Below are 60960 nucleotides of genomic sequence, written 5' to 3'. Positions count from 1 at the left end.
TTTAGTATATAAAGGAATATGCACTGATTTTTCACTGTAAAGCGGGGAAGGGCTGTTTTAACAATAGCATGAGCATCAGCCTGAAGCGCTGCCTTGTTACCACAGCAGAAGCATTTTAGGCTCCTTGGATGTCTTCCACAGTAATGTTTTCCTTAGCGAAAACTAATACTGTTAAATATTTCTTTGCTATAATTTCATGATGAATTATTTTGGTATGTCTATTTGTTGGGTTTTTTTTAATATGGAGATTTTATTGCACTCAGAGTACATTTTTTATAAAGATTTTTGCAATAGAAGAGAAGCAGAATTTGGGGGAAGGGTATGGATTTTACTAATAGTTACTTTATAGTAAATAAGTTTTAAAGTATCAATTTACAGTCTTTATCAACTTATTAAGGGAAACATTTTTCCCTATTTAAAACATGATTTTTGTCAACAGGTTTATTTATAATTATCAGCTGGGAAAACTACACTTAGTACAAAATACTTAGATGGAAAAATCAGTAGGTTTATATCTTTATAAACCCAGTGAAGTAAGCCAGGGATTCAAGAAAAAATTCTTTTAAATAATGTACTAATGGTTAATTAAGATACATGTTTCAGGTATTTTTCCTGATTATAGTTATATTTGGAAGTGTTTTTTAAAACTATATTAAAATGTGACCTGCATTACAAATTTCTGTTTTCTGCCAGTATATTTGATTTCAGAGTCCTGTTTCTTCAGTGTTTGGTCATCCTTTTGTTTGTTTGTTCCATTGTTAAGAAATCTCTGGTAAGATTTATTACAGTACTTTCAGGAAGGGAGGAGTACGGAAAACATTTTTCATATCCCAGTATTTTAGGATGATTTACAATTCAGTTTGAAGACTTGCAAATATTGCAGTTTGACGATTCCTTAAAAATCTTTCTCTCCTGAAATCTCAGTAAAGTGTAACCACACAATGACAAATGAAACAGGAGAGAAGAAATCAAAGGATAAGAGAGTTGAATAAATTTTTGGAAAACAAAATGCAGGTAAAGAAAGACTGACTTAACAGAGCCAGAACCAAGGAAACTGAATGCCTGAAAAAGGTGATACATTGAGAAGAAGCCAGTATACCGATGTCCAGAAACAACGTTCAGTACCCGGAGGATCCAAGTGCTCATTTTCAGAGATGGTGCTTGGGGCATAAAAGAAGGATTGGTTGCAAATCTGTTGACAGAATCATTAAACTATCTTTCTCTATGCTTACTTAAGTCAGGTGACCAGTTTCTTTCTTTTTTTTTTTTTTTTTCTTTTTCTTTTTTTGGCTGCGGCATGCGGGGTCTTAGTTCTCCCTACCAGGGATCACGTCCATGTCCCCTACAGTGGAAACGTGGAATCTTAACCACTGGACTGCCAGAGAAGTCCCCAGGTGACCACTTTCAATCCTTCAACCTTTTCAAGCAGGAGGCCAGAGGTTAATAACCTTGAGAAACTAAACCAGAAGATCATAGGATTTATAGGATACCAGGGATAACAGAAGGCTTGGATTAGATAGTGTTGAAAATACGGATTAAGTGAAAGTCTGCATTGAATATGGGTGCCCTAAGCATGTTCCCAGAACGCTGGCCACTGCGTATAGGCTTCTCTGCCAGGATTCTTCTCTTTGGAGAAACTAATCGATCCCAGAGAAAAGATCTCCAGACACTCGCTTTTGGTTGTGCCTTGATAAAAAGACTACTTGCCATTTTATCACTCTTCAGTGAATCCCAGTATTTCCAAGTCATATATGTCATGAGGTTTCCATTCAGCTTTCTAGTGCCTACAATTAAATATGAACATAGAACCAGGATCATCATATATTTGAGAAAAATTTCTAATACATAAGAGATCAGATATAATCTGATGGGTGGGGGCAGATACAATGCAGTGATCAGAAAAGTACCCCCAAATATAATTAGTATTTTGAAACAAAGTAGATGTATTCATTAAATGAAAACAGAAAGCTTTGAAAAGGAAAAGGAAAATTTGGAGCAAATTTTCTGGAAATTTAAAATGATAGCCAAAGCAGTTCATTAGAAGGGTTGGAAGATAAAATTGTTGAGGAACACACCCTGAAAGTACAGTTGACCTTTGAACAACAGAGGTGTTAGGCATACAACCAACTGCAAATCCTGTAGTACTATAGTATGTATTTATTGAAAAAAATCTGCATGTAAGTGGACCCACACAGTTCAAACCCATGTTGTTCAAGGGTCGACTGTATAACCAAAAGACAAAGAAATAGAAAATGAGAAAAGACAAAATTAGAGAATCAGAGCAGGATGGCTAACATTTTAATAGTAAGAATCTAAGAGAAAACAAAAGACTTGAAGTAAGGAAATTAGTAAATAATACAAGAAAATTTCCACAAAAGGACTTGTGCCTCTTAGGTTGAAAGATTGACCCATTAAATGAAAGAAGATCCATACCATTCTTGAAATCAGAACAGTATAATCAAAGAAGATAATGTATTGCTGCTTCTAGCAGTATTGTGGAATAGATACTCTGAAGGCCTTTGATCTATTGCTGGGCTCACAAGAAGTGGCATGAGTTCTCAAAGAAGCTAAGGTTGTCGCAGGTCATGAACACTCCCGGTCCTGGCAGAAGCAAATAAAAATCTCTGGAGAAAACATTCATAATTTAGATCAGAGTTTTGCACACTTTTCTGTAAAGGGCCAGAATGTCATTATTTTGACTTTGAGGACCTTACCATGTCTGAAGCAACTTCTCTGCTGTTGTGCAAAAGCAGCTATATAGACTATACATAAATGAGTGAGCATGGCAGTGGTCCAATAAAACATTTACAAAATCAGGTAGTGAACTGGACTTAGGATGTATCTAGGCAGCCTCACTAGAAGCCCAGTATAGACAAAGGCTTATCTTGACAAGATTTGCTGGTTTGTATGCCTTTTGTCTAATGGGGTTGCTTTATAAATTGATATGTAAGAAACTGCAAGAAGTGAAAACCATTGTGTCATCTTGGGCTAAAAGATACAGAACAGTGCAAAGTATAAAGGCTTTTGGACCTTAAATCTTCTATGGGCAGGAAGAAAGCTGAAAAAACTACTCAGCTACAGACATGGGCTCCATTTTGTGAGAAATGAAGGGTAATTTCCACGTGGCTTTTGGGGCAAGTGTTGCTACAGAGAGCCAGTGGAAGCCAGAGAGCCAGAGCTGTGTCATTTTGTAGCCATATGATTTCGTCATATTCGTAATAAAATACCATAAACTGGGTGGCTCATAAACAACAGACATTTGTTTCCCCACAGCTCTGGAGGCTGGAAGTTCAAGATCAGGGAGCCAACATGGTCAGTGAGGTTCTTGTAAAGGCCAGCTTGCATGTTGCAGACTGCTGACTTCCTGCAGTGTCCTCCCGTGGTGGAAAGGGCTAAGGACCTCTCTGGAGCCTCTTTTAAAAGGCACTACTACCATTCATGAGGGTCCGCCCTTATGACTTAAGTGTCTCTCAAAGGCCCCACCTACTAATACTATCACCTTTGGGGGTTAGGATTTCAGCATGAACTTTGGGGAGACACATCCAGACCACAGCACTCAGAAACCAAGCAGCATTGCTTCCATATAATTTTATTCATTGAGGCAGACACAAAGGCCTCCCAAATTCAGGGGGAAATAAACTATTCCTCTTGATGGGGAATGGCAAAATTCTGGAAGAGTATAGGGAACCAGAATTTTTTTGCAGCCATTTTTTAGGAAAATCTGTTACAGATAGTATTATATTTCTTAAGCTTGGTTGTACATTCTTAAGACTAAATAGACTTAGACTTTTTTTTTTAATAAATGTATTTATTTATTTTTGGCTGTGTTGGGTCTTCATTGCTGTGCGTGGGCTTTCTCTCGTTGTGGTGAGCAGGGGCTACTCCTCATTGCAGTGTGCTGGCTTCTCATTGTGGTGGCTTCTCTTGTTGCGGAGCATGAGCTCTTGGCATGTGGGCTTCAGTAGTTGTGGCTCGCAGGCTCCTTAGTTATGGCTCACGGGATCTAGAGCGCAGGCCCAGTAGTTGTGGCACACGGGCTTAGTTGCTCCATGGCATGTGGGATTTTCCTGGACCAGGGCTCGAACCTGTGTCCACTGCATTGGCAGGCAGATTCTTAACCACTGCGCCACCAGGGAAGCCCTAGACTTAGACTTTAGTATGTATTATTCACAATATTTGATAAAAAATAAATAAGCCTTGTTTAAAAAAATTAGGTAATTTTAGACCCTCAGATCTCCAAAATTCCCTGTATCCAGGGGAGAGAAGTAAGTTCTTGAGAAGTTGTAAGCATAAACTGGCCCTTACATGGATACATACCAAAAAATTCAGTAAACTATATTGGAGAATGGGACAGAGTGTGTGTGTGTGTGTGTGTGTTGCAAAAAAGCTAAATCATTGTCTTCTATGTTGGGAAGTCAGATAATGCCTAAAATCAGAAAAATCTAGAAATAATATAAGCATGTAATTTTTAGATATGGTAGTGAATATAAGATAAGCAAAAAAAAAAAAGCTGCTAAAGAGTTGAAACAATTCCCAACTGTTTTAGGGAGTTGGAAATTGGGTCCAGAGGCAGACCTTTATGATTCTTTCAACCAAGTACATGTGTTCAATGGACTAAATTTAAAAGAAGAAGAATAAATGGATGAGCTAAACAGCAGATTAGATTGCGGAAGATAGAATAAAGATTTCTGGCAATATTTTTCTTCACATGAGCAAGGCAATATTATCTGAATGGATTCTGCATATCTCTTTGGCTTTTTTTTTTTTTGGCTTTGTAATAATATTAAGTTAATGACAAAAATCAGAACAGGGGGGCTTCCCTGGTGGCGCAGTGGTTGAGAGTCCGCCTGCCGATGCAGGGGACGCGGGTTCGTGCCCCGGTCCGGGAAGATCCCACATGCCGTGGAGCGGCTGGGCCCGTGAGCCATGGCCGCTGGGCCTGCGCGTCCGGAGCCTGTGCTCTGCAATGGGAGAGTAAATAAATAAAATAATATCAGAACAGGATGTTATGAAAAAGCAATCAGAAATCAAGAAAGAGTCCTTGAAATCAAAACTATCAGCATTGAACTGGGGAAAAAAGTCTGTATCAAGACTGAATATACTGTACCTAAATAAGAAACAAATTAGTGAACTGGTACATAAAGGTGAAAAAGTGGCTCAGAATGTAAACCACAAAGGTGGAAATGGAAAATATGCAAGTAAAGTTAAGAGATACGACAGATCAATCCAGAAGGGCCAGTGTTTACCTTATATCCAGGTTCTGAAAAGAAGAAACAGAAAATGGAGTGGGAAAATTATTGAAAGAACAATGTCTATAACTAAGAATAACCCATCTCCATAAAGACAGTGTTGAATTCCAACAAAGATCAACCAAAAAAAGCCCAAGATAAATCCTCATGAAATTTCAGAACTTTAAAGAGAAAGAAATATCTGAAAAACACATTTCTTGCAAAGGAATAAGTATCAGATTGGCAGCAAGATTCTTAACAACTATATTAGATATTAGAGGTCAATGTACCAGTGCTTCCTAAGTTATATGGAAAAATCATTTTGAACTTAGAACTCTATGTCTACGTAATCAAGAGGGAAATTTTATTTCCAAAATGCATTTTTGTGAAAAAGAATGCCTCAATAATGTACTCCACCAAAACAAATACAAACAAAACAAAAACAAGCAAGCAAACAAATGACGGCATTCCAAGAAAGAAAAGTATATAGGATCAAAGATGTAGTAAGATTCATTCACCTAGAAGCACAGGATAGGAAATCAAAATAATCTGTGAAAACTTTATTCAAGAAGGCATATGCCTCTTCTGTTATTAAGAAGTAATTTATCAAACATTTATTGAGAACTTATGATATACTAGCACTGGGTTAAGTATTTTTTGTGCCTTCTCTTTTTTAATCCTCACAAAGTCCCTTGAGGTAGGTAATATTATTAGCCCTGTGTTACAAATGAGTAAACTGAGGTTTATAGATGCTAAGCAACTTGCCCAATATAGCTAGCTAGGAAGTGATAGAGCTGAGGTTTGAACAAGTAAAAAACCCTAGGGAAGGTCTCCCTAGAGAAATGGCTGATTGTAGGTCTAGGGCAGGAAACATACTTTCAAGGTAAGTATAGAGACATCTTCTCACACTAGAAGGAAGAAAGCTAACAAAAATCACTGGGTTGTGTCTCAAGGACTCAAGCATCAATCTGAAGAGGTTTCTACTTGCCAGAGATAAGATAACTTGGTAATTAATTAGAACTAATTAATTAATTAATTAGAATAGTAGCTGTAATAGATTAAATCCATGAGTTCATAATGATACTTTTAAAGTGCTAAGGACATGGTAAACACAAAGAAAATACCTATAGAAGATACACAAAAAAAATGAGAAAGTAATCAAAGTAAGTCACTACAAAAAATAAACACAAAGTAAGGCAGCAAGAGAGAAAAAAGGAACAAAATAATGACACGCAGAAAACAATTAACAAAATGGCAATAGTAAGTCCTTCCCTATCAGTATTTACACCTCAAGAAAATAGAAAAAGAAGAACAAACCAAACCCAAAGTTAGCAGAAGGAAGTAGTAGATTAGAGCAGAAATAAATGAAATAAAGAATAGAAAAAAAAATCAGTGAAACTAAGAGTTTTTTTTTTAACATTTTAAAAATATTTATTTATTTATTTTGGCTGCACAGGATCTTAGTTGCAGCGCATGGGATCTTCGTTGTGGCATGTGGTCTTCTTAGTTGTGGCATGTGGACTCTTAGTTGTGGCATGTGGACTTCTTAATTGCAGCATGCACATAGGATCTAGTTCCCTGACCAGGGCCCCTGCATTGGGAGCGTGGAGTCTTACCCACTGGACCACCAGGGAAGTCCCAAGAGTTGTTTTTTTTAAAAGATCAACAAGATTAGCAAACCCTTAGCTAGACTAAGAAAAAAATAAAAGACAACAAAAATCAGCAATGAAAGGGAGACATTACAACTGATGCCACAGAAATACAAAGGATTTTAAGAGTCATTATAATGCCAACAATTACATGCCAACAAACTAGATGGATAAATTCCTAGAAACACAACCTACCAAAACTGAATCTTGAAGAAATAAAAAATATGAATGGACCTGTAACTATCAAGGACATTTGATAAGTAATAAAAATCTCCCAATAAAGAAAAGCCCAGATGGCTTCAAACAAAGCTAGAGGCCTCACATTTCCTGATTTCAAATTTTATTACAGGGCTACAGTAATCAAAACAGTATGGTGATCAATGCAACAGAATAGAGAACTCCAAAATAAACTCTCAAGTATATGGTCAAACGATCTTAAACAAGGATGCCAAGGATACCCTATGGGTAAAGGATAGTTCTTCAGCAAATGGTGTTGGGAAACTTGGATATCCACAAGCAAAGGAATGAAGTTGAACCCTTACCTTACACCAAATATAAAAATCAATTAAAGACCTATACATAAGATGGAAAACTATAAAACTCCTAGAAGAAAACTTATGGGAAAAGCTTCATGACATTGGATTTGGCAATAATTTCATGGGTATGACACCAAAAGCAGAGGCAACAAAAGCAAAAATAGACAAATATGGGACTATATCAAACTTAGAAACTTCTGCACAGCAAAGTACAACAGTGAGAAGGCAACCTACAGAATGGGAGAAAATATTTGCAAACCATGTATCTGATAAGGGGTTAATATCCACAATATATAAGAAATCCTACAAGTCACCACCACCACCAAGAACAACAAGAAAAAAATTTTTAAGGAGCAAAGGATTTGAATAAACATTGCTCCAAAGAAGAAATACAAATGGCCTCAAGCATATAACAAGATACTCAACATCATTCATCATCAGGGAAATGCAAATCAAAGCCACAGTAAGATATCACCTTATACCCATTAGGATGGCCACTATCAATAAAAAAACAGAAAATAACAAGTGTTGGTGACGACGTGGAAAAATTGGAACTCTTCTGCATTGTTGATAGAAATGTAACATGGTGCAGCCATTATGGAAAACTGTGGAGCTTCTTCTTCAAAAAAAAAATTACTACATAATCATATGTGATATGTGTGTATATATGTGTACACATACACGCACACACAATTCTGGGTATATATCCCAGGGAATTGAAAACAGGATCTAGAAGAGATATTTGCACTCCCATGTTCATTGCAGCATTATTTGCAATAGCCAAGAGGTAGAAGCAACCAAAAACACCCATCAAAAGATGAATGGATAAAGAAAATGTGATATGTACACACAGTGGAATATTATTCAGCCTTAAAAAAGGAAATCCTGTCACATGATACAACGTGGATGAAACTTAAGCCAGTTGCAAAAAGACAAGTCCTACATGATTCCATTTATAGCAGGTATCAAACACTTAGAAAGTAGAATGGTGGTTGCAGGGGGTTGGGGGTAGAGGGGAAGGGGAGTATTGCTCTGTGGGCACAGAAGTTCAGTTTTGCAAGACAAAAAACAAAGATCTGTTGCACAACAATGCGTACATAGTTAACACTACTGTATTGTGTACTTACAATCAAGGTGGTAAATTTTATGTTCTGTGTTTTTTGCCACACACACACACACACACACACACACACACCCCTCAAAGATGCTAGGAAACCAAATTGTAATTTTGAAAACTGTTAAATAAGGGAGAGAATCATGCATCTTTCCTGCCTTTCCTGTATGAACTGTATTTCAGGAACCAAACAGTTGAGGGGTTTTCTCTTTATAGATTTGTGGCTAATAAATAAAGAAGGAATGAAATTATTTAGGCAATGCTCAGCAGTGGCTGCTACAATCACAGAAAATGAAACAAGCAGACACCCTGTGTACTCCTTAATAGAAGGATATCATCACCTGTGAAAATGTACTTAACAACTAAAAAAAGAACCCAGGGCTTCCCTGGTGGTACAATGGTTAAGAATCCACCTGCCAATGCAGGGCACACGGGTTCGAGCCCTGGTCCGGGAAGATCCCACATGCCACAGAGCAACTAAGCCCATGCACCACAACTACGGAGCCTGCGCTCTACAGCCCGCGAGCCACAAGTACTGAAGCCCGTGAGCCACAACTACTGAAGCCTGTGAGCCACAACTACTGAAGCCCGCGTGCCTAGAGCCTGTGTTCCGCAACAAGAGAAGCCACTGCAATGAAAAGCCCACGCACTGCAAAGAAGAGTAGCCCCTGCTTGCCGCAACTAGAGAAAGCCCACACGCAGCAACGAAGACCCAACGCAGCCAAAAAAATAAATAAATGTATATATATAAAAAAAGAACCCAAAGTTTGTCAAGCACCTAGGTTTAATTACTAACATATGGAAATACAGGGGATAGAGGAACACAGGGACACAATCAACAAAATCCAGACAGTGGAAACTCTACAGAAGAAATTACCAGTTTCTTTGTCAAATAAATTGGAAGGACAAAAAAAGGGGGTGGAAAATAAGGGAATCCTATAGATTAAGAGACATTTAAAAGAAAATCAACATACAGACCTTACTTGGACAAACTAAAAAAATTATGAAACGATTGGGGAAATTTGAACCCTCCTCAGAGGATATTTTATATTAAGCAATTATTAACTTTTTGAGGTGAGATAATGGTAATATGGTTATGTTTTTAAAACAGTTCTTATATATTGGAATAATTCAGATAGAGTTTTTTTTAAACAGGAAAACAAAAAAGCCACAGTTCAACATAAATTCCAATGTGACATTGGATTTTGAGCAACTGATAGAATCTAAGAAAAGAAAATTTGATCCTAATATTTGGAGGTTTCTCTTTTGGGGTTGAAGATTTAGTAGCATAAAATTACATCTCTTCTCTGGGTCCAGTCTTATTTCTTGGTCCTCTCAAGAAATAATGTGTTTCAATTTATAAAACTCTAGACAATTATGAAAACTTTCAGTTATGGATTAGAATATAAATCTTATAAATCTTGACCTTTTTAAAGAAACGATATGGTAGACTAGAGTCTGGAAGAGCAAAGGATGGGATGAGGTGAAGGAAGTGACCATGTGCTAAGTTTCTCATCTCAAATAGTTGGGAATCAGAGACTTCCAAACTGACCAAACTGATGGATCAAGAAATACAGGTTTTAAAGCATATTTAAAGACGTAAAGTTAGCTGCTAGAAAATTAGAAATAATAGCGTTCATTTCATTCCCTTTATAAAAATTTAAATATCATGCATGGATTATTTTTCGAATACACTTTAAATATCTAAATTTTTAATTGTAAACTTGCAACTAAATCATTGGGAGTAGATACTTAATCTCGTACTTTTCTATTCCTCCTCCTCCTCAGTCGCCTACCACAACGCTGCTGTCGAATGTGCTTACTTCCGAATGTGCAGTATCATTTCGTGCTTAATATTGAATTCCTTAATGGTATCTTGTTTCTAAAGAATCTTGGCTCTAGAAAGGATTTTTGGAGTAGTCAGGCAATCACTTTAGATAAGGAAACTGAGGTCCGCAAAGGAGGAACCTTCACCTGGGAAAGCCTAGTTTAGGTGTGAGCTTTCCACTGTATGTCCTGCCTTCTAAATGCAATCTCTGAAAACTTTGCTTCGGAGGGAAATCAACCAACCGCACCTTTTCTGGAAAGCGGGAAGAGGCCTGACGGGGGAGCTCCAGACCCGCGCGCTCCAGACCCGCGCGCTCCAGACCCGCGCATGCGCAAACCACCTCCGCGTGCCGCGCGTGCGTGGGAACCTTCTGCGGTCGGCTCCCTGCCGCTGAGTGGCTGCTTCCCCCCGGTGGGTTTTCCGCAGCGCGCCGGAGAGGCGGGGCCTGCGGGACGAAATGGAGTTGCTGCAGGTCCTGAAGCGCGGGCTGCAGCAGGTCAGCGGACACGGAGGCCTCCGCGGCTATCTACGGGTTTTCTTCAGGTAAGCGGCCAGAGCCATGCTTTTGGCCTCTGGGGCTGGACTTGCGCTGGCTGGTTTCTTGGAAAGTGCCCTGGGCTTGGAGAATCCGCAGCTTTTCTCAAGGACAGCCTTTGCCCGCTTCCCCTGGGCCAAAGTCTGTCTAGGGGTCTCCCGGAGACAGGACCAAAGCCGGCTCTAGAGACAGAGCCATGACGTGGAGGCGAGAGCATATGGGCTGCACCCCTGCTCTGCTTACTGGAGAGCAGTGAGCATTGCCAAACACTCACTGCGTGACCTTGGGAAAGTTTTTTTTTTTCCCTCCTTCGCTGGCCTTCACTTGCCTTCCCTGTACTGTAAGGAGTTGAGTGAAGTGATCACAGTGAAATACTTGAGCTTCCAGATTTCCTGAAGTTTTTTGCTAACTCCATTGCCTCATGGCCTAGGGATAGTAGATAAAAGTAGTCTTGTAATTTGGCGATATTGCATCTATCTATTTAGTGTACTTCAGGCACATCAGTTAGGTCAGTTTCTCTTTTCTTGTGCTGTAATGGTACTAGGACAACAAGAGCAGGGATTCTGGAGCTCTTACCTGAAAGCTGATTCTCTGACAATGAGTGGCCGTGAATCTGGGGATGAACGCTAGAAGTATACAACCAGTGACCATACCCAGCACCTCCTCATTTTTCTAGCTGGCACAGCTGTCTATGTTTGTGAAAGTTGGTATTCTCACTTTATGTGTGTGTTATAAATAAAGAATCTTCCTAAAATGTCTGTTTTCTTTTGGACATTCCCAGGGCAAATGATGTGAGGGTTGGCACATTAGTGGGGGAAGACAAATATGGAAACAAATACTACGAAGACAACAAGCAGTTTTTTGGTGAGTTCAGTATTTTTTGGTATAAATAATGGGAGTGAGATTGGGATTTGATTTGACTTTGTTTTCTTTAATGTACAAGGAACTTTTACAAAGTACTTGTAAAAGGATGAAGAACTCAATAGAAAAAAGAAAAAGATAATTCACAGGAAAAGAAAACTAAATGACCAACAAAGGCATGAAAACGTGCTCATCTTCACTTTTTTTAAAAAAAGAATACATTATTTAAAAAAATTTTTTATTTTTATTGAAATATAGTTGATTTACAATGTTGTGTTAGTTTCAGGTGTACAGCAAAGTGATTCACTTTTTTAATTCCTTTTTTAAATATTCTCTTCCATTATAGGTTATTACAACATATTGAGTATAGTTATCTATGCTATACAGTAGGTCCTTTTTGGTTATCTATCTTATATATAGTAGTGTGTATATTGTAATTACAGACTCCTGATTTATCCCTCTCATACTCACTTGTAATTACAGAAATGCAGCTCAAAAAACAGTGTTATCTTTTTTCACCTATCAAATTTTGAACTATTTGCCAATCTGATAAATTCCAGCTGGGGAAATGCCATAAGAATATATGGATTAATGCAGTCTTTTTGGAGGACAGTTGGTAAATTTTGTTAAAGTTTACATTGCACATATCTTTTGTCCCAACACTTCTAGGAATTCACCTCAAATATTCTTGCAAGACAAAGACATCCATTGCAGCATTGTTTTATTAGTAAATTCTGAAAGCCACATTAGTTGTGCATCAATTGGATAGTGATGAATTACACATTTTTTAGAATACTTTGTTGTATAGAAATATATCAAAGATATGTGTAACATGAAAACCTCTAGTTGCAGAACAATGTTTGATATCCTCACAGGGAGAAAATATATGCTTTTTAAAAAAATAAATTTATTTATTTTTGGCTGCTTTGGGTCTTCGTTGCTGCACTCGGGCTCTCTCTAGTTGTGGCGAGTGGGGGTTACTTTTCATTGCGGTGCACGGGCTTCTCATTGTGGTGGCTTCTCTTGTTGTGGAGCATGGACTCTAGGCATGTGGGCTTCAGTAGTTGTGGCACGTGGACTAAGTAGTTGTGACTCGCGGGCTCTAGAGCGCAGGCTCAGTAGTTGTGGTGCACGGGCTTAGTGGCTCTGCGGCATGTGGGATCTTCCCGGACCAGGGCTGGAAGCCGTGTCCCCTGCATTGGCAGGTGGATTCTTAACCTCTGTGCCACCAGGGAAGTCCCCCACACCATTCTTTTTAATAGCAACACTGTATTCCACTGTATGGAAGGACCATTATTTTATCAAAGTTTACTATTGGTAGACATTTACATTGCCTTCAAGTTTTTACTATTAGAGACAGTGCTGCAGTGAACTTGCTTGTAACTATGTCCACATTCACTTGTTTAAATATCCTAAAAATAAATTCCTATAAGTGGTATTGCTGAGTCTGAGTATGCACATTTAAAATTTATATATATATATATATATATATATATATATATATATATATATATATAAAATGAGATTGTTGAAGCCCAGGTCTGTCATTATGGCCTAACTCTATGAAACCTTTCCCAAGGTTTCCTCCATCTGCCTTCATATTCCCCTGCCTCATAAGATTATAGTTTACTTTTAGTTTCTTATTCTCAAGATTGGTTTCTCTAATAAAAGAAACAAATCCTGGCTGAAATCTTTTCAGTCTCTTTTATAGATAAGTTCATGTTTAAATAGTGTTAGTTGATATTTTTTTATTATATGTTTACCTAGGAAAACTCTGTAAATGCAGATTACATTTTGCTTATTGGCTTAAAATTCATTACAGGGATGAATTCCGTATTCCCTCTGTGGGGGTGAAGGCAATGAGGAAGAGATGGAAGGAATTAATGTGTATTATGTACTTACGTGCCCAATACTGAACTAGGTGTGTGTGTGTGATATTTAATTTTCATAGCAGCCTTAAGATGTAGGTATAATCATCCACTTTTTAAAAAAACTTTATTTATTTTATTTATTTATTTTTGGCTGCATTGGGTCTTCGTTGCTGTGTACAGGCTTTCTCTAGTTGTGGCGAATGAGGGCTACTCTTCGTTGCAGTGCGCAGGCTTCTCACTGCAGTGGCTTCTTTTTTTGCGGAGCACAGACTCTAGGTGCGTGGGCTTCAGTAGTTGTAGCACGTGGGCTCAGTAGTGGCATGCAGGCTTTAGAGCGCAGGCTCAGTAGTTGTGGCGCACGAGCTTAGGTGCTCCGCAACATGTGGGATCTTCCCTGACCAGGGCTTGAACCCATGTCCCATGCATTGGCAGGCGGATTCTCAACCACTGCGCCACCAGGGAAGCCCTAATCATCCATTTTTAATAGGTAAAGAGACTGAGTCTCATAAAACTTGCCTAATATACACTGATAATAAGTGACAGTCTTGTATAGTGCAGGGAACTCTACTCAGTACTCTGTAATGGCTTATATGGGAAAAGAACATAAAAAAGAGTGGATATATGTATAAGTGATTCACTTTGTTGTACACCTGAAACTAACACAACATTAAATCAACTATACCACAATAAAAATTAAAAAAAAAGTGACAGTCTTCATTAAAATCCAGGTCTTTGCCTAACAGTTTTGTAAATTGTGGTTATGCTCTCAACTATTTCACAGAAATTTTTTAAAGAATACAGCATACTGTTTTGATAACATGAGTTGTTCTACTTATCTAACCATCATATATAGTGTTTGCTTATTATGTAATAATCACTAATTTCCGAAAGGATCTCGTGGTTTGTTTAAAAATATTTATATGGAAACACATAATTCAAGTGTGATTGCTGTGAATACATTTCTCCTGCCCCAGTCTTAGGAGGAGCACTTTTTCTCCTGAATACCCAGAACAGCTGGAAACATAATCCCTCCCCTTCCCTCTCCGATACCCCCTTGTAGGGGGAGCTGGGGGAGAAGTAAGGGTTCTCCACTGTGAAAGGGCTGAGCCCTACCCACAGAGTGAGTCTCAGTCCCCATGCAGGGATTTTGCTGAGGCGGCCACTAGGTTGTTGATAAAAGCTTGCCATACACTTCCTGGAGTTTCCCTTCAGTAATACACCCAGGGCTCTAGTTCTCTAACATTTCTCTTATGTAAGAGCATATAAAAGTTTTTTCTTAACAAAAAAGGTTGTCTTCTTTGATGTTATGCAATTATAATTTTTTTAAAAGGTTGTTTTTATTTCCTCACATCTCTCTAAACTACATTTTGATCTTTCCATCCAGGCCGTCACCGCTGGGTTATATATACTACTGAAATGAACGGCAAAAACACATTCTGGGATGTGGATGGAAGCATGGTGCCCCCTGAATGGTGAGCTACGTCAACATTTTATTTTATTTCACTTGGCAATATTTGTTTCATTACACAAATATTTGTTGTATATCTATTCTTAAGTTATTCTTCAGTTAATTCTTAAGTTAACTTATTCTTAAGTTGATGTTGTTCTGAAAGCATCTGTCCCAATTGCGATGGCTGCATGACGAGTTACCCTAAAACTTAGTACCTTAAAACAACAATAAGTATTTATTTCATAGTTTTTGTGGGTCAGGAATTCAGACAAGCCACATCAGGGATGGCTTATCTCTGCTCCAGGATGTCTGAGGCTTCAAGTGGAAGACTCAAAGGCTGGATAGTAGAATCATCTTGTTACTGAATTACGTCCTATGGACCCTGATTTAGATGGACACAGCACAAGCTTTACTCAGTGGCCTAAGAATGGAGAAGTGGGAACTATGTTCACAGATCAACTTCTCGCCCAGGTGGCAAGAGGGATTTAATTTTATTGAGTAAAGACAAAAGGAGGAGGAGTGAGGCTAGTGATAGGGGGGCATATGCATTAGTCTACCGGGAAGGGCAGGGCTCCCCGCACCCTCAGGGTGTGGGGTGCCACTCCCTTTTGATCCTTTTTTGGTCTTTAATGTCTGGTCATGGCTGCCAGTAGGTGTGTCATATAATATGCTAATGTAGAAAAAATCAATGTATAATCAGACTCTGGGTCTGTCGGAGGTCAGATTCATTGGCTGGTCCCATCTGGTTCCATCTGGGTTATTGTTTGTAGCTTCCTTTCTTATCTCTGGACCCTTTAACTGAAGGATTTATATTCACTCCTGCTAGAGGCAGGGGTGAGGTGGAAGGGGGGTGGCAGGTTTTGAGCAAGGACACTTCTGCCAGAGGCGGGGGTTGGAGGGTTTGCGTAAAGACCTGGAGCAGCTCTGGCAGCAGTCTGAAGGTGTGTTCACTCAGTGTCTGGCAGTTGATGCTGGCTGTTTAGCTGGGGGCGTGGCTGGGGTGTTGGATTGGAACACCCTCCGGTAGCCTGAGCCTGCTCAGGCAAATGCTCTGAGACCAGGCAGAAGCCATGTGGCCTTATCTGACTTAGTCTTGGAAATCATCCAGTATTGAGTCTGCATTCCCTTGGTCAAGGCAATTAGAAAACTCTGCCCATGTTCAGCCAGAGAGGTTAAGACTATCTCTTGATGGAGAGGTGTCACCAATCATATTCTATGTTGGGATATATAATAGTGTGTCTGTCTTTGAGGGAAAACAGTGTGCTGTAGTCTCACCTGGCCATAGTGAAGAGAAAGGCTAAAAGAACTCTGGCTCTGATCTTATTTGGCAGTTTGACTTAAAGCATTAATTCCTTAACCTCTCTGGAGCTTGGATTTCTCATCTGTAAATTGAGAGCCCCCAAATTCCTTAGGTCTGTAAAAACTGTGATTTTTAATATGCCTATTCTGAAATGAAATTTTAAATGCTCTTACTTGAGTTACCAAATTTTTAATAAACTATTTCAAAGCAAGTATTTATATCTATTTCACAGGTTGTTGGTTGATACACATTTAAACTGTAGAGAGCCTTTCTAGTTGGTCTAGAAAATCTCACACAAAAAACTAAAAATAAGTATCAGGTTAGCTGTGATATTTTATTTTAGTTGAACTTGATCATCAGAAATAGTTTTGTGTTCTATTGAGTAGAAACTAGGATAATCTCAGAGTATTCACTTTCGTTCTGAAGGCTCAGGTAGAAACCCAGGCATGTGACCTAAGTGAGGGAAGTACAGGTGTGAGACAGCTGGGGGTATTGGGGACTGTACTGAACTGAAAAGCACGTACTCCATCAAAGGGGGCGGCAGCCTTGTTCACTCTCTCCAGTTCCATCAGGTAGGAATTCAGCCAAGGGTTCCTAGATATGATTTTTCAAGAGAAAGTGGAAATCTGTATTTCTTTGTGAGACTTCTTGTTTTTAAATGTTTATTTTAAAGATATTTGTCAGTTTAAATATAGCACTGTCCAATAGCACTTTCCGTGATGATGGAAATGTTCTATATCTGTGCTGTCCAATAGGGTAGCCACCAGCCCCACGTGGCCCAGAGCACTTTGAAATGTGGGTAATACAACTAAGGAAGTGAATTTATTTTATTTAAATTGAATAGGCTGGGCTTCCCTGGTGGCGCAGTGGTTAAGAATTCACCTGCCAATGCAGGGGACATGGGTTCAAGCCCTGGTCCGGGCAGATACCACGTACTGCAGAGCAGCTAAGCCCGTACACCACAGCTACTGAGCCTGCGATCTAGAGCCCCCGAGCCACAACTACTTAGCCCGCGTGCCACAACTACTGAAGCCCGCGTGCCTAGAGCCTGTGCTCTGCAGTAAGAGAAGCCACCGCAATGAGAAGCACGCGCACCGCAACGAAGAGTAGCCCCTGCTCGCTGCAACTAGAGAAAGCCCACGCACAGCAACGAAGACCCAACACAGCCAAAAATAAATAAAGTAATTAATTAATTAATTAATTAAATCTATAAAAAATTAAATTAAAAGGATAAATTGAATAGGCTACTTGATTGGACAGAATAATTTTTTAAAATAGTATGTGAGCTAAGCAAAATATGTTTGTAAGATTTTGCCTACCTCTGGTCCACTACTTGGACTAATTAGAAGCATTTACTCATGTCGGTGATGTAGTTTGAAGACCACAATATTGGATTCTGTCTTTAATAAAACTCATTGGCTCTTAACATGAGAAAGCGGCACTGATGTTACATTTGAGGCTGGATTTTTGTGCTCTTTTTAATGGGAAATAATAACCTATGGTCTGTTAAAATCTGAGGAGCTGTGATTTTAGGTTTGGAGCTGTCTGCCTTCTCGAAGGGGCATTCTGTATATACGTTGGCACTGTTTGAGACCAAGATCTCAAAGTGGAGTGTTGGCTTTAGGAGGCGAGGTATCCTGCTAGTTTTCATTTGTTTGGTTGTTTTGGGGGAGGGGTTGGTCCTAAGAGTGTGTGGAAGGCCTGTGGGCTGTCATGTTCAGATTGATGGCCGTCTCCTTCAAAGCACCTATCTAGATTGGGGGCTGGGGGAGGGAAAATTATGCGGGCTGAAACACATTTTAAATTATTAAATAGTTAAAAATCTGAAATGATAAAAATACTATGCAGCCAAGCAAGTCCTTTTATATATAAGATCTGAGATCACATAAAAAAAGAAGCTGAAAGCTGTAGAAGATAACATCACCTGCTGGGGTGATGCCTGAGGGCAGCTGAGGATACAAAGCTGAGTTTCTTTGTGGAGTGGAGCCTCCTAAGGTCTGAGTACTTTGATGACCCTTGCTTGTAAGGGAAGCTTAAAGGCTTGTGATGAGTCTTTGTAGGGAGAAGTGGTTCGGATAAGCTCAACTGTTTGTTTCTCAGAACCCCCTTTGCTGAGTGAGTGCAATACATTGTAGAATTCTAACCTTACCTTTGATTTGATCCATGAATACATCTGAAGTTGGGTTGATTTATCTTTTATTAGAGAGCCAGGTATTATCTTACATATAGAGTAATGAATTACAAATACAATTTGTCATCTTTATTCATTTACATAATTATTGTGTACCTACCAGGTGCCAAGAACTATTTTGGGCACTGGGGATACAACAGTGAGTAAAACAAAGTCCTTGCTCTCATGAAGGGAAGCAGAAAAACAAATGTGTTATATATTTTAGGCAACAGCAAATGCAAGGAATTCATAAAGGGATAAAGAGCAGTGGCCCTCTCTTGTAGGGGAGGTGGCTGTTTTATACAGGCGTTAGGGAAGGCTTCTTTGAGGGCGTGACATTTGAAGAGGGGAGGAGTGGGGGGTGGGGGATGAAGAGCTCCAGGCAGCAGAAACCACTGGTGCAAAAGTCCTGTGTGTTTGAGATGTATTGCTTGTATTCATAGGACAGCAATATGGCCAGTTTGGCTGGAATGGAATGAGTGAGGGGAAGATGTCAGGAAATGAGGTGGGAGAAATAGCTAGGGCTTTCAAGAGCTACATCTACATGTAGAGCTTGTAAACCATGGGTAGATCCCTTGGCTTTTTTTCTAAAGTTCTCTGGAAGTCATTGGAAGGTTAGGTAGGATGTGATCTGTTTTACAATTTTTTAAAAATTGGGGAAAATCCCAAACTTTTTGAAAAGTTACAAGTATTTGAATCATTTCAGAGCTGTGAAAATGATGTCATATCATGGCTGAATACTATAGAGTGTAATTCCTACAGCCAAGGACATTCTTCTACATAACCACAGTATAACCATCGAAGTTAGGAAATGAACAGTGATACACCACTGCTGTCTAATCGTCAGACCCTCTTCAAGTTTCATCAGTTGTCCCAGCAGTGTCTTTATAGCAAGGGAATCTGGTCATGCATTTTATGTGGACCTCATTTCTCTCTAGCTTCTTTCACCCTGGTTTGGTTCCTCAGCTTTTCCTTGATTTGTATGATCTTAACACTTTGGAAAATTACAGGCCAGTTGTGTTGTAGAATGTCCCTCGGTATAGATTTGCAGTGTTTCCTCATGACTAGATGGAGGCTATGCATCTTTGGCAGGAATGTCACAGAAGCAGTGTCAGATTCTTCTTGCTGCATTCTATTAAATGGCATCTAGTTTTGATTTGTCTCATTACTGAAAATTTCTATCACTTGATTAGGGTGTGTGTGCCAGATTTCTCCATTCTAAAGTTACTCATTTTCCCTTTACAATTAATTGGCATTTTGTGGGGAGATACTTTGAGGTTATGCAACTACCCAGTTACTCGTCAAACTTTATTTATATCAATATGAACTGTCATTTTAATCAATGTGTTGTAATCCATTACTATAATTCGTTATTTTATTGCTCAAATTGAACTCAGTTTGACCAGTGGGAACCTGTTCAGTCTGCATTTGGGGTCCTTTTGAAATATCCCCCTCATTCTTGGAGCACTTTCTTGCTTTCTGACAAAAGGTGTTCCAGGTTCATCTTATATTTTCCCTGCCCCACCCATGAAAACAGCCATTTCTCTGAGGAGCCCTGTGTTTGTTTTATTTTCTGACTTGCTATTTTTCAGTAGAGAATAGTATTTAGAAACTAATATCTGAGTACAAGGTACGCTCATTGCTGTTGGGGCATCTCAGTGGACAAGCTCAGATGGCTGTAATGATTGTGTGTGTGTGTGTACATTTCGATTTCTATATCTCTCTTTTTCACATTATATATTGAAAACCATACGTTGACAGCAATGCCACTGAATCCAGTCCAACACTGCAGGTTATGTTCTAGTTTCCTCCCTTTCTGTATATGTATCTGTTTCTCTTTTATTTAACAGAGTTACTTATTTGATGAATTCCACTGTAGGTAACCAAGTTCCCATTGCTGCCTTCCCACCTCCCCACCACTGGCCTCCCTTCTTAGCTCACTTTGCCTCCAGCACCCCACATCACCTTGCCACACCCCTCCCCCCATGTGGCTGCCCTCCTCTCCCCATTCAGGCTCTGTCACCTTACTGGGCTGGTGCCACACACCTCATCTCTGCCCCCCATGCCAAGCAAAGACAGATGCCTACCTTGATTGGCCCCACCTAATGGCTCTTGGACTCTGATTTAAATGTTTAAAGCATCTCTGTGATTGCTGTGAATAGAGGAAGGGAGCCTTGTGGAAGTAGGCTGATTACTTAGGGAACTATTTATGTAGTTGTCTGGGCCAGCTCCATCCAGAGATGATGGAAGTTGGATAAGGTGTCAGTAATGTAGGTTGTGAGATTTGGAATTGTTTCAGTTGTCTACTACTGTGTAACAGATTTTTAAATTTTAGTTTAAAACAATAAACATTATCTCACCATTTCTGTGGGTAAGGAATTTGAGTATAGCTTAGCTGGATGCCTCTGGCTTAGAATCTCACAAGGCTACAAAGATATCATCTGGGGCTGCAGTCATCTCGAGGTTTGAATTTGGAAGGATCCACTGCCAAACTCATTCACATGTCTGCAGACAGACCTCAGAAAACTTGCTTCCGAGAACACTCATGTGGGCCTCTCCACAAGGCCACCTCATGACATGACAGCTGGCTTTCCCAGAGTTACAATCTGAGTGAATGACAGAGAGCACCCCAGATGGAAGCCACAGTCTTTTTTTTTTTTTTTTTATGCGGTACGCGGGCCTCTCACTGCTGCGGCCTCTCCCGCCGCGGAGCACAGGCTCTGGATGCGCAGGCCCAGCGGCCATGGCTCACGGGCCCAGCCGCTCCGCGGCATGTGGGATCCTCCCGGACCGGGGCACGAACCCGCATCCCCTGCATTGGCAGGCGGACTCTCAACCACTGCGCCACCAGGGAAGCCCACCACAGTCTTTTTAAACCTAATCTCAGAAGCGACATCCCACGCTGCTGCTGTATTCTGTTTGTTAGAAGTGAGTCAGTAAGTCTAGCCCATACTCGAGAGGGGATTACACAAGGGTGTGAACACCAGGAGGATGTGGTCATTGGAGGCCATCTTAGAGGCTGCCTACCACAGAGACATATTTTGAAGTAAGATGGACTCAATAGGATTTGCTGACGGTTTGGATTTTGAGAGAAGAGCGTAACTTCAGTGTTTTTGGCCTGAACTATTTGTGGCACATTTACTGAGAAGAGGAAGAGCAGGCAGGATGGGGGAAGCAGAATGGAAGGGGTAATCAAGAGTTCTCTCCGAGACGCCTGTTAGACAACCAAGTGAACATGGTGCGTAGACAGTTGAAAACACTAGTCCAGGGGTCAGAATAGAGGTTGGTGTTAGAGATAGGCCTTGAAATGAGATTTCACCTAGTGTAGTATGCAGTTTTCGTAAATCATTGGTAAAAGGTTTGAGAGAATCTGATCTTCAGTTAAATGTTACCCTGGAAACCAGATGAGATTGTATCAATCATATTGCTGGATAAAACTGATTCCTGACTGGTAAACTGCATCTAGATTGAGAGGCTTTATAAATGCCTGATGCGTTAGCTATGTTTGGGCTTCCCTGTCTTGCTGCTCTTAGAACTAGCTTGTCCCTTGTGGCAATGGCAGTCCTGAAGCCATGCCCATGGAGTTGTTGTTAGTAGAGATGTCAGCTTTTGTGGACATGAAGCTTTTAAGTCAGGGCAGCTCCTGCACCTGCCTGATGTGGCTCTCATCTCCCTTGAGCCTGTGCTGTGTCATCTAGGGAGTCAAAGAAAATAGCTCCTGGATGGCTAGGTGGGCTGTCACCTGCATGAACTACTGCAAAGTCTCCCAGTGAGAGGAACACCTGATGCTTCCCAGCTGGCAAGCTGTGGTTCCTGTCCTCTGTCCTTCTGAGTTTTCTGGTGCCCAGTGTGGCCTATGATGGTCTTTGAGTCTGTTCAGTAGCTAGCTACATAGTCTCACCTGGGGAAGGCTTTCTCTTCAGAGCCATCAGTGTTTTTGGTAGAACCAGGGACTATCTTTAATGAACTTCTGTGGCTCACGTAACGTTCCCTGATCTTGTGGGAACATTAGAAATCTTGTGGGTTTGTCTGTTTTGTCTCAAGGCTTTCATTTTCTTTGAATGTGTCAGCAGTCGGTAAGGCTGTTAGGTCTACCAATAGATAAACAAAAAGTATTCATGGTGGTGCAAGTGTCTGGGATGGGCAGGGGAGCTACACAAACCTTGAAAATTAAAAATTAAAAAAAATTATTGCCTAGAACCTAGCACAGCACCCAGCTTACATATAGTTCATTCCATTAAATGAATATTTATTGAGCACCCCACTATGTGTCAGGCATTCATGCGTTTACATATTCATAGTAGTGAACAAAATATATGATCCTCTCTTGGAGTTTATAGTCACTTTAATGAATACTAGCTGGTAGACTAATACTATACTATAACTTAGTGTCTGTTATTTTTCTTTGTTACAGTCCCTTCCTTCATTTATGGGGTCAGCAATGAGATTTTAATTTCTTCTTATTTAACTTGATTGAATAGAATACTCAAAGTATTTCAGTAGATACAAGTACTGTTTTATACCACTTTTGATTGCCCTTAATTTTACCTTTAAGTTAGCTAATTGCTACCATCTATACAGTAATGCTCAATAATCTTTATTTTCATTTTTATGGTAGTAAACCAAGTAAGTAATCAGTATCTACATGAAATTTGACAAGATAAAATGTTGTTGAATACCGGTAGAAAGGTAGAAGGTTTGGGCTATTTTTTTTTATTTTTATTTTTATTTTTATTTTTTTATTTTTTTTTTAATTTTTTTTTTTTGCGTTACGTGGGCCTCTCACTGCTGTGGCCTCTCCCCTTGCGGAGCGCAGGCTCCGGACGCGCAGGCTCAGCGGCCATGGCTCACGGGCCCAGCCGCTCCGCGGCATGTGGGATCCTCCCGGACCGGGGCACAAACCCGTGTCCCCTGCATCGGCAGGCGGACTCTCAACCACTGCGCCACCAGGGAAGCCCTGGGCTATTTTTTGCATAATAGTATAAAATTACTGTTTTCACCTACATCAGGAGAAACAAAGTTTTGGGTGTTTGTTTGTTTGTTTGTTTGTTTGTTTTTTTGCGGTGCGCGGGCCTCTCACTGCGTGGCCTCTGTTGCGGAGCACAGGCTCCGGACGCGCAGGCTCAGCGGCCATGGCTCATGGGACCAGCCGCTCCGCGGCATGTGGGATCTTCCCGGACCGGGGCACGAACCCGTGTCCCCTGCATCGGCAGACGGACTCTCAACCACTGCACCACCAGGGAAGCCCGAAACAAAGTTTTTTGTGTGTGTGGTTTGAAGTATTGGAACTCTGAAATCCTTTGAACAAAGTTAAAAAAGAAAAAACCATGGCTTGCCTGGATTTTTCTTTACTGTGTATGTACTTTTTTCCCACTTGGTGGCACCTTCTGTTCATTTTAAGTAATATGTCTTTCCTTCCTCCATGTAGTGCACTAGTCTCTCCTCATATATTAATTTTTCTTATTAAAATTAATGTTTAAATCACTCAAGTAATACATAAGTACTTTTTAAAAAAAATTACAGCATATGTTAAAAAGTTTTTGCTTTTTTTTTAACAGAACTTAATTTTGCCCTTGAAGATTTTTCCAGTGCCATGGTGACATTGATAACGGTTTTTCTCTTGTAGGGTTAATTTATCTAGGATACTTAACATCATTGTGGTCAGCTTTTTTTCAGTTGACAATATGTTCTAGAAGCCTTGTAGAGGAGTAAGGTGGCAGATGAGGAGGATTACTTGGAGGTGACAGAGAAGAATCAAAGATGGTTCTTAGGTTTGGGGCTTGAGAGGTTGGGTAGATGGTGGTACCATTCATTCAGATGGGAAGACTGGGAGAAGGGTAGGTTGTGAGGGTGGAGGGTAGGAATCAGAAGCTTCTTTTTTGGATGTACTAAGTTTGAGATACCTGTCGGAAATCCAAATGAACGGTTGTGTTAAGTAAACAGCAGGATAGATAAATCTGGAGCTTAGGACAGAGGTCAAGCCAGCAAAGAAGAATAGTAGCTATTAGCAAAGTAAGAAGGAAGGCAAGAGAGGTTAGCATTTCAATAAACATGGGAAGTCTAACTGTATTGATGTTTGCTGAGAGGTTAAGTAAGATAAGGACAGAGAAGTGTCCACATGGGTTTGGCAATATGAACTTCATCGAATCTAAATGGAATCTGTTCTTGAAAAAAATGTGGAGAGATCAGAAAAGCTTAAAAGAATCTGTCAGGGGGCAGGGATAATCCATATACACCCCTAAGAGGCAACCACTGTCAACATTCGGCATATTGCCTTTAGTCCTTTTAAATAAATTTTTGTGTAGCTGTTGTGTTCATAATCAGTCACTTTTATTTTCTGTTTCTTCTGTAGATAATATAAGCAATCTTCCATGCTATTAAAACAGTCCTTATAATCATCATTAAAATATTTTTTCTGATTATAAAAATGTACAATTGTTACAGAAAACTTGGAAAATCCAGAGAAATACAAGGTACAAACAAAAATAAACTCTAATTCCTTGGCCAAGAAATAAGCACTGTTAACATTTTGTTCACCGATTCAACAAATACCTGAGTGTCTGCTTTTGAGTAGAGAAGGAATGTTTTTAAAGGTTCACAGTGTGGAAAACAGGTTGTAGTTTATTGGTCACACCTTCTTTAGAAGACGGTTTGTGATTAGCAATAACTATATGTAGATATATGTGTGTATACATACATATTTCTTTATTATACACAATAGTTTGTTTCTCTTCCCCCTCCCCTCACGTAATATATCACAGATGTTTTCCCCATTTCACTTAATATTCTACTTGTCAGTTTGAGTGTTTTACTATCTTAGGGGCTTTGTATATAGACAGGATTAATGGCAGTTTGGGTTTAAAATGAATATTTACTATAGCTGCCAATTTTAAAACATAGTTGCTCTTAAGCTTTGAGGTTCTATTTATAAATAGGATAACAAGATTAGTAAATTGAATATTTTTGCAGAAAGATAAAGAACAGTCATATTCTCTTGTTCTTTGGTGAATGTTTGATAAACTTTAATGGAAAGGATTAAATTCTCCTAAAGAGTTATCTCCATTTGCAAGTTTAGTTAATTACATCCCTGTAAGCATTTTAGGGCACATCTATAAATGTAATATATTTGATTTTTTAAATATCTTCAAATGCCCAGTGTAGGTAAATTAATGAGCCTATCAAGCAAAATGTCCCTAAGCCCTTAAATGACTCTTGTTTATGCAAGCCAAAAATTTAAGGGTCCTCCTCAACTCTTTCTCTAGTAACCAGCCTATCAGCATGTTCTTTCTGCTTTACTTTCTGAATATATCCCATGCCTGATATACCTATGGCTGTTACCCCAGGCCAAACCACAGTAATCTCTTGCCTGGACTTCTACAACTGCCCAACTGGTTTGCTTACATTCTTACAATACACCAGTATTCCCAACATACTAAGTGATTAGGGTGATTATTTTAAAATGTAACTCGGATCACATCAGACCTCTGCTCAGAACTCTCCACTGGCTTTCCATCCTGGTGAGAGTTAAAATTCCAACTCCTTACATGGTCTGCAAGGAATTGGAATATGATCCTGGCCCTTCCAGGTCTGCGTATACTGCCCTGTTCACTGCCCTGCTAACTTTCGACTTACTAGCCACATTGGTCTGCTGGCTTTTCCTCGAGCGGTGAGCACACTCCCACCTCAGTCACTTTGCACTAGCTATTTCCCCAGGTGTGGCATGGCTCATGCTCCTCAGACTGCCTAGCTAAAAGAGCCCTGTCCTTCTCTCACACTGTGTCCCCTTCCCCTGCTCTCGTTTTTTCCTTGGTAGCACTTATCTCTGCCTGGCATTTTATTGCATAGTATTTAATTTATTGTTTCTCCAACTACCATACTTCTTGATGGTAAGAACTTTGTTCACTGTTGTGTTGCTAATGCCTAAACCAGTGTCTAGCACATGGTAGTTGCTCAGTAAATATTTGTTGAATAAAAGGAGACATACTGTTTTACTTGAAACAACTGTTATTTTGCTTTTGGGATACAGTAATTTTATTTGCTTCTGGTAGCTGATCCAAAAATGGTATGTCTTATCACTTCTTTTATAGCTTTTGTATGAATTTGAAGCTCATATTTACCTCTAAATTCCTCTCTAACTTCAACCTGTCCTTTTTAGTACCTTGTCCCACTGAATTGTATCTTATAGTCTTTTAAAATATTATTTTCCTAAATAAATGGCCATCTCTCAATGCCAGAGAATATTGTCTTTTTCCTCTTGATGTATCTGCTTAATCTATCCTTTTTCAGGTAGTAGGTGTTGTGTAAAATACTCTGAACTGAATTAAAATGAGTGTTATTCAGTACAATGTGTTGCAAGCTTCTTTTCAAAATAGATCCTTCCTAATGTTTAGTTTCTGCTCCGGAAAATCAGAATATAAGAGGCTATGTTCTAAGAAACTATAAACTGCATGTTTAAGTAGATATTCCTGTGTTACAGAATGTTACTTTATAACCTTTCTCTGTTAAAATGTGCTAATTATAAGCAGAAGACAAGATTGTTTTGATTTTTAAAATTCAGCCTTTGTTTAACACATTTCATTTACTATTCAGTGCTTCTGGTTCTAACATTTTACAAAGATGAGTTGTTGGAAAATTTTATACCTGGAGTGTGGAAATAAACTATGTATTACTTTTGGTGAACAAGGCACTACTCTTGATTCCAATTTCCAGAATAAATCTGTATTGTGTTCACAGGTTAGCAATGTATTGGGTTGGCCAAAAAGTTCGTTTGGGTTTTTCCATAAGATGTTATATATATAATATATGCTAGAGATAGTCATGTAGAAAATTTTGAGGTTTCTGGATTTAAAAAAAAACAGTTTGAACCTTTTCTATGTAACTGTAGTGAATGACGTTCGTGCGGTAGAATTGACGTAGGAAAAATTTCCATTAAGGTAGACTGAGAGAAGCAGTCTATCTGCTACTAAAACCTTTAGTACTTTAAAGAGAGTGATTTTTTTTTTTAAGTGATGGCTTAAAGTGGGATGAAATGAGGTTAGAAGTAGAAGAACCTACTTACAGTTTCAAATAAATGACAGATGAATTGAGCAGGATTTTAAAACCATCTCTAGTTGTTTTGAATTAGAAGGACTTTTCTTTCTAATAGCTTTGTTTTATCTTACAAAGTAGTACATGTTTATTACAGAAAATTCAGAAAATAACAAAACAAATAAAAGTAACCTATTATCCTACCACACCAAGATAAACTACTGTTAATATTTTGATATATATTCTTTCCATCTCCTCTTTTCCTATGCATATGTATCCCTTGTTTTTGTTTTTAATGTAAGTGGGTTACTTTTTGAAGAAGTATCCCAGTTTTGAATCCTAGCATCACTATCATGGGCAAGTTATTTAGACTCTCGGTGTTCTAGTTTCCTCATTTATTAAATTGAGATAATAACATCTGTCTCATAGAGTTAAGAATTCAATGAGTTAGTATTTGTAAAGTGTTTAGAACAGTGCCCATGACTTATAAATGCTATTTAGTATCATTAAGTAAATTAAGTAAATAACCTGCTTTTTAAGCTTAACGTATGGTGAGCATTTTCTCAAGTCATAAAATATTCTCTGTAACATAATATTTAATGAGGCTTTAATGTTCTGTCATGTGGATGTGCCCTGAGTTATTTAAGTATTCCCTATATTATTCTTGGTTTTGTTCTCTCCATGTTTTCACTGTTATATATAAAACTTAGGTCAGCATCCTTGTCTGTAAGCATGTTCCCACACATTCTTATTTCCTTATGGCAGATTCCTACAAGTAAAATTACTGCATCCAGAAGTGTACATGTTTTATAAGTGTTTGGTATGTACTGCCAAATTGCCTTCAATTTATATTCTCAGGGTAAATACATTCAGCTGTATATGAGTTTGATTTCTCTGTAACTTCACAAATACTGGGTATTATTATTATTTGTTAAAATCTTTGCCAGTTTAGCAAGTAAAAAGTTATATCTTGTTTTCATTTATATTTCCTTGATTAAACTTCTTTTTTGTTGTTTGCCATTTTTACTTTTTCTTTTTATGACTTATCTTTTAACATCTTTTATCTATTTTTCTATTGGATGTTTGACTTTTTCTTTCTGATTTGTAATGATAGATGAACTACTTTTCTGTATGTTACAAATATTTCCCCGTTTCTTTTATTTTTTAATCTTGTTTTCAGAGTTTTAGTACATAAACACTTCAATTTTTATGTAGTAAAATTACCATTTTCTTATTTATGGCTTTGGCCTTTGATATTAAGCTTAGAAATGGTCCTTCATATTCTATAAATATCAATATATCTTATGAATATAAATATTCACACATTTGTATCAGTGCACTATTAATCTATCTGCAATCTATCCTGATATATGGCTGGGGAAACCTAATAATTTTTTTCAACAAAATTAATTATCCTAGAATAATTTGTTGAGAAATGTTTACTTTCCCCAATGATTTGAAATGCCAAACTTACCTTATATATCCTTTAGTCTGGGGGACTTTTTTCTGTTTTATTATTGTACTTTTGTACCAAAATCTTGGTACAAAATTTTTGTGCCAATTTTTATACCATTCTAATGTTTGTGACTTTAATGTCTGGTAATACTGGCCTTCCTGATTGTTGTGAGTTTTCAGAATGTTCTTAAGATAGACTTGCAGCTGATCCTTAGAATTATAATTGTCAAACCCTATTGAGATTTTGATTCAGATTGCATTTAATTAAAAAGAATAATTACTGAGCTAACAAAGTTTGAGTTGGCTATCTTGTAGTGGACTGTCTTTGGTTTTTATTGCATTAAGTGTATCAGTCTTATCCTGTGGTTAGATGGATCTCAAGATTTTGACAGATACTTAAGTGCTATTGTAATCCCAACCAGTTTTCATCTATTAATTGTAATTAAGACCCTGATCAAAATGTTCTCTTCAGCCATTGGGAAACTGTGTTCAAGCCTCAGTGTGTAACATACATGCTGTGGGACCTTGGGAAAGTCATTTCAATTCTGTTTCCACAATTTTAAAATATGAAATACTTAGTATTAAATAAGTGACTCAGTGATATGCATGAGAATGTTTCGTAAACTAAAGTGGGATGGAGTAATAATAGTTTTAGTATAATGAATATTTTTACCTCAAAAAACAATCTGGAGCGGGTTTTTTTTTTAGTCTATTTTTTGAAAAATTGAAAAATCTTTAGTATTTCTTGGCTCAGTAATGTTAAGTGAAAACATCTGAAACATGAACATAGGAGCCAGCCTTGATTCCCAAAATTAATAATGTGTATTATCCAAGGAAAAGATTCAAAACTGCCTATATTTTTGTTGTTGTTGGTTGTTATTTGTTAATATTTTATTTCTGGAAATTTTCTGAAAGGGAAAATTAAACTTTTATCTTTGTTATTAATATCCATCTTAAAGACTGTTTTCATTTGCAGTGATTTTTTATTCTTAACATTTTTATTTATTTATTTATTTATTTATTTTTGGCTGTGTTAGGTCTTCATTGCTGCGCGCGGGCTTTCTCTAGTTGTGGTGAGCGGGGGGGCTGCTCTTCATCGTAGTGCGTGGGCTTCTCATTGTCGTGGCTTCTCTTGTTGCAGAGCACGGGCTCTAGGTGCACGGGCTTCAGTAGTTGTGGCATGCAGGCTCAGTAGTTGTGGCTCGTGGGCTCTAGAGCGCAGGCTCAGTAGTTGTGGCGTATGGGCTTAGTGGCTCCGCGGCATGTGGGATCTTCCTGAACCAGGGATCCTACCCATGTCCCCTGCATTGGCAGGCGGATTCTTAACCACTGCACCACCAGGGAAGTCCCTACAGTGATTTTTTTAAATCTATTTTATATGGTATATATTTTTATTTCTTAAATTTCCTATTAGGCTGTTTAATTCTTTCTTCACAAATAAATCCCTCCATTTTGTACTTTGAATGGCTAACAACCTCAAACTTAAGTGAAGTAGTATATTTTCAAAGAAGGGGAAAGTGTTCTTTTCCTCTTCCTTTCCACACTTTTTCCTCATACACAACTGAGGATTGGATCAGCCACTTATGGGATTTATTTCCATTTGAGTTGTGTTGTATTTGTGATTTAATATTTTTGTTATTAAAGATATTTTGAGGGCTTCCCTGGTGGCGCAGTGGTTGAGAATCTGCCTGCTGATTCAGGGGACACGGGTTCGAGCCCTGGTCTGGGAGGATCCCACATGCCGTGGAGCAACTAGGCCCGTGAGCCACAACTACTGAGCCTGCGCATCTGGAGCTTGTGCTCCGCAACAAGAGAGGCCGCGACAGTGAGAGGCCTGCGCACTGCGATGAAGAGTGGCCCCCGCTTGCCACAACTAGAGAAAGCCCTCGCACAGAAACAAAGACCCAACACAGCAAAAATAAATAAATTAATTAATAAACTCCTACCCCCAACATCTTCTTTAAAAAAAAAAAAAAAAAATTCAAGCCTTCTCTCTTAAAAAAAAAAAAAAAAAAAAAAGATATTTTGAGGACTTCCCTGGTGGTGCAGTGGTTAAGAATCTGCCTGCCAATGCAGGGCACACGGGTTCGAGCCCTGGTCCGGGAAGATCCCACATGCCGCAGAACAAGTAGGCCCATGTGCCACAACTACTGAGCCTGCACTCTAGAGCCCGTGAGCCACAACTACTGAAGCCTGCATGCCACAGCTACTGAAGCCCACGTGCCTAGAGCCCGTGCTCCTCAACAAGAGAAGCCACTGCAATGAGAAGCCCTCATACTGCAACAAATACCCAACGCAGCCAAAAATAAATAAATTAAGTTTAAAAAAAAGGATATTTTGACACACTTGAATATATTTGAGTACTGAGTTTTTTCCAAAGTGTAATCTATTTTCATTATATTTATCTCTTTTGTATTTATAACTTTTTGCCTTTCCGCCAGTCTCCTTATTTGTAGTCTCGCTGACTTTATCATCAAGTTTAAGTAATTTTATATTTTGTCCTGTAAGATAATAACAGTGATATAAAATTGAAGTGGGTCTGATGCCAGCTCAACACAGTTTTCTAGACAATACTCTCAGTCCGTTAGCATCTTTAATTAATTGGAAGAAAAATTACCCAGATGAAAACCTGTTTTGCAAAAACTCTAGTGTGGAAATCTAAAAGGTATTATTTCTTTAGGCTTTATTTAATAATATAACAGAAGGGTTATATTAGCCTAGCATACTATAAACATTTTCTTATTTTATAGTTTCTTATTCTAACATAATGAGAATAAATAGCTGTTTAGTCATTCCCTGACTCCAGCCAGTAGCCTTACTGGATGACTATTTTCAGATTTTATGTGTTGGTGGTAAAAAATTTCTTTTAGTTTTCTTTCTTTCTTTCTTTCTTTCTTTCTTTTTTTTTTTTTGGTCATGCTATGCAGCTTGCAGGATCTTAGTTCCCCAACCAGGTATTGAACCCAGGCAATGAAAGCACTGAATCCTAACCACTGGGCCACCAGAGAATTTCCCCTCTTAGTTTTCTTGAACATTTTCTATTTCTCCATGAGCTCTCAGTTAAGTAACTAAATAGGCATATAAAAGCTTTGGACTGTGGTTCCTTAAATATTTTAACTTTCAGGAGTCTCGATGGCAATTATTTGAATAAAAATCTTCTTTAGTTGCTTAAGCTGACTCAGATGGCAAAAGTTAAATATTTCTGCTGTGCCTTAACTTACACAAAGCCCCTTGATAAATAAGAGCCTTGGTTTTGACAGCTAATCCCGCCTTCGAGGAGCTCGTGGAGCCTGTCTCGCCACCACTGTCTCACTAGGTTTCAGAGCTCATGTTAGTAGTTGTTTATTGGTCCAGTTTCCTTTGGAGGATGTAAGAGAGAAACCAGCCCAGTGTGTACAGACTTCTTCATTCTTTATTGTGTTAGCTGATCATGATATAATTATCTTTAGACACAAATATAGCAGCAGTAAAAATATTTTATCTCTATTCTCATAGGTCTTAGCCAATTACCTAGCTATATCTATCAATTACTGTTAGCAAATATTCTTAAACTTACATAGCATCATAAATTTTTCTCATTAGCTTTAGTCCTAGTTATTTTACTGAAACTTCCTCCACTTGACCCTTCCTCTGTAGCTGGGCAGTCCTCCACCCACCCCCCTTTTTTTTTTCTTGGAGCTGCAATTCTGTGCCTGTCACCTCATTCCCTTTTCCCATAGGGTCATCTTTGTCTTGTGAGCTCTGAGTCTTGTTATGAATTCTCTCTCCCCTTCCTTTCCCATATAAATTCAGCTTGGCTTTCTGCTCACTTCTACTCTTTGTCCCTTGGACTTTGATTCTGTCTCTTCTCTGTTTTTAGAGAGACAGTTCTCTATACTCCAAGGAGATGCCTAGCTTTCTTCTTTAGGCCAGATTTCTGGCACCTCCAAGCAAACATCTTTTGATGAACACTTGAAGCTGAAACACTCATGAACTTTGGGCTGTGATTTAATAATTTTATTATAACAAACTGTGTGTCCTCCAGTGTTCGGACTTAAGCTTGGATTTAAGATGCATGCAGAGACCCTCTTCTTCAGCAGGAGCCTCATAGGTTTCAAACTAGAGCTTCATGAACCAGAGCATCCTGAGCATACTGAAACTCCGGAATCAGCCTCTAGCATCTAATAGTAATACTGTACGTCATCAGTTCTAAAATACATTTTTATACGTAAAATTAGGATACATGTTATAATCAATAGTGTCACAGTTTAGTTAGCAGCATTTTTTCTTTCTTAGAGAGACATAAAATAATGGTGTATCTTAAAATTGATGGTGTCCTAGATTTGATGAAATACAATAATTATAACAGCAATAGCTAACATTTGTTGAGTACCTACTATGCACAAGAATTTTTCTAGGTGCTTTATGTGTATTGTCTCATTTAATCCTTGCACCATTCTTAGTAAGAATGTTCAGATGAAAAAACCCAGGCATAGAAAAGTTGAGCTAGTTAGTGATGGAGCTGAGATTTGAGCTCAAGCAACACAGTAGCTCGAGAACTGCTCTCTTAACCCTCCTCCCACTACACTATGCTGCCTCTTCATAACTGTCTTTTTTTCCCTCTTTAAGGCATCGTTGGCTTCACTCTATGACTGATGATCCTCCAACAACAAAACCACCTACTGCTCGTAAATTCATTTGGACAAACCATAAATTCAACGTGAGTGGCACTCCACAACAATACGTACCTTATTCCACCACTAGAAAGAAGATTCAGGAGTGGGTCCCACCTTCAACACCTTACAAGTAAAGACAACGAAAAACAATTTACATGTAAAATATGGGGCTTTTCCTGTAATTGTACTTCTGCTTACTGTTAACTTGATTAAAGTTATTTGATTAAGCAGTGTCTGTTGTGCTTTTTTGCCCTTAACTTTGTCATTTGTCACCTGCAAAATAGAAGCTCACAAACATGGGAAATTGAAGTAGACTTCTGTTGGGCTGACTACGTCATTTACATTTCCCTCTTGCCTGCGTGGTTGTGTCTGTGCTTCAGCCCTGCTGCACTGCCACAGCTGATTGATAGGGGAAGACCTAATGCTGAGCTGAGCCAAACAGATTTTCCCATGGGAATTTGAAACTTGAACGGAGAGACAGAGGGGCTGAGACATGGGAGTTGGATGACTTTTATGGTAGCACCGCAAGGAGAAGTTTATCAGAGGTGTCCCATTTCCTGAGTTTTGGTTCTTTGATAGTGTATTTGGATCTGTGAACTATCCCAGGATCCATCTATTCTAATATATTTTAATTTAAGCTAAGTAAGTTTTCTTTTTTTTTTTTTTTTGCTTGCAAACAAAAGAGCTTTAACTAATGTCCAGATTGGTTCCAAAGAATGGGTTGTAGGCAAAAGACCTTCAGGGAAATAAGGAACCTTTGGAACTGGTTATGTTGGGTAGGATGAAAAGGCAGTGCCACCTCCCTCTGTATTCTGGATGGAAAGCTAGCAGCTGCAGTAATCAGCTTATCAAGCTCTTGTCGTTAGTCGCCAGGATCCACGAGGCCCCTGAGGGCTAAGGTCCTTGGATACTGGTTAGCAGCCACCATAGAACAATTTAGCGGTGATGGAAAAAGAATGCAAGGATTTTAGAGTCAGATGGTTGCTTTCAAGGGCGCCGGATAACTTAAGGGAGAGAGTGAACCTTAATCCCCAAATCTCGACTCAAGGCATTGTGAAACCCAGGGCAGTGTATGACCTGGCTAACTCCTCAGGTTTCTTAATGTGAAAATTAAGGGATAGAATGGGGAGCTAACTGTTGGTATAGGGATATCTGGAAGGAATTAAAATGTCTTTTGGCTGCACCTTAGTCACCTGGGGCGTTTTTAAAGCTCTAGTGGCCCAAGATATTAAACCAGCATCTCTGAGGGTGGGATCCAGGCATCCGGATTTGTTAAAGCCTCCTCTTCTACCCTGCCCACCCCTCAATAATTCCATTGCAGCCAAGGTTCTGAAACCACTGAGCTAAAGAAAAAAACACACCAAACTAGTTCTGAAGAAAAAGAGTTCTGAAACTTTCTCAATCATAAGAAATTAAAGTTTTCCCACAGCCTCACTGCTGAGTATCCCTTACTTAGGGTTGAATTCAGGTTGAATTTGGTGCCCTCAGGAGATACTATGTTCAATGTGTCATTTTGGGCAGCTGTCTGCAATTTGCTGATCGACCAGTATAGTGCAGCACCACACACTAAAAGCTGGCCTGTGCTAGACTGAGATTTCGTATGCTCTGTCTACCACTTCACTGACTTTTCTGTCAGGGCCTAAAATATTGCTTTCAAATGCTAGTGGGAATAGATTGGCAAGGGAAACTTGTGAGCAGTTAGAAATTCTGTCCTGGCTGCTGTTCTTTCTGGGTCGGGTATGCTGGCGGTTCACCTATTAGAAAAAAAAAAATGCGTGTGGTTCTCATGGGGAGGGACAAGGTGGACAGAGGTGGTAATTAGGAAATGGTCTGATCTGCAACAATCTCTGACTATGGTAAAGTTATTGTAGGGCCTCTAGGAATGAAAGCAACAGGCAGCTACCTTAGTTCTTAATCCAACTTTTTTTAAAGCCAACTTTGCAGGTCTAGGTTATAATCACTTGAATCGAGCTAGATCACAGCTTCTCTCTTAATTCTCATACCTGAGTTAATTCTCAGGGCTAGAACCCTTGACTTAAGGGCTGTGTGATATGAATAGATATGTGTACTTAGAAAAAAGAAATATCCAAAGTTTCAGTGGATACTTGTTCCAAATTAGCACCAACTTTGCGGGGATTGAGAACACCATGGCCCACTGATCAAAATACAGGATGTGGGCAGCAGATTGGACCCCATTTCACCATAAGCCCATGGGAACAACTGAACTCCTTCCCTTTCCCCCACCCCTTGTTTTATTTCTTCGGTTCCTAAGTGTAGATGGTTGGACACCCTTTGCAGAATCTCAACATTGGCTCCTTGCCCTGAGGAGAGTAAGTGTTCTTCTGGTAGGAGGCCAAGGGGAAGCCACTGGAGCATTCCTTCCTTACGAAAATAATAAGTGAAAAAGCAGTGTATCTTTGGGGTAATTACAGAGTTAAATACAACCATCAAAGGATAGAAAGATACAAATGTGGTCATTCCTGTCATCCCCACATATACAGTGTACTTCCATTTGACCAGTGAGAAAGATTGATAGGTCTTGGAGGATGACAGCAGCCTACAAGATAAAACTTAATCTTGAGGCGATCTGAATTGTAGATGCTATTCAGTGTTCTCTTTCTTAGAGCAACTTGATACAGCATCTGGCATTTGATATGTTAACTCTTGGTCTAACCGCTGCATTTCTACCCATCTTGGTTTGTAGAGTCCATCAGCAGTTGCTTGCTTTTACCTGGCAGGGACAGAAACAGCTTGACAAATCTGTCCAATGGATGTCAATTCTAGCCATTTGCTACACGAGGACATTTAATGCCTCACCAAACCATAGGATGTCACATTAGTCCACTCTGTTGATGCAGAGCAGGAAATATCAGATACCCAAATGCCTTGGTAAGACACAAATATGCCAAGTATAGAATCTGAATCTCATAGAAATATAGGGACTTGACTCCCTAGTGAATTTCTCAGTGATTCAGTGGTCTAGCACATGTTGAGATAACCCCTTCAGTGTTAAGGACAAATTGCTCTACCTTGCCTGCTCTACAATTAAGAAAGGCACGGTACTCGAGGTGCCCTGGATTTTAGAGACAGCATATAGCATACAGGTGTTCTGCACTTATTTTTTTACCAGGTGACCTAAAAAGATGACAGTGCAAAACCAGTCTCTTTAGGTGGCCCAGGCTGTAGTCTAAGAAGCTCTGCTGCTCAGCCCTCTCAAAGTATCTGAAAGATGGGAATACTATACTGAAGTCAGAAACAAGTCTCTCCAGGAGAATCACCATGGAAGCCCACAGGATTTTGGAACAAGGCCATACCCCCTTCAGGAAGATTACCATTTTCCTTTTGTAAAACAGCTCCTATTTGCTGCTGGTATGTTGGAGACCCTGAGACATAAGGTGCTATCTAATCCACCTACTCAGAAAGTTGCCATTTCCAGTAGCACTCCATTAGATGGGACCAGAGCAGGTCATGAAGGCGCTTTAACCTTGTGTAAGCAGATTTCTCCCCACTCTGTGCCTTTAACTACCCTATTCCCACTCTTTGCCCCTACCAGTCTGTCCCTTTGCCCTTGTGGAGAGTTGTTGGCCAATTAATTGAGAATGGAAAAAGTCAAGCCTGGCTTATAGATGTTGTTGAACAATATGAACTACCAGCTGGAAGTGTACTAGTGTATACCGCAGCCCCTATTCGCGGTTATCTTGAAGGACAGCACAGAGCAAATCTCACCAGGCAGGATTTCAAGCAATGCCTTTTATCATGTACTTTGACTTGAAGAAAACATGACCTGAGTCAGGCTCTAAAACAATCACTGGCTATATGGTCAGAGGCTTAAAAAAAACAACATTGAAAATGGGTGTGAAAGTTTTGGGAAGGGCTTTGCCAATGAACCTTGAGGATGGAACCTAGAATTTAAGAAGATTTAGAACAAAGCATCCAAGTACTTCCAGGGATCACCTCCTGAGCACAAATCCTTGTCTTAGCGTCAGCCTCTGGGGGAACCCAACGTAAAATACGTGTAAGTCCAGCAGCCTCTTGGTGACAAGTTCATTTCATTGGACTTCTTCCATTTTGGAGAGAGCTATGATCTGTTTCCATGGAAATAGGCAGTTATTCTCAGTGTGGATCCTATCATACCTTGGCCAACACTTAACATTCATGGGCTTAGAATGCCTTCTGCTTTGTCATACACAGAAGAGTCCCCCTGGTCAAGAAACGCAGAAAACTTCACAGAAAAGAAGCAATGAACCAATGTCTGTGGGAGCCCCTGCTTGTGTTCCTGACGTGCCCCTATTTCTCAGACATCATCTTTCTTGTTTTCTCCCTCTATCACACACCACATGTCAGTCACACCAGCCTTCTTTCTTTTCTTTAAAGAACCAGATTCATTCTTGTGTTGGAGCCTTTGCACTTACTCTTCCTTCTGCCTGGAACAGTAACACCTTTGTGTTACTTCCTCTTTTGTATCACTGATGTCTCACTTTACCAATATCACCTCCACAGCAAGATGTTCTGTGTCCATCTAATCTAAAGTAGCTCCCCTGAAACTTCCTATTATTTAAAAATTCTATTTATATAAATTTGCTTATTTTATTTTCTTTATAGTATTTATCGTTCCTTTTTGAGAAATGACATGAACAAACTTATTCCAGGAAATAATCTGTGTATTCGGCATTTACTGAACACCTACTATCACCTGAAGTAAAACAATATTGATCAGATTTAATATTTTTGCTAGAGGTGAGATGACTGAAGTTAAACAGCAGCAGCCCTGAATAGCAAATTCTAAAATTTTAGGAAGTAAAAGCACTTGGGAATAACATTAAAGCATGCAAGTAATTATAAACAGAGAACTGAAAATGTTTCATTGAGCGATTTTTATAGGAGAAAGAAAAAAGTACAGTAATTGCCATGATGTCGCGCTGTGTTTCCAAAAAGACTGGTGATTATATCAAGGGTTTGTAATCACTTGTGTGATCAGTTTGCAAAGACCTCTAGGCCTGCATCCCTGTTTTAAATCATGTTTACACAGAAAAAACCTGTTTATAACATTCTTCTCAAATATGAGTTAATTTAGCCGCTGGTACCAAGGTCCACAAGTATGAAATGTAGTTGCATCATTAGGGCACCGTAATCAAGCCACATTTGTTAGCACTGGCTCCAGGAAAGTAATGTCTGTCTAAGACTTAGGGAAATAATGGAATTACAGAAGTGGACATGTAGTGGTAGATTGTCTAAGAAATTCTTTGGGACAGTACTGGCCTTAGAAAAGTTGTCTCCCAGGTTGATGTCTGGTGTTGATCTAGCCCTCCTGTCCCAGGGCAAAGGGGACACACAACCGCTACCGTGTTGCACATTTCACCTCCGTGAATACAGTATGAATGGTGTCCCCTGGAGTTGTGCCCCACGTCAGTTCTGGTTTACCCACCAGGATGTATGGGGGAGTTAATCCAGTTCCTGGAAAGCATATGTGTGGGCATCTGTTTGTGCTTGCCCCACATCCCTTTTCCTTTCTTCTGGCATAGAATCCTGACTTATCTTGAGGACCATCCTTCCCCTGCTTTCAGTCCATATGGGTCAGTGGATATGTACCCACTCTCTAATAATTCTCAGAGTATCGTATCCCACTGGCTTCAGTGACTGGTTCAGGAATGAATAAGTGCCTGAAGACAGACCAGTGAAACTCAACTACAGGACTTTAGTTGGAAACACTGGAAAATAGAATTCCTCATTCTGTAAGACTTGAAGCTTGGAGGATAGATGCCAGATGTGGCTGGGGAGCCCTGCACCAAGGAAGGGAGCCTGAAAGTGAAGTCAATGAAAAGGAAAGTGGAGCCAAGAGAAGGCACAAGACAGATTTATTACAGTATTTAACACCTGGCTCCAGACGTGCCTGAAGCTGGAATTCACTTAGACTTTTCAGTTACGTGAACCACTAAATTTCCCTGGTTTTTTGGGGGGAGTTTTGGTTTTGGTTTTGGTTTTTTCCTGAATCTAGATTGATTTAGGCTTCTTTCACTTGCAACTGAATGTCCTCACGGTTATAACATCCTTATGACTTTATTACTTCTCCTCTATAGTAATGAAATTTGTTATTGTTATGCACCGTCTTTCTTATTAGATGTAGCCCTGATTAGGAATTTTTGATTCATAAATATGGGTATTTTATAGGCCAGTAGTGTTTGTTAGGATTTAGTACTATAAACTAATAAAAAACTTCACTTTAAAAACTTAAACTTTGTGTTGAAGTGGATGCCCACATTCCATGAAGTGTCTGCTGCATTTGAGGATATATCCAGGTCTTTAAAATTCGTGTATGTTATGGTTCTACTGGATGATTCCGGTTAGAAAGGTCTGCAGATCTGACTTCATGTAGCCTGGATTTGGAACTTTAAGCCACAATAAAATCGCTAAAAAGTGGACAGTCATTTTTATATCAATAAATAAGGCTAAGCATCAACCTCAAGATTTTAAGGGATTTATGATACTCCTTTCAAAGCAATAAAAGAGGATGAAAAAAATATGTGACAGAAAAATCTGTGTCCTAATTTGAAATTTACATATTAAGTTATCATGAAAAAATATTTCATTTATGAAAAGCAATTTTTTGCAAGTAGGATCCATAAATTTTTAATGTTAAGAGTTTCATCTAAATCACTAGAAACATTAACTCTAACTTGAGCTAGGTGGAAAAAACAAAAACTTACTCATGGAAGAAGCAGTTGGCCATACAAAAGCCATCCACACAAAATATGTACCTCTCACAAATATCATCGAATCTAATAGAGCCAAATCTGATTGCTAAGAGAGGATGCCCACAGGAGACAGGTTTGCTCAACCGAATCTGGGAGGCACCTATAGTTTGAAAAAGCACAAACAACAATAAAACATAATTTTGTGCTGGAAAAATGAATAAAACAATTCACCCTATTATTTTCATAATATAAACTACAAGAAACAAAACTCAGTAAAATTCTGTTAGGACATGTGAGTTAAAAAAGGATTGAGAATTGGGATCGACTACTAACAGGCCTGGGATTTTTTCGGGAAGGGAGGGAGAATGATGGAATGAGATAGTGTTCTAGGATGAGATAGTGATGGTGTTTGCACAACATTGTAAATATACTGAAAACTACTGAATTATACTCTTTAAAATGGTTTATAAGGTGAATTTCATGCTATTTGACTGTTACCTCAATTTTTTAAAAACTCAATTCTAATAGGTTATTGACAGTAATCCTGTGTCCTCAGCATAAAAGAAAGTGACGTTCACCCCACTATAGATCCTCTTAAAAACTACCTTGTCCCTGGGCAAGCACCATATGATTTTTCCACCTTTTTGCAATTGTGCTTAATATAGATCAAGCTGAGTCTCTTTCTACAAATTCCATTACCTGAAGGTGCGTGCAGTGTGGCTTGAGGGTGGATGAGGTTTGGAGTAGAGGTCTGGTGGGCAGTTGGGGGGTGGAAAGGAAGAGAGGGGAGGAAAAGGAGGATAGGGATGCCAAGTTTTTGAGCATTATGAGGCCACACAGAAGTTGGTTAGCGAATAGAAGGGGCTGGAAGGCTGATCTGACCAGGATGTCCTGAGATTGGATTTTGATACCTCTGGCTTGGGTAGAATCTCAGAAAAATCTACTGGGGCTTTGTCCTAAAATATAGAGATACTTTGACAAACACCTCTTTTTTTCCCCTTAATTTTACTGAATCATAGTTGATGTACAATGTTGTGTTAATTTCTACTGTATGTGACTCAGTTATACATATATATATATATATTCTTTTTCACATTCTTTTCTATTATGGTTTATCACAAGATCTTGAATATAGCTTCCGGTGCTATTCCACAGGACCTTGTTGTTTATTTATCCTATATATACTAGTTTGCGTCTATTAATCCCCAACTCCCAATCCTTCCCTCCTCCACCCTCCCCATTGGCGACCACAAGTCTGTTCTCTATTGACAAACGTCTCTTTGTTTTGGATTGTGGATGTCTCTGTAGCCTCAGATGACCTCCCTTGCTGAGGCAGGGCTTTACCAGCAAGTCCCAAACAAGGCTGCTGCATTTGGAGGTAGCTTCACCTCCAGGCTGACCTGAATTTTTCAGTTTGAGAATTGCGATGGACATTAATATTTGTCATATAGCTGTGCTCGCCGAAGCTCCCTTACAGTCCCCACACCCTAAATTAAAACCCCCCTTAACTAGTTTCCCATCGGTGAAGAAGAGCTAAGATCTTATTCTCACATTTTCTTTCGTGGTCTTTTGGGGCACAGTCGTTCCCTGACTTTTGACTGAGTAACGGCTTCCTTGCCTTCTTTTCTTGTTGATCAGTGTTTTCTCGTATCAAGTTTGAGGTTGAGATTTCTCTTAGGGTCCTAGAATTAGCAACTGTCTCATTTTGCACACCACAAATGTGTCTACTCTGGTTTTTGGAGAACACTTTGAAATCTTAGAAATTAACTTTTTTGCCCAACTATAAGACACATTTATACAATTTATGATTCAAGAATTGTTTCAGACACTCAATTGTTAGACTCCTATTTTATTAACAAATATCCCACACAGCTTTGTTCTTCTTTCCAGCACTGCTGAATCAGGGAAGCAGCCTGGTAGATTGGAGAGATAATTGACTCTAGTGTTGACCTTTAGCCAACTAACTTTAGCTTTGGGCAACTAACAGCTTCTAGGACCTCAGTTTCCTCATCTGTAACAGGGATAATCAAACCCTCCTAACAGAGTTGTCAGGTAAAGCAACCGACACATGGTAGCCATTAGTACTATTATCATCCTACCTTAATTATCTTGGTAGAACCATAGGCAAAAGATCCAAAAACCTAACAAAAATTTTTACATAGTAATAATTTAGTTTACTGATTTACAACTCTCGAAAGCATGATCAATTTTAGGCCTTTTTACTATTACTCATTTTAAATAAATAGAATCATAAATATTAACTAGTTCAACTAATACTAAACGTCAATACTGATCACTGTACAAGAATGAGAGATACTTTTTAAAGTTATTTTATGTAACATTCCTTTAAATTTTAATAAAAACTCAATTTTGAATTATTTTACTGATTAAAAAATGCCTAATAAATGTAAATATTCTATTTGGAAACAAAGTTCAAAATGTAGCTATTATATTAGATTTTATCTTTATCATACCTTCCTTTTATTTATGGGAAAAATGGGATTTGATATTTTCAGAGATGTACAGCTGAAGTCCCACTTCCTGTGGTGGCTAATTATAAATGATTTAGGAAGGTTAAACCGAATCCATAGTACATCCCAGACAGCTGTGGATCCTGTAATGTTTTGCCTTTGCCAAGAAAACTTAGACAAGCTAAGGATACTAGCGGGTTATGAAAATCACTCTCACCGCCAGTTCAATAAACGTGGTGGACCTGTGTTATTGTCTGCTCGGTGCCAGTTTTTTCTCTTTTGGAGAATACAGCATCCCCTTTCTTTGAGGGAATTCTTCCCATGCCAGCCCTGCTAACCAGAGTATCCTACCTCCTGTCCTTACACCAGGGGTGAGCAGGTGGCCCAGGCCTGACCAGTGCTAGCACCATCGTCCTGGCCCCAGCTAGTAGCCTACGAGAAGGCATGCAGTCCAGCCTAGGGTAACAAATCCTCCCCTGGGATTTTTTCTAAGTGAAGCTAGTAAGTTCTCTTTCCTCCTGGGGCCACAAAACTATACAGAGCTCCAGGGTTGTTACCAGACATGATTTAGCCTCAGAGAAAAGCCCAAGGAAATAAAGAACCCATAAAAGCAGAAAGAGAAAGAGTCCCAGGCGTGTTAATCCCTGGTTTCTAGATCCTCAGAGCTGCTGCAATTCCTAGATACCTTCTTTGATTCCATTACTTACTCCTTCCCCCAAATCCCCTTTTTGCTTGTGAAGTTCAAGCTGAATTTCTTGTGTTGACAGTAGAAAGTACCCCCGACATGGGCTTCCCTGGTGGCGCAGTGGTTGAGAGTCCGCCTGCCGATGCAGGGGACGCGGGTTCGTGCCCCAGTCTGGGAAGATCCCACGTGCCGCGGAGCGGCTGGGCCCGTGAGCCATGGCCACTGGGCCTGCGTGTCCAGAGCCTGTGCTCCGCAACGGGAGAGGCCACAGCAGTGAGAGGCCCACGTACCACAAAAAAAAAAAAAAAAAAGTACCCCCGACAAATGCAATAGAACATTAGTATTCTTCAGCTGGTACTTGGTTAACAATCAGTGCTTTCCAAATTTACGAATAGAGTAGCATTTGAGAGTCGTTTTTATTCTTCTGAGATATGATTATTAGTGTCTTATTTACTACTATGTTGTTTTATAGGAATAAATGTCATTGTAATTAGATCAAAGAGATTTATTTGATAGCCTTCTATGACCTTCAGTTTTCGACAGATGAACTGGTTTTCTCTGGTGAAGGCTGTCGTGCCAAACCTGCGCTTTGGCTGAGCACTGTGGTTTGGGGGTCACTTTGATGAGGCCTCCTTTAGCCTAATTCAGCTCTTGCTCTTGCTTCATCTGTGCAGCCTCCTAACATTAGATCAGCTTACAATTGCCAGTTCTGGTCTGACAGTCAGTACCTAATCCATGTTACTTCTGACTGTGTTTCAGTGGATCTTGTGCTTCTACTCATGGCGCTTATATCACATAATATTGATCTCTTTTCAGCTGTTGCTAGGAAACACCATCAGCATCCATTCATCCTTTAGAATTACAGTCAACTCAAGCTCTTCCTGACTTGAAGAAGATTATTGCAAATGTAGAGGCAATGTCAGAAGATTCCCGTTCAGTTTTGTGAAGGGTCATCAGGAGTGTGGTTGACTGGGAGAGGGTAGATAATAGCTGTGCAAGTCAAATGTCTGTTAGGGTATTCCTGCTCCCAGATCTAGACGAAATGGACTTAAACTCTCACCCCTCCTTTTACATTTGAAGAAAGTCCGATAGTCTATCCAAGGATTTGGGGAAGGGCGGAGTTTATGTTCTTGCAGGTTAACCTCTGGCCTCAGATTCCCATTTCTTTCTTTTTTTTTTTTTTTAATTGAAGTATAGTTGATTTACAGTGTTGTGTTAATTTCTGCTGTACAGCAAAGTGATTCAGTTACACATATATTCTTTTTCATATATTTTTCCATTATAGTTTATCACAGGATATTGAATATAGCTCCCTGTGCTATACACTAGGACCTTATTGTTTATCCATCCTATATATAATAGATTGCATCTGCTAACCCCAAACTTCCAGTCCTTCCCATTTCTGTTGAATTAGTTCATTCATTAGAATATACAGTCCTATACATGCTGTCCATTTGTATCCTACATCAACACACCGTAGAAGTCATCCCCTTCTCATATTTCCTTTAAAAGTTACTCATGATAGATATTTTAGTGCCTAACAGGCTTTAAAGATTTGGGGTGACAGATGGTCTTACGTTTCAAAAAGATTATCAGTGTCAAAATTAATATCAGATATTCATAAATGTCCTTCTGCATTCTGCTATGTTGCTTGCTTCTCCTCTCTTCCCTTCTCTTTCCTGTCATTTCCTGCTCTAAGATGGGGGGAAAAAATAGGAAACTGAGTTCTTCTCATTTTAAAATACAGAACAATTCAGCTCTTACTATCCTATGCCCAGCTCTCTCTGCATATCTAAGGACTGCTTTGTCATTACAGTGTAGAAAGGCCCAGGTTGTCAGAGAGTGGGGATGGGGCTCACTGTGTCTTACACAACATTTATGGGGCTCACTGTGCTCCAGGCTCTTTTCATGTATTATCTCTTTTGATTCTCACAACCACCTTGTGAGGTAGGTACTGTTCTTGTCCCTCTTACAAATGAGGAAACAGGCATAGAAAGATAAACGGCTGTGCCCAGGGATCTTCAGCTAGTTAACCTTGAATCCAAGTTCCAGTGTATTCTAGCAACTGTTAGAAAGAAACCCAAGCCAAGTGATTCAAACATGATGACCTTATGGAGCTTCCCACAGCCCTGGACTGCTGACCTCTGAACTTCTTTCAGGTGAGACAGAACTAAGGCTTTACCATCAGCCGTATTACTTCTCGTCTGTGTTCCTAGCAGCTGAACAGAATTCCTAACCAGGACAGACTTATTTTGGGGCTAAAAATATAGAACGTGTGGCCCATGTTTAAAAATTGGGAGATTACACATAATAATCTAGATTTCTGCTTTCTCTTGAAAAACAAACCTATCAACACTGGGCCTGTATTACCCTTGGCAACAATCCACTGCATCTCAGCAATTTGTAGATAACATGTTTATGTTACTTGCCAGCTTTTGAGTTTCTTTCACCTCCATTTTTGTCACTTCGTGTTCCCCAAGTCTAGCAGGCCAGTGAGCCGAAAGAGGGAGGGGTACTGTGAGACTGAGATGGACCTTGACGTGTCCACCTTCTTCCTACCTGGGAATAGCTCTGTGATGGGACCTTTGTGTTTCTAGACGCTGGAGGTTGTTTAGAGGGAGTTTGCATCTTTGCTCAGGACTAAAGAGAAGGGGAGGGATTTCATTCTGGAGCCTGGTGGCTGCAGCAATGCTGGCTGCGTAGGGTGGCAGTACTGGAGAACGAGTCTGAAGCAGTGGACAGCGCCAGAAACCTTGGCGTGAGTGTGAAGGTCAAGGAGCCCCTAAGAGTCAGAGTGATGGGGCTTCCCTGATGGTGCAGTGGTTGAGAGTCCGCCTGCCGATGCAGGAGACACGGGTTCGTGCCTCGGTCCGGGAAGATCCCACATGCTGCGGAGCGGCTAGGTCCCGTGAGCCATGGCTGCTGAGCCTGCGCGTCTGGAGCCTGTGCTCCACAACGGGAGAGGCCACAACAGTGAGAGGCCCGCGTACCGCAAAAAAAGATTCAGAGTGATGGTAAGACCAAATGTGGCCCCACCTCGGGAGGCTGCCGGGATCTAGAGATTATGGGAAGAGAAAGTCCACTTGGGACCCAGAGTGGGAGGTGATGGACCCCCTACTAGAGTTTGAGAATCTATACTCTTCTGAGATGCCTCTCCTGGGAGCAAGAAAACTCCATCTCCAGACCTAGAAGCACTAAAATGTCCCATGTGGCTGGAACTGGGACTATTGGCCTGAAATTGGATCTCATTTAGATGTTAACGAAATCGAAGTAAGGGAACAGAGGGTCGGCCTTGGGATGCCCCAGAGTTTCCTTTACTGCTGTGATCGGTGCCGTGTTTATTCATTCACTCATGTATATATGCATGCATGCATTTCTTCCCCTACCTCATGCCACAGCGGACTTCTGGCTGCTTATGAGAAGAATATCACACTTTTAAAGAGTAAAATATAAGTACAATTAAAGAGTTACAGATGTAGTGGGTATAATTTTTTAGTTCAAAATATCTCTGCTGTATTTTTATTGCAAAAGCCATAAATAAACATTATAGAAAATTTAGAGAATATAAACAAGAAAAAAAAGATTTAAAAGGAATATTCATGATCCATCACCTAGAGAAAACCACTGGAAACACCTTAAAGTATATCTTCTCATTCTTTCTGTGCCAAAATATAATGTTTTAATATTTTTGAAAATAATGGGCTTCCCTGGTGGTGCAGTGGTTGAGAGTCCGCCTGCCGATGCAGGGGACACGGGTTCGTGCCCTGGTCCGGGAAGATCCCACATGCCGCGGAGCAGCTGGGCCCATGAGCCATGCCCGCTGAGCCTGCGCGTCCGGAGCCTGTGCTCCGCAACGGGAGAGGCCACGACAGTGAGAGGCCCACGTACCGCAAAACAAACAAACAAAAAAAAAAAAAGAAAGAAAAGAAAAGGTATGGTTATAACCTCCATGTCGTTTTCTAACTTGCTTTTTTACCAAATCATATATTTTGAACCTCATTTAAAGTTAATACATTTCTACCTACAGCATCATTTTAAGTGTTCTGAATAGAATTCCATTGTAGGGATATAACATAATTTATTTAAACAGTCACCTCGTTACCAATCAAGACTTTGAAAACTGTTGCTATATTCTGACATAGTGGTTGGAGACTTCTGTTTCAGATAAATACATTGTCTCTCTCAGCCTCATGGACCTTTGGCATGAACCAAAGAGGAAAAAAAGATCTATTGAATAATCATCATGCTACTGAATCTATTTCACTGTTGTCTTCTAGGCACAAAGGAATGACTGTTCTCATTCTCTAGCTTCCATGTTATATATCTTGTTAGAGCTTCTAACTGGGCTGCTCTACCATTATTAATTATATGTCTTTTTTAACTTGGGAAATACTTCAGTGACTGAATAGTGAATGAATAGTGATCCGTCTTCCTTCACCAGAATGAACATGCAGAATGTTAATACAGTGCTAGGTTTCAGGGAGAAACCATCTTTGTAAATAAATAAAGCAAGAACTTAACAGAACACTAACTCCCTCTTTGGGGTGTGCCCCCTGAGTCCTTCTAAGAAGGTGGGGTTAAGTATATATATATATCAAGATCCATCTTCAGAGATTATTCATGTGAGTTGTTATTCTGTGTCTCATTCCATTTGATGGAGCAGCTGCTAGCCAGCTGAGCATGGCCACAATCATACATTCTCTTCCAGTCATCAGCTTTTTTTTTTTTTAAAGCAAAAGTCACTCCCAGGGGGCTTCCCTGGTGGCGCAGTGGTTGAGAGTCCACCTGCCGATGCAGGGGACACGGGTTCATGCCCCAGTCCGGGAGGATCCCACGTGCCGCGGAGCGGATGGGCCCGTGAGCCATGGCCGCTGAGCCTGCGCGTCCGGAGCCTGTGCTCCGCAACGGGAGAGGCCACAACAGTGAGAGGCCCGCGTACCGCAAAAAAACAAAAACAAAAACAAAAACAAAAAACAGGCACTTCCAGAAGAGAGAATTTTGCTATTTGCCTTTATCTTTGATTTTATTCTAAGTACATTCCTCCTTTCTCTGTAAGTGTGATACGAGGAGACCTGCTGTTGGCTGTCCAGCCTCTATTCCCCTTCCTTCATGATGACAATAACCTGTTTACTTTAGGAAACGGTCTCTTGCACCATTCTCAGCCATGCAGAACTGATGTGAGGGGCTCCACAGCCACCTCTGATTACAACCTGATTTCTCTCTCCCTAGACACAGTGATTGGTTCAAAGACAGTCACAGGACTTAAGCAAGTCCAATCAGTGGTCCTTTGATAGGGATTCTGGGGCACAGAGTCCTTTCTCTTCTGTTTGATGTTAATGAGGAAGCATGTCCCCTTTCCCCCAGGAGCTACTGGTAGACATCTGGCAACAATGAGAAGAGCCAGCCTTAGGATGAAGAGAGTAGAGACGGGAAGAGACAGAATCCTTTGAGCTGCTGGATCAAATCTTGCCCAAAATCCATTCTACATTTGTCCCTTTCAAATACATGAACTAATAAATTATTTTTCTTTCTAAGCCAATTTGGGGAAGCTTTTCTAATGCTTATACCTGAAAGATACCTACCATAACTGATGCCATTTGTAAAGAAACTGCAGCAAACTTACAGGTTTCTTTCCATTGATGGCCTTCTTCTTATTTACAAATTCTTGTTCTTCTGAAAACCCATGGGTTTTCTGCCCATTGAACCTACAATCTGCTTCTCATCACTGCCTTTCTGCACCTTTCCTCTTTTCCATGCATCCCAAATATCCAAACTCCCTTTCTTTTCAAAGCTGCCATCCCCTTCTCCAGCCCTGGGAGATTTTCTGTTTCCAGGAGTGACAAAGAAATAGGACACAATCGCCCAGTTTCCTTCTTCTTTCGTTTTATAGAAGGCAAGCACTTGGGATGTTCAGACCTCAGGAATTTGTTGCTGCGCACTTTGGGGAAATATCCAGGGCAGCAAAATTACAAACACAGGGTTTTTGCAGGGTTGCAGAAAGCACTTGCTGTTATTGTTTTTGGGCTGTAGGACCTAGTTCCTGGCTGGTTCCAAGGTGTCACCCTCATATGACACTGGAAAGCTGGCCTAAAGTGCTTAGCCCAGGAAATTCAAGTTGGTGCCTTTGGTAGGTCTGGGGACATTCTGAGTTGCAATCTAAACTTGCTTCCTCATTTTTGTGGCAGGTATGGATTCTTAGGTCTTTTCATTTTTTAAGTTTTTATTTATTTATTTTTTTGAAATTTATTATTAATTTATTTATTTTTGGCTGCGTTGGGTCCTCGTTACTGTGCACGGGCTTTCTCTAGTTGCGGCGAGCGGGGGCTACTCTTCGTTGTGGTGTGCGGGCTTCTCATTGCGGTGACTTGTCTTGTTGAGGAGCACGGGCTCTAGGCATGCAGCCTTCAGTAGTTGTGGCACGTGGGCTGAGTAGTTGTGGCATGTGGGCTCCGTAGTTGTGGCTCATGGGCTCTAGAGCACAGGCTCAGAAGTTGTGGTGCCTGGGGCTTAGTGGCTCTGCAGCATGTGGGATCCTCCTGGACCAGGGCTCAAACCTGTGTCCCCTGCATTCCCAGGCGGATTCTTAACCACTGAGCCACCAGGGAAGTGCCTTAGGTCTTTTTAGAGGAGGAAAGAACTTCTCACCTGGTCCCCAGAGATTATTTCTGTGGGCTTTGGGCCACTCTGCACCTACTTGATGGATGCCTCACCTGCCCTTCAAGAAGAGCTCTCCAACTCCAGTCCTTGTGAATCCTACCTAGTGTAGGTAACACCTATTGTTTATTCCTCAGCATTGTCTCTTCCTTCATGGTAGGAGTACCCCAGTTCCTTAGGGGAGCCACCTCTCCCCGACTCTTAGTCATGAGGTTTAGGTGAGAATGCCCTTTGCTCCACAGGTGGGCTCTGATGAACTGAAACCAATCAGCAAAGCCCACATCTGACTACAGTGATTGGTTCAGGATGGGCACATGACCCCATTAAGGCCATAGAGACATGAGGAAGTATTTGCTAAGTTCTTCATCCAGACTTCAGCCTGGCTAGTGTCATCTCCTGCAACTTCCTAGATGCCCCCTTGGCTTCAGCCCCTGAAGTCCTTTCTTTTTTTCTTGCCCAGATCTCTCTGTTCTACCCAACTTGCCCCTAGTGCTTTTTCAAGATACTAATGCAGGGACTTCCCTAGCGGTCCAGTAGTTAAGACTCCTCCCTTCCACTGCAGGGGACACAGGTTCAGTCCCAGGTTGGGGAACTAAGATCCCACATGCTGTACAACACGGCCAAAAAACTGAAGAAAAAAAAAAAGATACTAATGAAGATTCTATTCTAACCAACGTTTGGTTCCTTTACCTCTTGTTCTAAACCAGGGATAGCAAGTAGATTTTATCTTGCCGGTCAACTATGATCAATAAGTATTAGGACTGAGATCTGTGCTAAGAAAGATTCTGAGGTTGCCTCTGGCTTCAGCAAGAAAGTGTGCAGTGATCACTTAGTGATGTCTGCCATGGGCATGGGATGGAGAGACCATGTACCTTATGTTTTTTCTATCAGTGTTCTAAGTCAAGGTCTGAGCCTAGCTCCTCTAGCAGTCATAGCCTTTCAGATGCCTCTCTTTAGCTCCTGGCTGAATGTATCTTTTCCTGGTTGACTTACCGGTGCACCCAATAACCTTCTGCTTCTTGTCTAAGGAACACATTGTGTTCATAGTCCTCTTGCAGATCTGAAATGACTGACATACCCTCAGACAAGTGATTTGCTTGGCCCCCTTCCTGGCTTATATTATTTGCTGCTTCCATCTGCTCAAGTTTCTGGTGGCTCATTCAGGTGTCCCAGTAATGTTCCTCCCTCCTTCCCCAGCTACAAAGGTCATTTTAGGATTATAATTTACAATATCAAAATCGCTTAAACACGAATAGACATGATTTCTACCAAGAGAACAGGTGGACTGTTGATCACACACCAGTCCTCATCCATGGCTAATAAAGTTTCATCCTTTTTATAGACATGGCTGAGCCAAGCTTTATTCATGATTCTTTCTTCGAAACCACAGCAACATCTTTGGCACTCTAGGAATTCTGATTCCTGAACAAAATCCATTTGTACCAGCGTTTGAGCTCTACAAATGTAATATATTTATCCTGTTTTTAACAGGAGAGCTTTCTGTATCCTATGTGGTGTGTAATCCGTGCCAACTTTCAGTTGATATCCCAGCTCAGAGACAGATCCTTCTGAGGTCCCACTCACCTTTGTCAGCAGGTTCTTACCAGTGAGTGGAATCATGATGTGGGCTGTGTGTGGTATTTGCAGAGGGGTGTCTAGTCTGTGAGCCCCTCACCTAGTGGTCTGAGCTGAGGAAGTACAAAGGGACCTGGAATGTCCTGTGAGGATTGGAGGATCCCCATCTCAAGATCCTTAATTTATTCATACCTGCAGAGTCCCTTTTACCATGTAAGGTAACAGGTTCCAGGGATTGAGACATGACATCTTTTGGGGGGTCACTAATCAGGCTACTGTAGACCTATAGCTATAGGGGGACCTGCTACTGCAGAAAAGGATCTGCTCAAAACAGATGAGCTTGGCATTATGTCATTTGCTTGTCTCGCATTGTACCTACTGGAAATATGATAAAACTGCATACAGCCCACACAATCTATGAAAAATTTGGAGCATAAGTCACGGTTATCCCTGTGGTAGGCCTTTGCAGTTTTGCCACCCAGGATCCACGTCTCCCTCTCAATATAGCCAGACTGTCTGGGTTCATCTCCTGCTCTGCCAGTTACTGGCTGTGTGACCTTGGAGGATGTACTTAAACTCTCTGTGCCTTGAGTTCCTTGTACATAAAATAAAATGACAATTGTACCTCTAGCATATGGTTGTTGTAAGAATTAAATGAGTTAATGTGTATAAAGTGTTTCAAAAACTGCCCCGCACATAGTGTATGTATGAGCTGTTGTCCCCATTACCCCACCTTTCCTCTGGGGAAATCGTCCCCCACCCCTTCTTTCAGCGTATGTGTTTCGGAGACAGCTGACTCCACCTTTACATCTGCTTTCGGTCTGACATCTCACCTAAGCCCTCTCTGAATCCAAATTTGCTGGTTCCATCTCTCCAGAAAGAGAACTTCTTGGCCAGGGACAGAGGGTGGATCTGGGGTAACAACTGACTTGCTCCTGATCAACTCGCTCTGTTTAGTAAATGAAAGCTCTCCATTCTTTAACCTTAGGTGATTCATATTATAAAAGAAAATAGCCTCATAATATATCAGTTCAAAATTACTTTGTGAGAGTTCTGTTCTGGCCTAAGAGTGATAGGGGTAGGGGGAGTATTTCTGATCCACCTTTCCCTTTCTGCTGTGTCCCACTTTCCAGCACTACAGTCTCCAGAATTGTTGGATCTCTAGTCTGCTGCCATCATCTCTCATTCTTTTTGTCCTTGTGGATTTTTCCTATTTTATTCTTTTTTAGTCACGTGATTGGGACTGTAGAAGGGAGAAGTGATAATAAGCCTGTGTTCAACCCACTTTAACCATAAAGTCTTTGAGGAATCAAAAAACCTTTGCTGGAAAATGGACAGGCAGCCTTGCCTGGCCAGTCCATCTTTTACAAGTCCCTGAACTACACCAACCTACGTAGAAATTACATCCGCAAATCCCAGTAACTATTTTGGAAGAAATGTGAGCACTCAGACACCTATTACTCTTCAGGGTGAAATGTCTTCCTTCTAAAAGAAATAGTAAATTACATACTAAGAATTAATCCCTGTTCTTTGTTCAATGAGACGAATAGTCATGGCTCAGAAATGAAACCACCTTGCTTTGGTTCCTGCGACCTTCCACCCACACCCCTGCTTTGTCTACTTTGAGATCGCCCTTGGGGCTCCCAAACGGATACCAGCTCTTTGTCAGGATTGCAGGCGTGTTCTGGTGGGCTTTTTTTTTTTTTTTTTTTAATTGTCTTTCTTTGTTCTCTACCGTGTGAGAGGTTGTGGAGTCACAGCTAAACAATCATCTGCCCCTCATCACCTCATTCTCTTATCATCAGCTGCCACCATAACTACAGAACAAAAACAAGGAGAAACAAGGATGTAATTCAGCCATCTGAAAATGGCGTGTGGGAAATGCCAGTCACTGACTCACTTACCTTGAAATAATACATCTTGACATCTTGGGGGTCAGGATGAGCTGCCCATTCAGATAATTTTCTATAAGTTTCTCCAGACAGAGACCTCAAGCCCCTCTTACTTCACCTCTCCACACCCAAACAACTCACATAATAAATTATGATGCCGGAGAAGAGCCAGGTTTTGTGGAAACCAAAGCTTATACAATTTAGAGGGAGGTAGGCTCCTTCTTTAGGAAAAAGAATGCAAAATTGTAAACAATGAAGTCGAATATTTACATAAAATGGGAAAAGAAATTACAGCCAGTCACAAAATTTAAAAAGCTTACAGGGACTTCCTTGGTGGTCCAGTGGTAAAGACTCCGCACTTCCACTGCAGGGGGCGTGGGTTCGATCCCTGGTTGGGAAACTTAAGATCCCGTAGGCTGCGCAGCATGGCCAAAAAATTTAAAAACTAAATAAATAAAATAAAAATAAAAAGCTGACAAATACTACAAAAATCTAGAAAAATAATATCTTCATTATTTGACGGCTTGACACATCTAATATCCTCTCTATTGTCTGGTGACATACCTCTATACACTTCTTATGACAATGATTTTGTAACATCATTTTCTACCAAAAGATTACTCAGTCTTTCCTCTATCATGGTTGAATAAATTTTTTTTATTGATATGTTAGAAAAGGTTTTTCCACCTCAGAACTGGTTACTGGTAAATCATGTAATTTTTAAAAATTGTTGTCAAATTTGGGAAATCCTACATCAGCTTTCTTTCATATATAAGCTGTAAGATTTCATGCATATTTCAAGTTTTCTTGCACAGGGACTAATCTTCAATACTTTTTGAATTAATGACCCTCATTAACCAGTTTGTCATTGATAGCCCCATTGTTCTGGTGGATTATGATGTCAGTATTTTATGCTAGATCAAGAAGAAACAGATATCAAACAATATAGAAGCTTACTCTTTACTTCTATTCAAAACTTATCTTTTCCTCTTTATGAATTACTACTTTGGATATAATTTGAAAAAAAATTGCTTATTTATGACTCCCCTTTTCTTCCCATTCCTACCTAGCTCCCTTCTGCACCCTGCAGGGCCTCTCACATATGTGGACACTCCAGTCCCTACAACCAAGCTTTATCCATAGCCTCCAGCCAACTGCTGTGCCTTGGCCACTTCTTGGGCCTAGGGGTGTGCATTCCTATAGCATGGTCCACTCTTGGAAGTCTGGACTCAGGGGAGAGGCCCATGTAGATCCTGGGAGCGGGCTCAGGACCATTTGGACGGGGAATTTTGTAGTCCTGGGTGCTCAAATTATGGGAAGCAGGGGAGGTGTACATTCCTGGTGGGCACAGCCCCTGGGCCCTGCAGACTTCTCCTCTAGAGGGGAGGGGTGCAGCAGGAGGAGAGCCACCGTGAGGCTCTCTGGTGTATGAGGCCCAGGGCAGGAGCTCCTGTTGCTCAGGACCAAAGGCAGTGCTGATACCATCTCAACTTTCCTTTACCCAGATCTCCAAAGTGCCCACACCCACTCCAGTTCCACCCAACATGAGGGGAAAGGTGATGCAGATTTTACTAAAACATGAGACCCCATTGAACACATTACTAGAGCCCTTCTGGCACCTTGGAGGGGACCCATGCAAACGAGGGATTTCTTTGGTTTCACAGTAAGTTGCCTCTGTGTAATATGCAGCAGTTATCTGGGGATCTGGCACACTGAATGAACACCAGTCTCAAAGTTGGACCTCGAATTTAAGTTTTTGTCCTTATTCAGTGCTAAAGTTTTAAGGGAGTCCCTGCACTGATTCTGCACCCTTAGAACCATTCCTTGCCTTTCCCTTGCTCTGCTCTGTATCTCAGAAGGCCAATGCCAGTCCGCAGGAGACTGAGGGGATAGCAAAGGAGCCAGGGTATTTCTCCCTCTTCCTCTCTCTGAGGCCTCTTCTCCATGTCTCTAACTCTCACTGGATGGACCTCTTGCTTCATGGTTCCAGCTTTTCCTGGGTGACCCTGTACCTAAGTTCCAGTAACACCACCTCCTCCTTTTGTCCTTCCAACTGAGTGGTTCTCACCCAGGGATGTTTCTGCCTACTCCCCACCCCCTCTACTCAAGGGACATTTAGCAATGTCTGGAAACATTTTTGGTTGTTACAGCTTAGATGAGGGGGGTGCTACTGGCATCTAGTGGCTGAAGGCCAGACATAAAGACTAAACATCCTATGATGCCCAGGACAGCCCCTCACACCAAATGATCAGCTGGCCCAAAATACCAATAGTCCCAAGATTGAGAAACCTGCTGTAGCCTAAAGGCAGTAGTGGCTCCTTCCATTGCTCATCTCAGGTTTGCCTCATTGTTCTGTTTGGTGCTTAGCTCTTCTGTTATGTGTCACCAATCCCCTGTATTCAATTCCTTCTGTTTAAACACTTAAAGTGCCTTCTGTTTTCTTGGTTAAATTGACTAATGCCTCCCCAGAGTATCAGCTCAGCTTCTTTACTTTTCTCTTCTCTACTCAACTAAGTCAATGATAATTTCTCTGCCACCTCCCCATCTGTATTAATCAGGGTTCTCCAGAGAAACAGAACCAATAGGATATATAGATATATATAGATATATATCTCAGGAGATTGATTATAGGAATTGGTTCATATGGTTATGGAGGCCTAGAAGTCCCCTGATCTGCTGTCTGCAAGCTGGAGATCCAAGAAAGCCGGTGGTGTAATTCAGGCTGAGTTCAAAGGTCCAAGAATCAGGAGCATCAATATCTGCGGGCAGGAGGAGATGGACATCCCAGCTTAAACAAAGAGCACATTTGCCCTTCCTTTTCATTTTTGTTCTATTCATGCCCTCAACGGATTGGGTGATGCCCACCTGCTCTGGTGAGGGTGATCTTCTTTACTCAGCCTCCCAATTCAAATGCTCATCCCTTCTGAAAGTACCCACACAGACATATCCAGAAATAATGTTTTACCAGCTATTTGGGCATTTCTTATCCCAGTCAAGTTGACATATAAAATTAACCATCACACTATCTCACTGTTTCACTCCAGAACTTTATAGTTTTCATAGAGTATTTTTTTTTTTCGATATGCGGGCCTCTCACTGTTGTGGCCTCTCCCGTTGCGGAGCACAGGCTCCGGACGCGCAGGCTCAGCGGCCATGGCTCACAGGCCCAACCGCTCCGTGGCATGTGGGATCTTCCCGGACCGGGGCACGAACCCGTGTCCCCTGCATCGGCAGGCGGGCTCTCAACCACCGCGCCACCAGGAAAGCCCCATAGAGTATTTTTAAATTAATAGACTATATTATTTTATTCTGAAGCTCACCCCGGGTTATAAAATGAGCAGAAGAAAATGCATAACTTTCTTTTACTAAATAAAATTAGAGCACTGAGATTAATATAATCCAATATCCATCCTTCAGAATATGTTATGTTTTAAATGCATTTGGTTAATTTAATATTACTATAAATACAAAGTGTAGATTAATTTAAACCTGATTAAAGTGAGGTCTTTGGGGATTCTTCTTAATTCCCTGTTAGGCAAAATTGAGGAGAGTGCTATTTTTTTTTCCTGTATTTTAAAAATTTTCAGCATAACGAGTTGAGTTGAACTTATGGAGTGCCAGGGTGACGAAAAAAATACATTTTGGGCTTCCTCCATGTCAGGGGATGTATTGGTTTCCTAGTGTTGCCAAAACAATACACCAAAACCTGCATGGAGTAAAATGACAAATTTATTTTCTCAATTCTGGAGGCCAGAAGTCCAAAATCAAAGTGCTAGTAGGGCCATGCTCCCTCTGAAGGTGCTGGGGAAGGAACAATTCCAGGCCTCTCTCCTAGCTTTTGGTGGCCTCAGGCATTCCTTGGCTTGTAGACGCATCACTCCGATCCTCTGTCTTTACGTGGCGCTCTCCCTGCATCTTCACATGGTCTTCCCTCTGTGTATGTCCGTGTCCATGTCCAAATTTTACCTTTTTATAAGGATAGCAGTTATATTGCACTAGGGCCCACCCAACTGAACTCGCTTTAACTTGATTGTCTCTGTAAAGACCCTATTTCCAATTAAGGTCCCATTCTGAGGCACTGAGAGTTAAGACTCCAATATACCTTTTTCTGCGGGGGGGGCACTATTCAACCGATGACAGGAGTGTTCATGTTCTTGTACCCTTTTTAATGACTTTTTGAGTGAGGGGAACTTGTATATGCATTCAGGCTCAAAAGATATATTTTAACTTTGCTTTTTTAAATAGTTAAAACTTCTGTTTGTCTTTAGGGAACTTACTCAACAAATACCTAGTAGGCAGCTACTATGCATTAGGTATTGTGCTGAGCATATAGATGACCAAAACAAAGTCCCAACTGTAAAGGATCTCACTCATAGTCTAGTAGGTACCATGAATAGGAAAACAATTCTAATGCAGTCCGAGAAGTGCTGTATTAGAGATCTAAGGCGGGGATTTGTGGCTCAAACAGCACTGTATGGAGATGGAATCAGGGCTGGGTCAGGGGTGCGGCATCCGCCAGGAGCAAGGGAAGGGTAGTGCAGGTCTGAGAAACTGTGGATAGAGACCTGGAGAGCAGGGGCTGCTCAGAGAGGCAGGACCATCTGTGGTCACTGCTCACAGGAAGCACAGGCAAAGGAGTGGGGAGTGGATGAGAGCAGATGGAGGCCGTGCTAGGAAGAAGTGGTCCAATGTACCTTGCTAAGGACCTGGTGATGAGAAGCTGAATTTTGTAATCAAGGGAGTAACATCAGATTTGTTTTAGAAAGATGAATTTGAGAGTACCACCGTCAGGGGTGGATTTCTGTTTGTTTACTTGTTTCTAAATTTAAAGTTCATTTCCTTGTCCTCATTACTAATCTCTCAACAGCTTTCACCAGAGTTGACTGCTTCCTTCTTTTTGAAATAATTTCCTCTCCTGGCCTCTATCACTGTGACTTTCTGGTTTCTCTCCTGGGTCATGGGTTCTCTTCCTTGCTGACTCTTCCGCTGTGAGTCTCAAGGCTCATGCAGGGACCTTCTTCCTTCTCCTCTCTTCTTATCTCTCCTCTTTCCTGGATGATCTCATCCAGTCCCATGGCTTCAAATTTGTACCCCAGCCCTGGCCTCTTCCTTTTTTTTTTTTTTTTTTTTTTTTTTGCGGTACGCGGGCCTCTCACTGTTGTGGCCTCTCCCGTTGCGGAGCACAGGCTCCGGACGCGCAGGCTCAGCGGCCATGGCTCACGGGCCCAGCCGCTCCGTAGCATGTGGGATTTTCCTGGACCGGGGCACGAACCCGTGTCCCCAGCATCGTCAGGCGGACTTTCAACCACTGCGCCACCGGGGAAGCCTTGGCCTCTCCCTTAGGACCCACACTTGTCTGTCTAACTGCCTCATCCATCCTGCCACCCGGGTCCCTATAGGCACCTCAAACTCAGTATCTTAAATCTGTTTCTTCCCAAGGCTTCCCTAGCTCAGTGAATGGCCCACATTTGCCCAAGTAGTTGCTCAACCCCCAGAGGCAAGATTTATCTTTAATTCCTCCATTTCCTTCATCTCCCACATACAAATCCATCTCGGGATCTTTCTGGCTCTACAACCAAAATATGTCTTTAATCCATCCATTTATCCCTATCTCCACTATCACCACATTAGGCTAGGTCCCCACTGTCTCTTACCTAGCTGATTGCAATGGTCTCCTAACTGGTCTCCCCACACATGGCCTTATCCATTCTGTTCTCCACCCAACAACCCTAATTATCTTATTAGAATTTTTAACCAGATATATCATTCGGTATGCAACTTGAACTTCTTACTATGGCCTGAAAGGCCTACTATGATCTGTTTCCTGTTTCTCTTTAATCTCACCATTCCAACCACTGTCCTTCCTTCTGTTCCTTGGAAATGCCTGTCCCTTTCCTGCCTCTGGGCCTTTGCACTTGCTGTTCCCTCTGTCTAGAACCTTCTCCCTAAACTCCTTGCATGTCAATCTCTTTCTCACCCTTCAGGACTTTGTTCACATGTCACCTTCTCAAGGAGGCCTTCCTGGCCTATCCCATCTAAAGGAGGCCTCCTCTCTTATTACTCTATTATATTTGTTTTTCCCTTGTTTTTTTATTACCTTGTTTATTTCCATCAGAGCATTTTTCAAAATATGAATGTATGCTTGTTTATTTAGTTGTTCATATTTTGTTTCTTCCTCTTGCCTCCAAACACCATTCCCTCCCTCCATTCCACAACTTAGGACCCTGTCTACAATATTTGTTATACAATATGGTACCTTGGGGAGATTTCTAAATACCCATTATCCATCAAGTAGCTCCAATGCTCCCATCACTGTACCTCTTTGTTTACATTGTATAATTTTATCTCCCTAACAATCCTATTGGTGTGGAATTATTATCCCCGTGCTACCAGTGAAGAAACAGTTTTAGAGGATTAGATGATTTTCCCAAGGCCACGTAGCCACTAAGATGTGGTGGAGGCAGGATATGAGCCCACATCTGTCTGGTTCTGAAGACCTCTCTTTCTACTGTGCTGCATGCTGCAGTCCCTGACACTTAGAGGAATACAGAGAAAGTATAACTTACATTGCTACTCTTTTTCTTCTTTTGCTTGACCGACTTTAAACATCAACCTTCTGACACTTTTGTGGACAAACATTCATTGGCCCATCATCCTTTCACTTGGGGAACTACTGTCTCCCATGCCTAGGAATCCTGCTTAGCCATATGGTACCAGGGACACTAACACACCCCTCCCTTCTCCACCTTGAGTGCACATGTGACCTGGGCTGGCCAATCAGAATATTACTTTCCCAGTTCTCCATACCATTATAGGAAGTAGCACGTGATCTGAACCAGGCCAATCAGCATCCTCTCTGGGACTTTGCTGGAGCTCTAGGGACAACTGTTCCTTTAGGATCATCAGGAGCTGCAAGTGGCTGTCTTAGTCACATAGAGAGATGCTGCTGAAAGAGGAAGCCAAACAGAAGACAGCAGAGCTAAGAGATGGATGGAGAGAGAGACAGAATCAGAAACTTAATAACATAATTTCAATCCTAACCATTTGCTTATTGGATTATTTGGTTAATATCTAGCTCCTCACTAATCTAGTTCCACAAGGGAAAGAATTATGTCTTGCTCTTGTTTGCCGTTGTCTCCCCAGTGCCCAAGGCAGTGCCTGCCATGTAGTAGGTGCACCAGGTGTATCTGAATGATCGCGAGTATTGATTTCACCAGCAGTGTCTGAGCTCACAGCATAATGATAATATTCAAGAGAAATCATTTCTATCTCCAGCTTTTGGAATGAGCTGACTTCGTTTGTGAGGCTTGAT

The 60960-nt window shown here is 40.6% G+C and overlaps 1 protein-coding gene across 1 annotated transcript; it reads left to right on the top strand.

The window, feature by feature from the left end:
- Window positions 1-10793: 10793 nt before the first annotated feature.
- Window positions 10794-33906, top strand: NDUFA12 (NADH:ubiquinone oxidoreductase subunit A12). Its single transcript, XM_079715981.1, has 4 exons — window positions 10794-10898; window positions 11672-11754; window positions 15007-15094; window positions 33633-33906. The coding sequence occupies exons 1-4, from the start codon at window positions 10813-10815 to the stop codon at window positions 33811-33813; spliced, it is 438 nt and encodes a 145-aa protein (XP_079572107.1). The 5' UTR covers window positions 10794-10812; the 3' UTR covers window positions 33814-33906.
- Window positions 33907-60960: the final 27054 nt, after the last annotated feature.

This window comes from Hyperoodon ampullatus, assembly GCF_949752795.1.
Source record: "Hyperoodon ampullatus genome assembly, chromosome: 11".
Taxonomy (NCBI): domain Eukaryota; kingdom Metazoa; phylum Chordata; class Mammalia; order Artiodactyla; family Ziphiidae; genus Hyperoodon; species Hyperoodon ampullatus.
Note: the sequence above shows the minus strand (reverse complement) of the source record. Positions and strands in the feature narration are given on the sequence as shown.

Bases quoted from the DNA above. Each gene is read 5' to 3' on its own strand.
- NDUFA12 (XM_079715981.1), top strand. From the start codon at position 10,813: ATGGAGTTGCTGCAGGTCCTGAAGCGCGGGCTGCAGCAGGTCAGCGGA. The intron at 10,899-11,671 runs GTAAGCGGCCAG...GGACATTCCCAG, and splicing joins TATCTACGGGTTTTCTTCAG to GGCAAATGATGTGAGGGTTG. The intron at 15,095-33,632 runs GTGAGCTACGTC...TCCCTCTTTAAG, and splicing joins AGCATGGTGCCCCCTGAATG to GCATCGTTGGCTTCACTCTA.